The sequence below is a fragment of the Nuphar pumila genome, chromosome 14 (genome assembly GCF_984573655.1).
Source record: "Nuphar pumila chromosome 14, dmNupPumi1.hap1.1, whole genome shotgun sequence".
NCBI lineage: Eukaryota > Viridiplantae > Streptophyta > Magnoliopsida > Nymphaeales > Nymphaeaceae > Nuphar > Nuphar pumila.
The window spans coordinates 32,222,708-32,294,796 of record NC_143262.1 but is presented as its reverse complement, the minus strand read 5'-3'; positions in this window follow the sequence as shown (position 1 = coordinate 32,294,796).

Sequence of the window (72,089 nt, the reverse complement as noted above, 5' to 3'; positions counted from 1 at the left end):
TTTTGAAATTTGAATGGAATAAGCTAAGCTAAATATGATGTGACATGCTTAAATATGTCAAAATTAGGGTTAGAGATTTCGAAATTTAGGTCAAATGACCAAATTGCCCCTGATAGCAAGACTATGGCCTTGAAATCAGGGTTTTCTGAAATAGATTTTGGTAAAAACTTAGGTTTTATGCACTAAATGAAATCAAATGAGCATCAAATTAAACCTAAAGCATCCTAATATGATTATGAACATGATTAAACCCTAAAAATATATGCTTATGCACGAAAATCCAATAATATCACAAAAACTGTGATTTTAGCAGTGTTTTTGGATCTTTCAGGAACCCGGTTTTGCAATTTGCTTAATTCAGAGATCAAATGGATTCCAAAATCCATAAAAATTGGTATCTGCACTTGTTATAACCCTAATGTCAAATTGGAATTATAAAAATAAATTTTTTGACATTGAATTAATCCAAAAATTGCATTAAACCCTAAAAATATGCTATTTTGACCTAATTCACCAACCAGTTTCAATCCAAGACCTGAACCAGGGGTCAAATCTCCATGAAAATTTATGAAATTTTACAGAGACTAAGAATAAAAACTGAGATTTCCCAATTTACAGATCGGAAAAAGCATCTCCGGTTAGGGAGAAACCCTTCCGGCAATCTGAGCTAAAATACATCACTTTTAACAGGGATTAAAACGGCTACTTCAGATTGAAAATACAAACATAAATAGCAAACCTAAACAAAAATCTCTGAAATTTTAGTGGTGAACATTAGACAGAAAAATAACCATACTCACTTTTTACAGATCTAAAATCGGATCTGTGGTTTGGGATTTATGACTAACACAAGTTTGATTAGGGTTTTGGTAAACCCAAACGAGTTTTAAATTTAAAAACAGATTCTCTGAAAAAGGAAAAATACTAAACAGTAATAAAAAAATCCGAAAATTTCACATAAGACAGATCTACTTAATGTGAATCCATAGCACTTTACAGATCTAAAATCGAATATAAGATGAGAGAAATATCATAACAGCAAGTTACCTTCTTGATTTTAACCACGATTTTAAAGCTTTAAAAACCCGATTTGATGTCTGATTTTTTTGACAGTGTTCCCGAGATCCAAAACCTCTGATTTTTCTACAGTAACTCAATAACTCATGCATGCACCACATATAAAAAAATCAGAAATAAACAATGAGAACTTCAATCCGAAATAACATTATTTTTACTGTTCTAAACCTAAAACACACAGAAATTTAAGAAACTTGACAAACCATGCATTAACTAATGTAAATCAATAAAATAAACCATAAAACAGTAAATAAAATTATTTCTATGCTATAGAACGTAAAACAAACATGAATAAACCATGAAAATAAAATAAAAACCGGGAATCAATGGCTGGAATTTGATATCACCTTTAAAACATAGATTTAACCCATAAAAAGGGTAAATCATATATTTTATTGGTTAATAATGTAAAGAATCATATTAAAATCAATTCTAATGGATTAAAATCCCTGTAAATCAATAAAAACAGAGTTAGATCACCTTCTTGGATTGTTCTTGCTGATTCTTGATGGTTCTTGAGGTGAAAGCATGGTTGATCTTCCATAAGGAGGGGTATCTAAGCCTAGATCTAGGTTTAAAACATTAAAATCATTAAATAAAATATGAAAAAAAGCAAAGGAATTCATACCTTGGAGTTGCAGCAATGGAGGAAGGGCTGGAGAGAAGAGAGAAGCTCCAAGAATTGAAGGTAAGTGAATAGTAAAAATCGTTCCCCCCTATGCTCCCTTTTATAATAAAAAAATTAGGTTTAGTCTTGGATTTTCAAATTACTTTTTTGCCCTTTTTAAAACCTATCCAAAGTCAATAAGGGGGGCAATTTTTTTAGAGACTCCTAATCCTAATTAACACCTAATGACACCCCTAATTAACCCTAGAGACTCCAAATGTGGTGCCACTTGGCACTTTCCACATTTGATTTTTAAAATCTTAACTAAAACCTTTAAAAACAATAGTTTGAAATCAAGTTTTAAAAATGGGTTTTCAAAATGGATTTTGACTCTTCTAAATTTCTAAAACTAACCAAGACATCAACTAACCCTAGTCTAGCCCTGACTTACTCGAATATGGCGCCACCCCGAGTGGGCCCTACTTGAGTTTTTCAAAAAGCGATTTTAAAACTTGAAATTGAAGGAGTTTTCAAAAGGATTTTAAAAAACAATCTTAAAATTAGAATTTTTGAAATGGCATAGGGTTCTAACTGAGTTAGAATTCCTCTGGATATGGTGCCAACTGAGTGGGCCCACATCGAGTTTTGGAAATTTTGAAATAAACACTGAAAATGGCTTTGAAAAGGGGTTAAAATCGATATTTGAACTTCAAGATTTCTGAAAATAGGGTCTCAAGCGAACTGGAACTCTGGGTTAGAGTCTTGAACTCTTAGGACTCTAAGATCTTAGATTTTAAAAGCCAAATGAAAGAATTTTTGAAAGATTTTATCAACAAATGGTAAAATAAGTCAGAAAATACAGTCAGGGTTAGACTCCTAACTCGACCGAACTCTAAAATAGAGTTTTGAACTAACTGGACTCTGTAAAATGACCTAAATTTTGACAATAATCGAAAAAGACTGAAAATGGAAGTAAAACAGACTTCAAAACAGACTTCTGACCGGATTAGGACTCTGAGATAGAGTCATGATCGGACTGAAACTTTCAAAAATTTAAGCAATTTGATGAATAGAGGAATTCAGAAGCGACACCACCTCAATGGGTCTCATCTGTGAATTGAAATCGATTAGAATTTGAATTTGAAATGAATCCAGATTGTTTCCTTGAGAAAAAATTTCGAAATATAAAGGCCTAGGGTTGGAAAATGATAGAGTATTAAATAAAAACCCAGGTTTTGAAATGGATTTTTGAAATAAAAGCTTTAAAATTCAAATCTGGATTGAATGTTTTGAAAACTGGAGTGCTGGATCTCGAAAATGAGATGCAATGACATGCAATGCTATGCAGAATACATGCAATGACATGCAATGACATGCAATGATCTTATGAAATGGACAAACACTGGATGAGGGTGAAAATTTGGGGTGTTTACACTGGTGAGTTTCATATTCGCCATCAGTATCTTCTGTTGATTCATCAGATGTTTCTTCGCAACGATTCTACTTTCTGGTAATCTTTACGCTCTTCTTTGTTGATCAGCTTTTAACCTTTTTCTTACTGCGGGCTTTTCCTAAATCGGCCCCTGTTTCCTTAGACAATACCTTGCTCAACATTTTTCGGAACAACGAGTACATTTGTGGGTCGATGTCATCATTAGCTTGCTGACTTCTGTTTCCAACAGATTGTGAAGAGGCCATTTCTTGTGCTGAAGCTGACAGAGAACTGATAGGCTGGATTGGTGCGGTCTTCTTTCCGGACCTCGTCTGAACCATGTAAGGATGTAAGTGCTCTCTGCAGGGCAAAACTGAGGATTAGCCGCTGAAAATGGTTTTGAATAGGAAATATTTGATGAATATCTGGTAGACAATTCGAAGGATATCCCATTACTAGGGACTGAGTCGTCGTTGGAGTTACGACAATTGTGTTGCTATTCTTTGCAAAATAAACAACTGAAAATATGCCTTGTTACCTAGGCGAGGTTTGTTTTGTTTTGGTTTTCAATTTCTTTTCACTGCATCTGATTCTCTGCATCCATCACAACATCTGTTGGGTCATCCATTCATTAGATTTTGTATTCATTTTCTCCATCGCATTTGGAATTTACATCCATAGTGATGCAAATCCATCGATCGCATGTTGATGCTTTATATTTTTCATCAACAACCTCTACTTGTTCTGTATTTCATTTTATAGTTCATCTTACATTTTCATTTCAGTAAACTTCTAATCTGCATTTTATCATCTCATTTATGCTCATCCGGTTCATCTGCATCTTTTTAACCTAGCATTGATGTCTGAGCATTTGCATTCATTTTCGCATCTCATTAACATCTTTGCATCCATGCATCCTTCCACTGCAACTCATTTCCCTTTTATTCGTCCTCTACATTGCTTCACACCGCATTATCTTCACTTCATTCGCACCATAGTATTCCCTGCATGTGTTGTAATTGTTGTTCATTTCAATCTTCGTTGTGTATTGTGTTTCATTTTGTTATCACTTGCATAAGTTTCGGTTGCATAATGTGCATTTGATCTTTCATTGGCATTTCTGTAAACACCCCAAATTTTCACTCACCTCCCCGACATTTCCACCAAGCATCATCATCCATCCTCGGAGATCGCCGAAGGGCAAAATGGTCATTTTCTGAGCCTGGAACCTGCAAAAGCCCAAATTTCATCTACAACTCTCAAAATTTCCCTATTTTAGCTCATATGTTCAAAGTTTTATCCCTAATAGGAGACGAGAATCTCCAAATCCTTGTTCAGGATTGCATTTCATAAGACATGACATTGCATATCATTGCATGAGCATTTCATATCACTGCACTGCACTGCATGTCATTTCGAGGTCCAGAACTCTCGATTTTAAAATTTTAATCCAGATTTGAATTTCAACTCTTTTCAAAATTGATTTCAAAACCCTGGGTCTTCAAAATTGTCAATTCTTCCCATTTTACTCCCAGGACTCTGAATCTCAAAATATAGTTTTATCTTTTTGAGTCATCGTTCAAACTTTGCCTTGAAAATTGCACATATGTGCAATATCTTTAAGGGAATACATATTTCTAAGGTATTCCTAAGCTCTATCGGCATATTCAATTTTGGCAAGGCTAGAGCATTTCTTAATGCCCATGCTATTAATTAGCCATGATGTACTTTTTGCATGCCCTATCCTCCACTCTTTCCATTTTTTCTCATAAGTGGCCAAGGCCTTACTCTTCTCTCCTTTCGTAAGAGGAACTTCTTTGTCATCATTAAATTTTGTGAGAACTAGTTTAGGTTCCGAATCAGAACCATCGACTATACCACACAACCCTTTTCTCCTAATATGGTGTTTTATGATGGAAGCCCACATTACAAAATTAGTGTCATTTAATTTCATGGGCATGATGGTGATCTTATCATTGTCATCCATCTTGTAAGGGTGAGAAGAAAATAAAATATAGGTGGGAGAAGAAAAGGAAAGAAAAAGAGAGATAAGAGAGGAGAAGAATAAGTACAAACACAAATTTTCGTAGCCCATCTTCCTCTAAGCACTTTCCTTCTTCAAAGAGTATCACTTGAACCATGAACAAGAGCATGAATTACTCTTTACAAAGGAGGCACAAAAAATGAGGTGGAAAATCTCTAAGATCTAAAATCTTTAAGGCTTTGATACCATGTAATGAAATGGTTGCCTTCCACAAAAGCACAAAAAACTCACAAAGGGTGTCTATTGAAGATACTACAAGCATAACCCATAAAAGGGTATAAATGAAAGAACACACTAAAAATATTAATATTTTATTTCTCACAAGAAATGCTTAAGAAATATTAAATAACAAAAGAGAGGGGATCACCCCTATTTGTACATGATATCGTTGGACCTAGTCTAACGGCTCTAATTATAGCCGTTGGACTAGGTCCAACGACTATAATCTAGTCAATTCCTACTTGGGACTTGACTAGTTTATAACATCTAGTTCAAACTGAACTAGATAATAAAACAGAAAATAAAAGAAAAAGAAATTTAATAAAAATAATATATATAATAATAATATAATATAATAATAATAATATTATATATATGTTACATTTTACATTTTAACATATAGGAGATGATGTTCGAGAATAAGTCTTTTGGAGATGGCTGCAATTAGTGATTCACCAAACGAAATGAGAGAAATAAGGTGGCTACAGAAAGGCGGGATTGAAAGACAACGTACCCCTTTGTGAGAAAACATTGATAGGGTATTCATGATGTCATATTCAACAAGACAAAATGTGAAATTGTGTGTTACAAGACATGATGTTCTATTGACAGAACGTGAAATTGTGTGTGACAAGACACAATGTTCTGTTAGTAATAATCAATAAAACTATAACAACATAACACATATGGGTTTTGAGCATACTTTAATTTGGTAGTGCGAATTGAGTGGGACTTTCGAGTTCATCGTCAAACCAAGATGAAAAGTAAAGGAATTGTATTGAATGAAAAATATGATTTTATTAATAATAAACTTGACAAATGGGAGGGGGACAAACAATTTTCCACCACTCCTGATAATCAGAGGACACTCGAGGACCAGGAAAAATAGTAAGAGTAACAAAGGAATCCCAGTCGTGTCTGGCAGAATGGTATGCTCTGGACCACTGATCTGATGTGAGATCGAACTCTGGCAAGATCCCTGATAGTGGGCGAATTTCTATGCGCTTCTGTCTCTGAGAGAATTGCCTGACACACCGCTCTGGATGGTAGTATGCGCAGAAGAATGGGCCAAGTAGCTTAAATCGATTTCCATATGCACAAGTATATCTGGGAGGTGATTCCTGACGATCAAAGTAGTCCCATACGACTTCTTCCTCCTGAAGGTTGTCGATCAAGAACCGGTATCGAGCAACTGGAAGAAGCTTTTCACCATTGTATCTGAATGAGCTGGCTCGGGCTGGCACATGCCGAAGGAACTAAGATTGCAATGCATAGGTGCACCCTTCGACTAGAATTGATTCTCCGAGCGTGAAACGAGTCAACCCTCGGTATAGAAAAGCGAGTGCGACCATGGCTATGGAGAGACGGCTGGTCTGTCGACTTCCCCACCTTCGCAGAAGTTGAACTATCCTGATATCCATGTAATTCCGTCCATCTGGAAAGAGAGCTAATCCCACAGTGCATAGGACCATCACATGTTGGATTTTCTCTCGAGTTGTTCGAGACAAGGAACTGACTTCCACAAATGTCCCATACTGTCTGTAGATTTCGAGCAGGCTCACATATTCGTTTCCATCCTCCTCGATCAATGGTCAAGACTTGCGTCCTGTCATGCAAGCTAAAGCATCTCGGGGGTCCAGACCCTTGACATTAATCAAAAACTGTTTCTCCAATGGATCTCCAGGCTGACCAACTGGTTCAGGTAATCCCATAATCTCTGAGAACTCGTCCATCAACAAAGTCATTTCCCCCCATGGGAACCAGAAGGTACTAGTGCTCGGATTCCACCGCTCTGCCAGTGCATGGATCAAATTGCCGTTAATTGTTTGCTTTCCCACTATGGATACCAGTTCCAATCCACACTCGTCTAAATGGTCCGGAAACATACAAGAGAAGTTTTTGAGCCATGAATAATACCACTAGAGAATAAAGGATCCGGTGCCGAGAGTTCGATGTTCTGGAAGACCTTGTCGCACCTCGTAGAAGATGTGACCCTCAGGAAAGACCGAATCAAGTTGACATGGATGCCATCAGACTGGAAAACATGGAAGGTTTGGAATAAGACTTGGGAAAATATAAGGATTTTAAAAAAAGATGCAGGCAGGATAATAAAGCAGGAAATTCGAGATCCAGAAGAACAAAAGGATGGAAATCACCTGGAGTTTTGAAAAAAATAAGGAGAATTTGAAAAAATCATCCAGGGTTTGAATAAAATAGGAAATTTCAGACAGTATGTGAAAACAGATGGAAAAATTTATGAGTTTATGAAAATCGTCTAGTATTTTGGAAAACTGGTGAAAAATGTAATAAAATGGAAAGAAGCTAACATTCAATCGCATCCTGTACAATCAAGTATGCACATACAACATTCCCTAAAAGCTGACTCTAGATGCACAAGTTTTGAAATAGTTGTAGGACCTTAATCCTAACTCTAAGGTTCAGATCATTTGTGTCTAATCATGCTATGCCTATATACTCGAGCCAAGGCTTGATGTACGTGGCATAAAATCAATTTCTCCGGTTCTAGGTTCAAGTTTTTCAACATCCTTGAGCACCTGCCGATATACGTTGGACTATGGCCCTTGATACGTGGCAGGGGGGTGTTAACCCAAATAGGTGGCTCAGTTGTGAGGCTCTGTCCCGAACTATGGTTCTGGAAGAGAGCCCAGCAACGTGAAGACCGGGTAAAAGTAGGTGGGGTGTTTTTTGAAAACATGAGCACATGCAAGCAAACAGAGGGCTCTAAGTCCTAAAGAGATAGAATTTTGAAATATTTGAAGAAGCAAGCATTGTTTTCATACAATTCCTAGATTGAGGAGTGTTGTATTAGACCTAAGTCTATGTGAGCATGAATAATTCTGCTCAATATAGTCCTACCAAACCATACCTAGTCTACATGCAATCCATGTTAGCTGGGTTTAAGTCTAGGCTCCTAGGTTCACACGATAACAGAAAGTAAAAGCTGACATTCCATGGAACACGATTTTGACAATTTGAACTAAGTCAAGCACACAATTGATCAGGCGAAGACAGGTCCCATCTCGGTCGCCAAACCAGTTATCATCGCAAAATTTTACTTTTGCAAGTCAAACTGACCTTTGAAAAAGTTTTTGAAAATAACTCGCCTCCATTTTAAAATGCAGGATAATTCCAAAGAATGGGACTCGTCTGTTGGTACGAGGTTCAACCGTTCCTGGCGCCTTTACCAGGGGTAATTGAACCAAGGATCAATTGTGTGCTTAACTTTGCTCAACTTGTCTAAATCATATCCTATTTCCTAAATGCACAAAGAATCAGGCATGTGCTATGAATTTCTGAAAATGCATATTTGAAAACATGATGTTTGCTTAGAATAACTGAAATACTTGGAAAATTCTTGAAAAAGATAACACTTGGAAAATCATGAACCATGGTGAGAGAATATTTCTGAGGGAAATGAAAATCGATTTCTGAGGAATTTAGAGGTTTTGTGAAAGTCGATTTCTGAGGAAACCCCAATAACTTTGGAAAATTAGATTTCTCTGAATTAGAACTTGGGAATTGAAAATGTAACTTGAAAAATCAGGATTTTGAATTTGGGAAATGCTTGAAATATCATTGGAAAATCAATGTGTTGAGAAAATCAATTTCTGAATAAGACTTAGAAATTTTGAGAAAATTAATTTCTTTGAATTGAAATTGGAATTTGTAAATGAATGAAATGAATGAATGTGGATTTGAAATACTTGATTTTGAGGAATTGAGAAAATCTTTTTTGTATTTTTGAGAAATGCAGTGCATTTTTGAAGTTAACCTAAGAGTGTTGGCTGAATGTGGCTAATACGAAGATTACAAATCTGGGTATCATTCGTACTCTGACTATGGCCATAAATACAAATTCCACCGAGTTTGTCAACTCCATAAGGGCTAGTGCACGTGCCATTCATGTAGATCATAGTGAATTTGTAAAGAATGTGCATGAATTGGCATACATAGCAGTTATATATCAAAGTTTAAAACTATATGCAATGCAAATCCTAATCTATGCAGAAATTGAAATTTTTATTCCAAATTTAATTACAATTTACATCACTAATTGAATTTAAATACATAAAAGTAAAGTCTTCAATGTCCCTGCAAAACTAGAAAACTGGTTAGTGAAGATATGTTGGCTTTTCTAGATTTATCCAGTAATATCTAGAAATTACTGGATTTTGCTAGATATAAGCCATTTTCCATATGATTCCCTTATATAAACTTAATAAAAGAAGGAATAAAACTAAATGAATAATAAATATTAGATTTGAAAATTCAAAATTGGGGTCAAAATGACCAAAATACCCCTGATAGCAAGACTATGACCTTGAAATTAGGGTTTTCAGAAAGATATTTTGTAAAATACAACTTTTGAAATACAAATAAGGATAAATTAACTCAAATATGATATGACATGATAAAAAATATGAAAATTAGGGTTTATAATTTCGAAATTGAGGTCAAATGACCAAAATGCCCTAATAGCAAGACTATGGCCTTGAAATCAGGCTTTTTTGAAATAGATTTTGGTAAAAACTTGGGATTTATGATTGAAATAAACACAAAATCAAACATGAAACATCCTAATATGATTCTAGACATGAGTAAACCCTAAAAACACACATTTATGCACGAAAATCAAAAAATATCACCAAAATTGTGATTTTGGCAGTGTTTCAGGATCCTGCAGGTGCCCTCATTTGCAATTTGATTAATTGAGGCTTCAAACGGATTCCAAATTTCATAAAAATCCGTACCTGCACTTGTTATGTCCCTAAAGTCAGATTAAAATCATAAAATTATTTTTTTGACATTATTTTAATCCACAAATTGCATTAAAACTCTAAAATATGCTATTTTTAACCTAAGTCACAAACCAGTTTCAAAGTTAGACCCGAATCAGGAGTCAATTCTCCATGAAAACTTCTGAATTTTTACAAAGGCAAACTAGACATAAAAACAGAGGTTTGTCTGTTTACAGATCGGAAAAATCATCTCCGGTTAGGGAAAAACCCTTCCGACAATCTGAACTAAAATATAGCAAATCTAACAGGGGTTAAAACAGCTACTTAGGATTGAAAATACGAAAATAAATAGCAAACTTAATCAAACATTTCTGAAATTTTAGCAGTGCATAGTAGACAGAAACATAATAAAACTCCTTTTTTACAGATTGTGAATCGAATCTGTGGTTTGAGATCTATGGTCATTACAAGTCTGATTAGGGTTTTGGTAAACCCTAACGAGTTTTAAATTTAAATTCATACTTTCTGTCAGAAGAAAAATATTAAACAGACACCAAAAATTACCAAACTTTTACAGTGAATAGATCATCTCAACATGAATCCATAGCACTTTACGGATCTCAAATCGGATATCGGATGAGGAAAATAACATAACAACAAGTTACCCTTTTGATTTTAACAATGATTTTAAATCTTGAAAATCCTGATTTGATGTCTGATTTTTCTTATAGAGTTCCCGAATTAAAAAACCTCTGATTTTTTTACAGTAGTTCATCTACACATACATGTATCACATATAAAAAAATTAGAAATTAACAATGAGTATTTAGATCCGAAATAGCATGCTCTTTTCTGTTCTAAACTAAAACCACACAGAAATTTGATAAAACCTAATAAATCATGCTTTAACTAATGAAAATAATAAAAACAAATACCAAAAAGCAAAAAAAAATTGATTTCTATGCTAAAACACATGTAATAAACATAAATAAGTAAAATAAATAAATAAACACAAGGAATCATTGGCTGGAATTTGATTTTACCTTAAAAAGTTTGGATTTTACCCATTTAACGGGTAAATCGCATGTTTTAATGGTTAATAACATGAAAAACCACACTATAATCGATTCTAATGGATTAGAATCCCTGGAAAAACATCAAAACAGAGTTAGATCATCTTCTTGAACCGTTCTTGGGGTTCTTGAACTTGAATCCATGGTTTAAACCATGAAATAGAAGGCACCAATGGCTAAATTCATGTTTAAACTAATAAAAGCATTAAATAAAATCAAAAAATTAAGAAAGTTTCTTACCTTGAGGTTGCAGCAATGGAAGAAGGGATGGAGAGGAGAGAGAAGCCCCAAGAATTTCCAAAGAGAGAGATGGAAAAATCGACCCCCTTATGGGTCTCTATTTATAGAAATTTTTTAGGTTTTGAAAATTGACAATTTTGAAATTTTTGGACTCTTCTAAGGGGGGCGATTTTGGGGTGGAGTTTCCTATCTACCCCTAGTCTAAATTATCCTAATTAGTTCCTAATTAACCCCTAGCTAATCCTAAAAAGCTCCCAAATGTGGTGCCACTTGGCATTTTTCCACATTTGGGTTTTTAAAGTTTTAAAAACCTCTAAAAATACTAGTTTAAAAACCAAACTTTAAAAAATAGTTTTCAAAATAGATTTTGACTCTTCTAAACTTCTAAAACTAACCAAGACACTGACTAAGCCTAGACTAACTCTGACTTTCTCAAAATTGGTGCCACCCCGAGTAGGCCCTACTTGAGTTTAAAAAAAAAATGATTTTAAAACTTGAAATTGAGAGAGTTTTCAAAAGATTTTCAAAAGCAAACTTGAAATTAAATTTTTTGAAATGGCATAGAGTTCCAACTGGGTTAGAACTCCTCTGAATATGGCGCCAACTGAGTGGGCCCACACCAAGTTTTGAAATAAACACTGAAAATAACTTTGAAAAGAGGTTAAAATCAGTAATTGAAATTCAAAATCTTTGAAAATAGAGTCTCAGTCGAACTGAAACTCCGGGTTAGAGTCCTGAATTTTTAGAACTCTGTGATTTTGGGTTTTAAAAGCCAAATGAAGGAGTTTCTGAAAAGATTTTATCAAAAATGATGAAACAAGTCAGAAAATACAATCAGGATTAGACTCCTAACTCAATCAGGACTCCGAAATAGAGTCCTGGATTAACTGGACTCTGCAAAATAACCTAATTTTTGAAAACAAACAGAAAATAATGAGAATAGAAGTAAAAACCAACTTCAAAACAGACTCCTGACTGGACTAGGACTCTGGGACAGAGTCCTGATCGGACTGAAACTCTAGATTTTTTTGATATTTTCTGAAAAACAGATGAAAGAACTTGTAAAAACAATGTAAAAGAATAACAAGTATTGAAATAGAACAGAGTTCTGATTCAACTGAGACTCTGAGGACAGAGTCTTGATTGAACTAGGACTCTCAGATTTTTGGATTTTCTAATAAAACAAATGAGAGAAATTTGAAAAACAGTTAAAAACAGGATGAAATCGAAGTTTTGGTTCAGAGTCCTGATCTGATTAGGACTCTTAGAAAGAGTCCTGATTCGATCAGAACTCTAAGAATTTTGGTTTTTCTAGTAAGCAAATGATGAAATTTGGGTAAAGCTTTTGAAAACCAGTGAAAATGAAGTATGAAAACCAACTTTGGATAAAGTCCTGATTCGATCAGGACTCTGGGGTAGAGTCCTGATTCGATCAGGACTCTGGGATAAAACCTCAGAATTTTGAAATTCTTTGATAAAAGTGTAACAATTTTGATAGATGGAAAGATTTTTGAAAGATTCTTTCAAAACTGAAATCAGGATCAGAGTCCTGATCCAACTAGAACTCTTTGAACAGAATCCTGTTTTGACTAAAACTCTGAGTTTCTGACTCATTTTGAAAGATTTTAAAAGATTTGATTAAAAATAGATAAAATAACTGTAAAAGATTAGAGTCCCAATCCAATTGAAACTCTGAATAAGAGTTCTGATCCGACTGGACTCTTGAAGAAGAGTCCTATTCCAACTAAGACTCTGAAATTTTGGCCAAAACAGAAGATTTTGAAAGGTTTTCTCTGAAAACAGGTAAGAAGGTAGTGAAAAGTAGAGTTCTGATCTGACTGGACTCTGGAAAAAGAGTCCTGATCCAACTAGGACTCTAAGATTTTGGCAAAAATGGAGAAAATGTGTATGGGATATGACCATAACTGGTTTAAAATCAAAATGGAGTTTTGAAAATGTTCAAAAAGATTCAAACAGATGAAAATACAGAGTCCTGATCCAACTAGGACTCTAAAGTTTTTTTAGATTTTTGATAAATGAAGGAATCCATAAGCGACACCACCTAAATGGGTCTCATCTGAGAATTGAAATCAGTTGAAAATTGAGTTTAAAATGAATCCAGATTGTTTTCTAAGAAAAATACTTCAAAATATAAGGTCTTGGGGGTTGGCAAATGACACAATGTTGATTAAAAACTCAGGTTTTAAAATTGATTTTGAAAGAAAAGTTTTAAAAACTCAAATCTGGATTTAATATTTTGAAAACAGGAGTTCTGGATCTCAAAAATGAGATGTAATGACATGCAATGCCATGCAATGCAATGAAATGACATGTCAAATGGATGAAATGATATTGCGATGATATATGAAATGGGAACACTAGATGAGGGTGAAAATTTGGGGTGTTTATAACTTTTAACATCCATTTAATACAATTTGAAATCCATATAACTTGCATATGCTAAAAACATTCTAATAGATTCAAGTCTAGCAACATGAGCAAATGTTTCATCAAAATCAATACCTTCCTCCTGGTTGTATCCTTGAGCTACTAGTCTTGCCTTGTTTCTTATAACATTACCTGTTTCATCTAGCTTGTTTCTGAAGATCCATCTTGTCTTAATGATCTGATGAACTTTTGGTCTAGGTACAAGATCCCAAACATTGTTTCTTTGGAATTGATTAAGTTCTTCAGTCATGGCTAGCATCCAGAACTCATCGATGATGGCTTCATCAATCTTCTTTGGTTCAAGTTGAGAAATGAATGCCATGTTTGCAATCCGTTCCAGCTGAGCTCTAGTTTGAACCCCCTTGGTTAGGTCTCCCAAAATTTGCTTTTGAGGATGATCTTTGATTTCGGCAAATGTTCTTTGAAGATCATCTTCATTGGGTTTAGCTGTGTTGTCTAAGAATAAATCTGTACTTTCAACATCATCATCGTTAGTCTGCCTAAGAACATATTGATTAATAAATTCACAAAAACTGACATGCATAGATTCTTCAATAGTATTTGAACTCTTATTAAATACTTTGTATGCTTTACTATGACTTGAATATCCTAAGAATATGCCTTAAACAAATTTAACATCAAATTTATCAAGGCTATCTTTTGTGTTAAGGATAAAGCATTTACACCCAAAGACTTTAAAGTAGTCTATCCTTGGAGTTCTGTCATAGAACAATTCATAAGGAGTTTTATTTAATAAGGGACTAATAAGAACTCTATTTGATATATAGCATGCAGTATTAACAACTTCTGCCCAAAAATATTTAGCAAGTTTATTATGTTGGAGCATAGTTCTAGCAGATTTCTGAAGGGTTCTATTCTTTCTTTCTACTGCACCATTTTGAGATGCAACTCTAGGAAAGACAAAGTTATGAAAAATACCATGCAAGTTACAAAAAATTACAAAAAGATCATTATCGAATTCTCCTCCATGGTCACTACGAATTTTTATAATAGAACAAGATTTTTCATTTTGTAACTTTTTACATAAAATTTCAAATTCACAAAACGTATCACTTTTGTTTTTCAAAAATATTACCCAAGTAAATCTTGAGTAATCATCTACAATGACAAAAGCATATTTATTATGATTAAGACTAGCTACCCTAGAAGGACCAAAAAGATCCAGGTGGAGAAGCTCTAAAGGTCTTTTACTTGAAACAACATTTTTTGATTTGAAAGATGATTTTGACAATTTTCCTAATTGACATGCATCACAAAAATAGTCCTTTTAAATGGTATTTTAGGTAACCCATGTACCAAGTTGTTTTTAGCTAATTTAGACATGTATTTTGAGTTGACATGACCCATTCTCATGTGCCATAAATGTTGAGTGTCATTATTAACCATAAGGCAATGTTCAGTAATATTTTCTAGGTATAATTCATATATATTATTTTTTCTTATACCTTTTAAAATGATATTTTCGTTGATATCTGCTATAAAGCATGCATCATGTTTAAAGCTAACATTATAACCTGTGTCACGCATTTGACTTATACTTAAGAGGTTATGTTTTAAGCCTTTAACAAGGAGAACATTTTTGATAAGAGGTCTATCGATATTACCAATATTACCAATACCAATTATCAGACCTTTGTTGTTATCTCCAAAGGTGACAGTCGCTCCTTCTTTATGATGAAGAACAACAAAAAGATCTGGATGTCCTCTCATATGTTTTGAACATCCACTGTCTAGTATCCATCTGTTTTTCTTCTTTGGAGCCTGCAAAATACTAAGTAAAAATTCTTTGTGGTACCCAATCGGGTCCCTCTTTGTTAGACTTAGGAACCTATATCCATTTTGATTTGGGTTTGTCTATAATTTTAGAGGAGTACAAAGTATGAAAGTTGTAATGCTCCTGCTTAGGTTCAACAAAACCTTTGATGAAAACAATCTTTTTATTTATACAAGAAGGTTTATTCATATGAGAATAACCAATACCATTCTTGTAAAAAGAGAATTTTTGAGAGGATAGGAGTTTATCCAGGTTCTCTTTCCCTTTAGTAAACTTGAAAACCGTTTTCATAAGGTTTTCAGTTTTACTTTTTAATTCTGAAATTTCTACTTGAAGATTTATAGTCTTGGAACTAGTAGAAGAGATTTCATAGGTAATCATACAATTTTTTCTTTTTAACTCAGAATTTTCAATACTGAGATTTTCATTTTTCTGAGAAAGCTCTAAATTTTCAGATTTCAAATTTTTATTTTTGAGAATTGTTTTTCTTGATTCTTCAAAAAGTTCTTGAAAAGCATTTTGAAGTTCTTCGAAAGAAAAATCGAAAGATTCACTTACAGAGCTTTCTGCCATGAAGCACATGTTGGCAGTTTCAGCTTCATCATCACTTGACTCTTCACTTGTGGATGGGTCTGAATCATCCCATTGAGCATGCAGAGCCTTTTTCTTAAAGAATCTTTTCTTTGGTTCTTCGGTTTTAGATTTTCTTTTTAGAAGAGGACAGTCATGTCTCATGTGACCTGGCTTATTACACTTATAGCACATGGAATCTTCCTTAAAGTCTTTTTTTTCCTTGTGCTTATTTGGAAGCCGGTTCTTTCTCATGAAGCACTAGAATTTTCTGGTGAGTAGCGCAATTTCAGATTCTTTTTCTAAATCCTCATTCTCAGAAAGAGCTGGGAAGGCTAGAGTTTTCTTTGTAGGTTGTTTATCTTTCCTTCTTTCTTTCATATGGACTTCATAGGCCATAAGATTGCCTATTAAGTCATCCAGGGTAAGCTTGGATAAATCTTGAGCTTCTTCAATTGTTGTAATCTTTTTCTCCCAATCAGTTGCGAGAGATCTCAAGATTTTCTTCACCTTATCTGTCTGGGAATAGGTTTCTCTCAGGGATTTTAGGTCGTTGGTGATGTTGGTGAATCTTGTAAACATATATGTGATGGGTTCATCTTTGTTCATTTTGAACAACTCATATTTTCGGACAAGAGATGAGATTTTGGCTTCTTTTACTTTGTTGGTTCCTTCATGAATGACCTCCAGAGAATGCCAAATATCATAAGCAGATTCACAAATAGATATTCTATTGAATTCATTTTGATCAATGGCACAATACAAAGCATTCATAGCCTTTGCATTTAGATTGGCCATCTTCTTTTCTTCATCAAACCATAAGCCATAGTCTGAGGATGGAGATGTGTATGGATGTTCAGTAATTTTCCATACAGCAAAATCTATGGACTTGAGAAATATAGCCATTCTGCATTTCCAGTATACATAGTTGGAGCCATTGAAGAAAGGAGGACGAGATGGGTGTTGACCTTCAATATCACGAGCATAAGAGGTTGATGCCATAAGTGCTGGAAGACTTGTTATGTCGAAACCAACATACCTGCTCTGATAACAAATGAAATTCCACTAGAGGGGGGGTGAATAGTGAAATATGAAATAGATCGATAAATTAAAAAATAAATGCAATAAGGCACAACACATAAAACACAAGATTTATACTGGTTCGGTCGAGTCACTGACCTACATCCAGTCCTCAAGCAAAACACTTGAGCTTTTCACTATAACATCCGAGTTACCGAATAAATAGTACAACACTCTCTTCCTCAGAGGTCTTCTTCTCTCAACAGAGAAGGGGAACACCCTCTTCCACAGAGGTCTTCTTCTCTCAACAGAGAAGAACAACACCCTCTTTCACAGAGGTCTACTTCTTTCAACAAAGAAGGAATACAGTGAATAACAGAAAGTTACAATACTTCCTATAGAACCTTCAAAATGATATGAATGCACGAATGAAGAATTCTCAGAATGTTCTGTTCTTTTCACTCAGATGATTCTCTTTGTCAAAGAGTTATTCTTGACTTTTTCACTTTCTTTTCTCTTTCTTTTTCTAGGCTTTCTTTTTCAAATATCGAATAGGAATTTTTCTCGTTGTAAGCTCACATGTCCCCTCTTTGAAGAACTATTTTGTTTGTGTTTATATCGCCTTCAAAAAATAGTCGTTGCCTTTTTTGAAATGATTGTCTTTTTGGGATGCGAGATGTTAAGTTATTTTCAAAAACAACTTTATGTATTTTTCGAAAAAGTCTTCTTTCTATAAGTGTAGTATTTGGGGTACACTATTCGTTGTAGTATTTTAGGTATGATTATTTTATGTAAAAAGTCTATTTTCATAATAAATGATGTGTAGTACATTGAACGTTGGATTTTAAACCATCATGTAGTTTTGTCTTTATTCAAATTAATGATTTATAGTACTTTAGTATTTTATTTAGAAATTGTCACTTCTTTACTTAAATGGGTGTAAGTACAATAAATGCTTTGAGTTCTTTATTTTATAAATAGTCATATCTAAAAAATACTTTATGATGTGCTACTTAATGTCTATAGAGAGAATGAAGACTTTAAGCAAGTCGACATTCCTGAGTGGGGTTAAGATAGTCATTTCCAAAAGAGTTTTTGAGGTGGTATTTAATGTTTTACAAAAAGAATGATGACTTTAAGTAAGTCGACATTCTTGAGTTGTATAAAGTAACTCAAGTCTTTTCTAAACATATTATAATGTTAGTTTTCTTTGTTTAGTTCAACTAGCCGATTATTATGTTTGTCTTTTTCCTAACATGCTTGAAATCATTACTTTTTATTTCTTTTCAAGTTGTCTTATATATGATAGAAGGTACAATTAATGCTTTGAAATCATGAGCTATTATATCTTGTCAAAATACTTTTTTCATAAAAGTTTGTAAGAAGGTACAATGATTAGATTTCAAAAAGGTGCTTTTTGAAAATGTCGTATACTTTTATGAAACATAGCTTTTGTGAATGAGTGGCGTGTATGATAAAAGCATGTAATATGCAATATGCATGCTTCTGAAGGTTCTGTTACATATGACTCTAAAAAAGAAAAAAAATCTTCATCTTGAAATAGCCGATCTCTTTTGATGATCATTAAGAATGAATGACCCATCAAGCTTTTTCTTCAGGGAGTATGATTGCACCAAGGTTGTACTTGAGCATAAGGTCTCCATCCTTTTTGGGTGAATTAACCTTGCATCAAATACTCGTTAAATACATGACAAATCATATCCAGTCATAATATAACATCATTCATGAAGGCATATTATCATATCATATATGACAGTGTATCATATTGTGTGTCATCAAAATATAGTTTCTTAACAACTACTTTCTTTTATTGAACCTATACTGCTTTGCCAAGCAGTGATGTTGTAATAAACATGTGGTTTTTGATAAAATGAAACACTTTGGTGGTCAATGAGTTGTTTGGCAACATACCTATAATGTGCCTGAAGTTTTCAAAAACTGATGACTCATTATCGTCTGATTTCGCTGCTAAAACCTTTTTTAAGTTTCGCTGCAAAGAAAAAAAAAAGGAAATTCTTGAAAATTTTAACTTAGCTTTGTTTTGGAAATCTGGGACGTTACAGAATTGGTATCAGAGTATATGTCTAAGAAACCTGGTTCAAGATCCGTCATATTTGCGGTATCTATACTTTTTCTGATTTGGATGCATATGTGTGAATAGATAAATGGCTCTTGGGACGAGAAGAACCATGCCGAGTGAGGAGTCCCATACACAGGGGTTTCTCCTAGAGACACTCAACAACTTGGTGACAGCCATCTATGAAACGAGGCAAACACCAGCCCCGCTTCACAACGAGAACCTTGGAGAAATAACTTATGAGAAGTTCCTCAAGCTTGATCCACCAGTTTTTCGCTTGTAAAGCCGATCCAGAGCTTGCAGAAAGCTGGATCGAGGAAACATAGCATGCATTCCTGCTATTGAGAGTACCAAAAGATAAGAAGACCAACTTTGGCACATATAGGCTGAAGAATAATGCACGAAAGTGGTGGGATACCACTAAGATTATCCCGTTCTCTCAGCTTGAAGTCATCCCTTGAGATAATTTTTGGAGAACTGTCTTGGACAACTATTTCTCGTTGCACTCTAGAAACAAGAAAAAGACGAAGTTCCTGGAACTAGAGCAAGATGGTATGAGTCTCATCGACTATACTACCAAGTTCCAAAACCTTGATCGATACTGCTTCAGGTTATTTGACACTGACCAGGAAACGGCCGATAAATATAGAAATGTATTGCAGGGAGGGTTACAGTCTCGTGTGATAACCAGTATGCCCCAAACATTCCAAGCTACTATGGCAGCATCTTCGAAGATTAACGCAGACTGAGAGCGATCCAAAGGGGTCATAGGAAAGAGACCGGTAACCAGTAATGGGAACAACAAGAGGACGTTCTCAGGTGGCCATGAATCACGACCACCTTTTTATAAGAGGGATGTTCAAGAGAAGCACTTTACTCCACAGGCCGAGCGACCATTGTAGATGGTAGAAGCCAATCAGCCCTAACAACAGTCTAATTTCCGATGCTCGAGGTGTAGCTCAGATCACCCCAGAGGGGTTTGTCCTCACGATACTGGAGGTTTTCTATATTGCGGCAAACTAGGGCATCGTATAAGTGAATGTCGCAAGAAGCCCTCAGATCTTCAACGGAGAAATATGGGATCTGGAGGACCCTCTCAACAAACACAACTACTGCCACTACTCAAGGCAGAGCAGAAACCTGTGACAGGTCATGTTTATGCGGTATCAACCGAACAACTCACAGGTAATGACCATATCAAGGAATCTGAATACCTTGATAGATAGAGTTGTAATGTGTAAAAAGTGATCGAAAGACAAGATTCAATGAATGCTTGAGACAAGAGGCTCATGACCTTGTATACGATCATCTGGATCGATATGTATCCTTATTGTCTAAAGTAATTTTGGATTTGTCAAATTGAATTTCAAGTGCTTATGCCCAAAATTGATAGATATAGACCCCATGATTGAGAAATTAAGTTTGCATAATTAGAACGCTAAAAGTCACTTAATAAAATAAATCATCAAGGAATTGTTCCCAAGAAGGAAGTCCTGTGAGGTTTTACATATTCAAGATCAGATAGTCTAGTCAGGGCAAGCCTGTGAGGGTATACAACTCTATGCGAGTGTATATATTCCAAAACTAGTAGCTTGGCTAGTATGATTCTGTGAGGGTGTACTGATCCAATATCAGGTAAGTCTGACGAGGGCAAACCTGTGAGGAAGTACGTTTCCAATACCAGGTAGTCTGATGAGGGATTTGTTCCAAAATGGTTAAATCCTAGTAAGAATGATCTGTGTGTATGAATTAGTTACATAAGATGGCTATGTTGATAGCCAGTTGGAAGAACATCGATTCAACAAAATTGTCGTTGTTGTAGCATAATTTGAACTCAGATATGAGAAGCATACCTCAACGATCATGAATCATGATATGAGGTTATGATTGGAATGGCAATGTTGAACTAAATGAATAACATTATGAATCTAACATATGAAAGAAATATCCTTAGTTACGCACTTAGTACTCTTAATGAAATTTCGTGGACGAAATTCTTTTAAAGGGGTAATGATGTAAGACCTGCAATTTTTCAGTATCTTTCTAAAGAAATTCATTAGGCATTTCCAAGTAAAAATAGCATCTGAACCCGAAATACGAATCAAATCGATTTGTATGAACCAGTTATGCTTAGGATATTTGTATCTTCGTGAATATATGCTCAAACCGTCAGAAAGTCATAACTTTCTCCTTGAATAAAATCAAGAGATTTGTACGAGCCAACGTTCTTAGTTACGTCAATACGAGTTCTAATTACGTATTTAACTTATGTTGTCGTGTTGAATGACGCCAAGGCTCCTGCTTTCTGCAAATATATATGTAGAATATTTCGTTCGGTTACACACCCCGAACAATAAGTATATGCATTTCCTTTACGTTGTCGTCATATAAAGCACAGGCTTCTGCATATATTACATATATGGCGCGTAAATGAGCATTCAAATGAAGATCAACTCAAAATCGCCGATGTGATTCTCTTACCGCTCCTCGATCAAGATTTTGCTTGACGAATGAAGCGCTTATTGGAAAGGCTTCGCTTTTGTGCAAAACCGCTTTTTCGTAAAGACTAAGTCAATTACGTACGGCCTAGCTATGACCCAAGGTTCCAATCAACCTTGATGGATGCGGGGTAAGCACGACAGTGTGTATCTATCCCCGAGTTAAGCGTAACAATTTTCTCGCCAAAGAGGGGAGATGCCGCTGAAATTGTTAAAAGAAACACACGCTTTCTCCATCAAAGAGAGAAAGTATTGCTGGAATTTTTGAAGAAGCTAGAAATAGCTCAAAAAGAATATAGCAGGTTACTCCGTCATACAGAGGAGTTGCTACCCAGTTCGTTGAACACTTTCTACAACGTAGAAAGGATCGTCACACTCCTGTCGTTAGAGTAGGGGAGGTGCTACTGAAATAGTTGGCAGAAGAGCAACCGAAACTGGTTAAATGACATAACGTTGCTCGTTGTTGGAACGATGCTAGAATGACTCATCTCTCTGATACTTGTAAGGGCATCTTACTCGTAAGAGCCACTGCGCCAGAGTAGTGGTTGCTCCTTGACTAGGTTATGAGCTCTTTACGTAAAAATACGCCGAGCGGCCCATCCGTTGAGATCAAGTCATATGCATGCTTATTGAGAACTGTTATACAACCAAACTTGTAAGGGCAGCAGAGCCAAAGTGTGTTGTTTCCACCCAGAAGAGGTGAGATGCTCGTGATGGCCGCAGCGCCGAGAGCAAAGTTAAGCACACATATGAATAAAACTTAAAGTTACATATACCCCGCGGTTGATGATCGTGTTAGGGGTATCCCCCTCAATTGATGACCGTGATTGGGGCATATTGAATGGGGTCAGGTATAAATCTCCATAGTGCTGAGGCACAAGTTGTCCAAAATGGCATGCAATATCTGACTAAGTAATCGTAAGACTGGCAGACCCCTTCAAGAATTATGCTCACTGTGGAATGACAATGATGGTACAACCTTGAGTGACACGTATTGACTTTGAACTTAATAGAGTCCACGATGGACTCAGTCACTCATGGGTTTTGAGGTTGTAGTTATCTTTAAGATCTAAGAATTGAACCCAACTATTGTAAGTAGAGCATGCATCCGAATTGGGCCTAGTAGGGTTCTCTCGGTACGAGAATACCGCCCTACTATGGATGGGGTCAACAAGCCTCTGGGGTATTGTGAACACCCCAAATTTTCCAAAAAATCCAAAAATTTCTCCTTTTGCCCTTGAGCCCATCTTCTGAATAATCGGGTCAATCTTTAATCAAAATTTTTATTCATTTCTCGGATTCGCTGGAATCGAGATTCAATTTCCCTATCTGACCTAATCTTGGATCCAAATCGGATATCCGGATCCAATTCTGATCCCAGATCTTCTATTCTTCAAAAAAACAAAAAAATCAATTCATGGTATTTTATCAGATGTTTTATCTGGATCCAATCTCAATTCGAGATCCAAACCCAATATTTTCTAAAAATCTTGGACCTAGATCCATTTCAGGGGTCATTTTCTGAAATAAATCATGTAATTTTCTCAAAAACCGCATTTTAAGAAAACTTGCAATTTCAAAACCAATATTTTACAAAAAAACCTTTAAAACCTTATTTTAGATCTCATCTTCCAAAAAACCCCCATATTTTCTTCATATCTTTAGAAATTTTAGAAAAAATTCTGAAAAATATAGCCTTCTACACCATTCTTTAGAAAAAATTATAGATGGGCCCTCTTTTTGAAAAATTTTCAAAAAAAAGGGGACCATCTCTAAAAAAGCCCCTAACGGCTTTCCGTTGTGAGGGAGACCACAAAGTTCTCCCGCGCTATCTCCCTCGAGCTCTCCAGACCCTTCCCGATCCTTTTCCTAAATCTCTTTAAAAGGGGCACGCAGGGCTCCCGATTACTTCATCCGCCTTCACCCCTCCATTGTGCTTCTTTTATGGAATTCCTTCTTCATCTTCATTCTGGTTCTGAAGGGAGCCCCACAGAAGACCACCTCTTCACCCCCGCACCATTCTTCTCCTTCACAAACCGCCATTCACCCTTCCATTTTGACGCCTCTCTTCCTCCCTTCTCCCCTTATCTCTTCTGTCTTCTTTTTCTAGTTTCTCTCCTTGATCGATTGAGGGAACTTCAACCCCTGCAGTAAAGAGTCAGGAGGAAATACCACTCGATCAAATAAGTCATCTTCCTTCTTCTCGGCATTTCTTTGGATTCCTTCTCCAATGACCGGAGAAGGCCATCCTTATAGCAGAAGCTCTATCGAGGTAAGCATTTCTGCCTTTCTCCATATTCCCCTTCTTATCTTCTTTTTTTTTCTTAAGTTCTCTTTTACGAATGTTGTGGTTTAGATTTTCATTTTTTTAATTAGAAGCACCCCTGTAATATCGATTTGCTTATTGCAAAATCGATCTACAGATGTGCGATAGCAATGGAATGGATTAATTCTGATACATTTTTTTTCTTCTTTTCTCCTTTTTTTTATTTATTCTTCGGTTCCATCGTCATTTTCTCTTCTTTTCCATATTGAATTTCAATAGTTCTTTATGTTGCGATTCAGATTCATATCCTCTTTTTTTTAAATTATTTGCAATTCTGTACTATATCTGATTTCTAGTTCCATTTTTTTTAATCCATGTGTTGATCATCCATTGATTTTAGAAACCACATTTGTTTTGATCATCTACTAATTTTTGAATTCCCATCTTCACTTTTGGTGGATGGTTGATTTCGATAGTCACGATGATTTTTTATTTCCTGTTTCTGTCATAAATAATCCACCCTTATTTTGATTCTCTGATGATCCGTTTTATTTTTCCTGTTTTTCTTTGATAAATTGCCTATCAATTTCACTTTGCCTGTTCTGTCATTGATCCGAGTGTAGAAGGGAGGACACAGTTAGTAGCTGAAGACTTTCAAAGACCTGAAGCTATATGTCCAGGATTATACAGTTGTTGTTGGGATTAAGAATAATATGATGACCAAATTGGCGAGGCTATCAGAGTTGTAACGTCTTCTAGAGTTCTAAGACCTCTTTGAGGGAACAGGGATTGGTATGGACATTCGCATCTGACCCAGCAAGTGTCATTCGAAGGCATCTCATTTTCCTTGATAAAACTGCTCGTTGTGTGGCCAAAAGCCTAATAGCGTCTTACTTAGAGGTTATATTTCATGAGGTGTCTCTGTTCTTCTGCTTAACTAGTGACATTTTTTTTTCTTCTGTTCGACATCAACATCTGCTTAATAGTCAACAAAAGCTTGAAGCTCGAGGTACCAGGATTTGTGTACATTAGTATTCTAACAACAACATTTACGGGGAGTTGCATTTTGTCATCTATTGGTCTTGTTACCCTGTCGAACATCCCATTTCCTTGATACTGTATTCTCATCCTGGCCTATTCCGTAGGTTTTGATCTGAATTTTTGTAGTAAGCTTACGTTTCTTTAAACTTTTGTGTGGTTTGACATTGCAGGATTCTATCACCTCACGATTTCTTTTCAGATATGTCTTTTAAATGCCCTCCAGTATCATGTAGCATTAATGCGTGGTGTCTCATCAAAATTTTCTGTAACTGTTTTTGGTTTGCTTTGTACTGTTGTTCACATGATTTTCTATATCTATATTTTAGTATGATCTCTGATTTCCTTATTTTACCCTGATGTTATATCATTGTTTATAATTGTTGTTTACACTGATCAGTTTCATCATAATATAATGTATATCAATTTGATATCTCTTTATTAACATCTCTGGTTTTTGTATTGGTATGCACTGTTCATAATTCATCATATGGTATCCTACCTTAATTTTTGCCTTGATGTCTAAAATTTCAAATCCATTTTATCCGTTACGTTATGTATGTTTATCCCTCATTAATGCTTTTCTGTTTTTTATACATGTACTTATGTAATATTTTTCTTGTGCATGTGCTTTCTGTATACATGTTGTCTGTGAAAATCACATTACATCCATCATAACCATAATACACCCCTGACATTTTACTCACCTATCACATATCTTCATTTCCCGCATACATATACCACCCACTTTCCACAATACAATACCCTCCCAACTACATTCTTCCACTTCCACCATTTATATCACCTCCAGATGCACTTCCCTGCTACCCACACCATCAATACCTCTCTCACTGTTGTACATGCCACCTTAGTACCCACAGCACACTCACTCACTCTTGCACAGTCATATCCACCCCACATTGTCATAGTTACCTGTTAGAACTATATACACCACTTTTACTACCTGTGCATTAACATCTTTAGATCCCAGCGTTAGTTTTTCCTGTGTTATCGTTACAGTTTGCATCTTGTTTCTCATTCTAATTTTCTCTCATGTCATATATCAGCATATCCCAAGTGCAATAAGATTTGTGATCACTAAGATGGTCTTCTGTGCTGCGTCTTTGGTTTGGCACTGTTTCATATCGAGCTCAGCTGAAGTGTGAATCAGGATCCTTGTGATATGGGCATGAAAGGTCGCTAATGGTTCCATGAAGACTCAACTAGTTGGAGTTATACCATCGACAGGATTAAGTCAGTTGTATATTTATATTTATGTAATTATACATTCATTATATGTCTTACTGCTGTGCATATATCACCGATCACATGCATCCTCTTTTATTTATATGCCTTCATATCTTTTTCTTAAGCATCATCTTCCCCTCCAGACATGTCTTAGCTTATATCAAACAATTTTGAAGTACTGTATTGAGTGCTAGAAAATAAATTACCCTCTATGTCGACTATGTTCAAGTATGTTGAAAAGAATCTTTTCACCTGTAAAGTTCATGCATCCAGTTTTTAAGATAATTATTATCTTGGTGTTCTCCCAAGAGTTGGCACGGAAACAGGAAAATGTGAATAAGGAGATTATAAGCTGAAGTTCTAATGTGTTCATAGTGAATCATCTGGTTGCTTCACGGTCCCTTTGTTTGAGCCAGCGGTATACCTTGATGACATCCATTATGGTACATTTTTTTTTTCTCTTTTCATTATGATATCCTCTAGTTCTGTCCACAGTCAATCAGATTTGCATGCTATGGATTAAACATCATATTGAATCACTCATTTTTCTGTGTACATCATGTCAACTCCCAGCCACTCCATCCATATGCATTCACAGCACAGCAGCCCCATGGGTTACTGTGATTTTCTGCACTTTCATAGTACACCAACTTCCATACCCTTGCATCAACACCATTATTTCATAGTTTCCCAGCATTTGTAAGCCATTGTTCTTTCATGTGGAACTTATGTATACTCCTTGCCAACCGTGGGCCCTTCCTTTTACAATTGGTATGGTTTTGATCTATGCTCATTTCCTATGGTTTTTATTCAAACGTGAATGTGATATCTAGATTTTACTCCATATTTGCAATTTGGTTTTACACTAACCCTATCTTTGCAGGAAAGTTATGAATTGTTGAAATTCCTTCCTAGATTAGGAGCATGAATTTCAATAAAATTTAAAGATTGTAATAGCTAGATATAATGAGAATTTACATTCTTTGTACTAAATTAGAATGTATGAGCATACATGTCTTAGAAATTACTTGTTTTCATATCATTTTCCTCTTTTATTTTCAAAAATTCACAAATGGGAAACACGAAGTGCACCATTTTATAAAAGGTGATTAAATCCTAAGTTAATTATTTGCATCAATGGCCATAGTCAAGGTGTGAACAAAACTTAGACTTTTCATCTTTTATGGAATAACATTGAATCCACACTGGATCCTTTTCAAAAATCATCATATTTTCAAATATCTTTCTTCCTTTATTAGAGTTTAACTTAGAATTAACTCAAGATATATATCAATGGCCATAGTCAGGATATATTGAGAGATTAATTTCATTTTAAACTCTATAAAGGCACAAAATATATTTTATTCTTTATGTAAATTCAAATATGATTATTATATGATACATTCAATGACTATAGTCAGGGATGTATTATATCTTCAATCTTATTTTAATTCACTTAAAGAATGAAATATGATTTTTAAAATCCAATTTCAAAATCTTCAATTCATTTCATCATTTAGGATAGAACTGCATCATATTTTCAAAACTCTTTTCCAAAATGCAAGTGATCTTGAATATCTTTCTTCAATTTTTCAATTCTATATCATTTCAAAAGTTCAAAATCCGATTTCAAAGTCCAAATTGACTTTGAAATTTCAAATTCATTTTATACTCAAAACTTCAATCAAGTTTCAAAGTTCAGTTAACTTTGAAATTCCAAAGTTCATTTTCAGGATTCAATTTCAAATTTACTTCAACATTTTAAAGCTCAATTTCAAAGTTCAATTTAAACTTTGAAATGTCTGATTCATCTTCTGATTTCAAAAAATCAAGCTTTAAATCAAGTTCATCCTTTATTTTCCATTGAGCCTTGACTCTCAAAATTCAAAATCAAAGTTTTGAGATTGAAATTCGATTTTTCCTAAGTTTTCAATTCAATCTGGGTTTTCAAAACCCAGATCCATCTTCAAAAGTCTCATTTTGGACTTTCAAAATCCAATTCTAAAATTCGAATCCAATTCTATTTAGGATTCCAGATTTCGGATCCAACTCCATCTTGGATCTCAGGCTTTGGATCCAAATTCTGTTTAGGATCCCAGATTTCCAAAACCAATCTTATCTTGGATCCCAGACTTCGGATCCAATCTCGTTTCGGATTCCAAACTTCGGATCCCATTCCATCTTGGATTCCAGATCTTAAGACCAATTTCATTTTGGATTCCAGATTTCAAAATCCAATTCTATTCCCAATTCCAGATCTTAAGACCAATTACATCGTGGATTCAGATTTCAAAAACTAATTCTATATTGATTTCCAGATTTCAAAACCAATTCCATTTTTCAGATCCCATCTGGACTTCTTAAATCCAATTTTATTTTCAAATTTCATTTGGATTTCTTAAATCCAAAACTCCATCCTGACTTCAAACTTTGAAACTAAAATTCAATTCCATTTCAAAATTCATTTCCTCTCCTAAATCCAGGTTCAAAATTCAAAATTAAAGTCCATTTCTGACTTTAGAACTTAATTTCTTTTCTTTTATCTCAGCTTCAAATCATTCTTTTCAATTCAAGATTTATTTTTCGAACTCCGATTATTTCAAAGACTTAGAATTTCAAATATCTTTCCTGATCTATCTCAAGTTTTAAGATTAGATTCAACTTTCAAAAACCATTTCTTCACTCCATTATCAAGTTCATCTCAGAAACACTTAGAAATTTCCAAATCATTTTCTCAAAAGAGCATACATCTTGGCATTCACACAAGCATGATTCTTTGTGCATTTTAGACTTAGAAGAAATTCTTAGATAATATTTAGGCAAAGCAAAAAGGTATAAATTCGATCCTTGGTTCGATTACCTCTGGTAAAGGTGCCAGGAATTTTTGAACCTCGTACCGACGATAATATCTACAAAAATCCATGATTGTATATTTTCTTATTTCTTTATTGTTTCATAATTTTCTTAAACCCTAGACGTTCTTTTAAGTTTTCCCCCTATCTTTCAAAAGATCAGGCGTATTTTTCTTCTTTTTTCTGATTTATTTAAATTCTTTTGATCCTGCTTGCAATTTTTCAAAATATTCAGGTCTTGTCATCCATCATCAAAAATGTCTTCTTATCCAAGATCTCTTTTTATCAAGTGATCTCTTCTTAAATCTTTTAAAATCTCTTTCATCGTCTCTCTTTTCCCAAAAATTCTCCAAGGTTTGAACCCTTCTTTTATTTTTCAGAAAACATCAGGCTTTCCATCATGATTCAAACGAGAGCAGGAAGGAGGGCAACTCAGTAGCACAATGACAATGAAGTGGAGGAAATGAACTCTCCCAGATTATCCCAAAAACGTAATTCAGATGAGGATCATGTCCACCCAGCAATGTACAAAATATTCCAAAAGATGATGGCAAAAATGATGTCCGAACAAGCTAGGGCAGGTTCAAAGAAAACATCCTCTAAAAATAAGATCAAAAGAAAGCCAGTAAAGAAACATGTCAGGATCAACAAGAAGCGAGTTCAGCAGGACAACACCTTAGAGGGTACAGAATCGGCAAAAGAGGATTCCGAGAAAGAACAATTTGTGTTCGTCCCAAAACATCTGCGACAGTCCAAGAAGGTGGCGGAAGAGCCCAAATCAGTAAACAAGCCTAGAGATGGGGTCCCGGCAGAAGATTCAATTCAAGCACTGACTAAGATGGTCAAGGACCTGTAAATCCGAGATAAGGGAAAGAAAGTATATACTAGGCAAGACTTTTACCTTGGTCTAAATGGGGATAGCAGCCTGGAAGACCTCCTCCGAAAGTTTATTAAGTTTGATGGGTCCGACAACCCAAAGGCCCATCTCGCCATGTTTTTCGCAGAATGTGCCAGATTCAGTGAAGACAATCGGACCCTCTTCTTGTGCTTTCCTCGCAGTTTGGAGGGCGTAGCAGCTAAGTGGTACGCAGAACACATCAACCCTGTTAAGCTGCGAGATTTTGACAAGGTTGTTAATCTATTTGTAGAGAGATTCATGTTCAATACTAAGGCACTGCCAACCCTCAATCACCTATATAATCTGAAGCAAGAGGACAAAGAGAAGGCCATAGATTTCATTCGGAGGTGGAGAGATACATGCAATAAAATGAGAACCCCCATCTCAGAGGAGCACGTGCTCCAAGTCATCTTAAACAATTTCTCTCAACCTCTCAGAAGCCTTATTTCCACCAACCCATCAAAATCATTCATAGAACTTATTGAACGAGCTGAGTGGCTCGAGATGGGGATGGACAATGGGATGTATGAGGGCATCACTCTCATCAAGAGCGTCCAAGACCCCAAAAAGAAGGTGAATTATACCTTCTCGACCAACTATGGCGGCGGTAGCAGCAAGGATAGCAAGAGCAAGCAGACAAGTCAGCGAGAGGAACCCTTCAAATAGAATGACAAGCCAGTTTTGGCCAAACAGAAAGAAAAGATAAAACGTGAAGGTTGGGGTTATGACCGCCAATTCACTGCTCTGGAACAATCCCTCGAGCAAGTTCTGGAGTATATGTTGAGCAAAGATATGATTAAACTTCCGAGAGTTGCTAATCCCCCGGTCCCATTAGGAAAATAGAAGGACAAATTCTGAAAGTTTCATCGACCAGTGAGGCATGACACAGAGCACTGCTTTGTTCTAAAAAATATCATCCAGGACTGCATCGATAAAAACCTTTTGATAGAAGACGAAGATGAAGAGCAGCCCACTGTCCTGACCAAGCCCTTTTCGGACCACTCAAAGAAATGATAATGCCAAAGTTTTTCTTGCTTTCCTCTTTTCTTTTACCAATTATCTTGTAGGGGAAAGTCAGCCCCAGTCTTTTATGATCTTTTGCTTGTAAATACTCAAGTCTTGTTTTTCAGTTTTTTATCAATGAGAATGTCAATTTCCTTGTGTTCAATTCTTACTTCTTTTGCCATATTGGGATACCCTTTTATTTCATTTACACTTCAAAAAATTTCTTTTACCATCAAATTCCTATTCTTTTCAGGATGAGGGACAATCCTGACATCATCCATGAGAGAAATGATATTACCTATGAGGGTTTTTCAAAATCATAAAAATCTGAAAAATTTCTGCAAAAATCTTCGTCGTGATCACCAAAAGTTCAAAATTTTGATCCAATCTTTTCCAAAATCAACTAGCGTGTTGACCCTCCTTTTTAAAAAGCGGTTTCAAAACCATTGTTTTCAAAGAATCAACCCTCATGTTGATCTCTCTTCAAAAATTCACCCTCGTGTTGATTCTTCTTCAAAGATCAGTTCTCGTGTTGATCATTCTTCAAAATCAACCTCACAGTTGATCCTTTTTCTCATGAACATTCTCCTCTCACTTTAAAAGATCCCACGTGCATGCAGGATCAAACAAAATCTTTTCCTTAATTTTTCGTTTACCAATCTTTATCAGTTTTATCGGTTTTTATTCATCTTTATCAATTTTATCAATTTTATTGATTTTTTATCTATTTTTATTAATTCTTCTTGTCAATTCTTATTTTTCAGTTACCCTTTCAGGTTAAGGGATAAACCTGATGCCTCTTTCCCATGAGGTATTCCTTTTTCCTTTTATTTCCCACTCAGGTTAAGGGACAAACCTGAATTCCCTCTCAGGTTAAGGGATAAACCTGAACCTCATTCTGTGAGGTCCTTCTTCCTTCAGGATAAGGGATAATCCTGAAGTCTTTTATCATCTTCCAAGTATCCTCAGTTTTTTTCCACCAAATTTTATCAATTTCTACTAGATCTTTGTCAATCTTTGTCAATTCTTTACTAATTCTTATTCTTTATCAATTTTAGCAAAATTTATTGATTCTTTATCATTTTTTATCAATTCTTTTTCAACTCTTTATCAATTTTGTCAAATTTGCCAATTTTATTCTTTTCCCATTCAGGATAAGGGATAATCCTAAAAACCCCTCATAGGAGCAATAATGCTACCTATGAGAATTCCTTTTCAAGACAAATCTCCATTTTATCAAATCTTCCATCAATTTCTATCTCTTTTCATCAGTTCTTCTCAAATTTTATTCTTCCTCGTTCAGGATAAGGGGTTAATCCTGAAAATCAGACCACATATAATTAACTATGATGGCCTTCTTCATTGCAAGTCAAATAAATCAGTCCTCGAACTAGTCATTCTCGATCCTAGATCCGGTCCTCGCACTGACAATTTTTCAAAATTCAATCTTCTGATTAAAACTTTCTGTCAAAAACCTGAGTTACGACTCGAGCTTCCTTTTTTGGATCCAATGCTCGTGTTGGAACCAATCGTTTCTTCAGAAATTCGAGTTTTCAAACTCGGGTTTCTCTTTTATCTTTTATTTTTGAAGATCCGAGTTCCGACTCGGGTTTTTCCATTTATTCTTTTGTTTGAAGTTTTGAGTTCCGACTCAGACTTCCTTTTGGATCCAATGCTTGTGTTGGAGCCAATCGTTTCTTCAAAAAATTCGAGTTTTCAAACTCGGGTTTTCTCTTTTATCTTTTATTTTGAAAATCCGAGTTCCGACTTGGGTTTTCCCCTTTTTCTTTTCGTTTGAAGTTTTGAGTTCCGACTCAGACTTCCTTTTGGATCCAGCGCTCGTGTTGGAACCAATCGTTGCGTAGAAAAATCGAGTTTTCAAACTCAATTTTCTCTTTTATCTTTTATCTTTTATCTTTTATCCTTAAGATCCGAGTGCCGACTCGGGTTTTCCCACTTTTTCTTTCGTTTGAAGTTTCGAGTTCCGACTCGGACTTCCTTTTGGATCCAATGCTCGTGTTGGAACCAATCATTGCGTCGAAAATTCGAGTTTTCCAACTCAATTTTCTCTTTTATCTTTTATCTTGAAGATCCAAGTTTCGACGAGTTTTACCCTTTATATATTTCATCTTCCTTTTTAAATACCCGAGTTCTGACTCGGACTCTTCTCTTTTTCAAAAAACTCAACCCGCAGGTTGGTCCATCCATCTTTTTTATCTGAGTTCGACTCAGGCTCTTCTCTTTTTCAAAAATCCAACCCTCAGGTTAGTCCGTCCATCTTTTTAAATATCCGAGTTCCGACTCGGACTCTCTTCTTTTTCAAAAAACCCAACTGCCAGATGAGACTTCCAAAATCCAGCCTTCCGGCTAATCCATCACAAATTTCAAGCTTCAGATTTATTCTCTTTAAAATTCCTTATTTCTCCTTCAGGTTAAGGGATAAACATGAGTTTCCCGTTCAGGATAAGGGATAATCCTGAAACCATTCATAGAAGCAGCACAACCTTCTATAATGGTCCTTCCAAATCCAGTTTAACACTGGTCCTTCACCAAATCCAATTCGCACATTGGTCCTTCCAAATCCAGTTTAACACTGGTCCTTCATCAAAATCCAATTCTCACATTGGTCCTTCATCAAATCCAATTCTCATATTGGTCCTTCACCAAATCCAGTTCTCACAGTGGTCCTCCAAAATCCAGTCTAACACTGGTCCTTAATCAAATCCAATTCTCATATTGGTCATTCATGAAATCCAATTCTCACATTGGTCCTTCATCAAATCCAATTCTCACATTGGTCCTTCCAAATCAAATTCTCATATTAGTCCTTCACCAAAACGAATTCTCATATTGGTCCTTCAAAATCCAGTCTAAACACTGGTCTTTCATCAAATCCAATTCTCATATTGGTCCTTCATAAAATCCAATTCTCACATTGGTCCTTCACCAAATTCCAATTTTCATAAATTGGTCTTCAAAATTCTAGTTTTACACTGGTCCTTCAAAATTCCAATTGGTCCTTCATCAAAATTCCAATGTTTTCATTATTCCAATTTCTCAGATTGGTCCTTTAAAATTTCAGTTTTACACTGGTCCTTCAAATTCCAATTGGTCCTTCATAAAAAATTCCAATGTTTTCATTGGTCCTTCCAAATTCCAATTTCTCAAATTGGTCCTTCAAAATTCCAGTTTTACACTGGTCCTTCAAATTCCAGTTTTACACCGGTCCATCAAATTTCAATTGGTCCTTCATCAAAATTCCAATGTTTTCATTGGTCCTTCCAAAATTCCAATTTCTCACAATGGTCCCTCAAAATTCCAGTTTTACACTGGTCCTTCAAAATTCCAATTGGTCCTTCATTAAAAATTCCAATGTTTTCATTGGTCCTTCCAAATTCCAATTTCTCAAATTGGTCCTTCAAAATTCTAGTTTTACACTGGTCCTTCAAATTCCAGTTGATCCTTCAAATTCCAGTTTTTATACTTATCCTTCAAAATTCCAATGTGTACAATGGTCCTTCAAAAATTCCAATTTTCTCCAAATTGATCCTTCAAAACTCCAATCCTTCAAAATTCCAACATGTACATTGGTCCTTCAAATTTCTAAATTTTCTCAAAATTGATCCTTCAAAATTCCAATTTTTCTCAAATTGGTCCTTCAAATTCCAGTTTAACACTGGTCCTTTACCAAAACCTTTTTATCAAAAATTCCTTTATCAAGATCCTTCTCAAATTTCAGTTTAAACACTGGTCCTTCAGCAAATTCTTTTACCAAAATTTTTACTTAACCTCATTTTTTAAGTTGGTCTTGTAAAATCCAGTTTTACTTATCAAAATTGCCAAAATCAAAATTTTCAGCCCGAGGTCCTATCAAAATCTATATTGAGTAATTATTTCACAAAGGATTCTTGAAAACTTTGCCAATTTGCTAAAAATATGTGTTGATTCTAATATTTTATTGCACAAAAGAATCACCTCAGATTACCTCTAGTATTCTTTTCAAAAGGGTGAAGCTTTTTGTGAAAAAAGACTAAAAATTCAAATCTTCTCTCTGTTGGTCAACCAAAAGGATGTAAGAAATATCCTTGGTATGATTAGCGAAAGAAATATTCAATTATGTTGAAAATCCAGAAGCGAATCGATATTGATCATAGCTATGACGCATGTTTAAAGACAATTTTCTGGCAATCAGGCAGTGGAAAAATTGTGAGCAATAAAAAGAATCCACTCAATCCATATTCCCTCATTCAGATAAGCTACAATCAAATATCCGCAAAGGGGATCTCTCAATTGTTGTTAAGTTGAAGGCGAATATGCGAGTTCGACCCCCGAGGCCAAAGAAGATTTAGATCATCTCCAAGATGAAGAAGTTTGTGACGGATCCTGCCAAGGAACGTTTAGATCACCGCCAAGATGAAGGCGACTGCGCTGAGCCTCCCAACAAACCCTAAAAGATATTTGATTGTTGCTATCATCAAGAGATTTTTAACCAATGAGCCAATATCCCCAGTATAAGTCCTGAAAAAAACAAGGATCGGAGTATCTCCAAGATGAAGGAGTTTGTAACGTACCCTTCCCCGAAGAAAAAGAAAAGTCAGGACATCTCCAAAATGTAGGATGATGTAATAAACTTCCCCCAAAATCCCAAAAAGTTTAATGTCTCAGAAAGAGTGCCAGAAAGATCATTATGAGAAAGACCCCAGGATATCAAACTGCCAAAATTGCCAGAAATCGTCTTTTCTTATGCAAAATCTTTCATCAATATCTTTTCACTGCTCGCTTTTATGAAATTAAGAGTATTTCTTCTTTGTTCATATCAAGGAAATGAATAGTTTCCTTGAAGAAACTCAACAACTTTAAAATTTGAATCTGACTCTAGAATCCGGGAAGTTAACTTCATTTTGGAGGAAATACTCTAGGTAAAAAAGAGGGAACATCTTTCGCACATACGTGCACGCTTTCAAGCATTTGAATCAACTACAATTTCATCTTATTGGCAAAATTTTCTGGTTATCCAAAAATGAAATAAATGCTCAATATCTATTTTTGATGCAACCTAGCATTTATATTTTTTTAAAGAGAATTGCCTTATTCTGATGAGGTATTTCTCCCAGTCCCATCATGGTTTGTCCCCCTCAAGGAATCCATGCTTTGTGTATCCATTTCAAATAAGGATTGTACCTGAACCTCGTCTCATGAGGTATTTTTCAAAAATGTCCCATCCAGGTTAAGGGCTAAGCCTGTGTCTTTTCAAAATTTCTTACCTTTGTCTCATCCATAAAACTTTTTTTTCACCATGTCGGGATAGTCATCCCAAAGTCCCATCATAATTTCCAAATTTTCTTTTGTCCAAAGTATTTTCATTCTAGAGGATTTCGTTTCTTCTCAAAACCTTTCAGGATAAGGTATCAAACCTGAGAATAATTCTTCCACACCCAGTTCAGACCTTCTGACTAGGGCATTTTAAGAAAATTTGGCGTGTCTTCTTTGCCACTAAGCTTGGCTTATAACCGGCTTAGCAGCAAAGAGGGGCATCTATGAACACCCCAAATTTTCCAAAAAATCCAAAAATTTTCCCTTTTGCCCTTGAGCCCATCTTCTGAATAATCAGGTCAATCTTTAATCAAAATTTTCATTCATTTCTCAGATTCACTGGAATCCAGATTCAATTTCCCTATATGACCTAATCTTGGATCCAAATCGAATATCCGGATCCAATTCTGATTTCGGATCTTCTATTCTTCAAAAAATCAAAAAAATCAATTCATAGTATTTTATCGAATGTTTTATCTGGATCCAATCTCAATTCGAGATCCAAACCCAATATTTTCTAAAAATCTTGGATCCAGATCCATTTCGGGGGTCATTTTCTGAAATAAATCATGTAATTTTCATAAAAACCCCATTTTAAGAAAACTTGCAATTTCAAAACCAATATTTTATAAAAAATCCTTCAAAACCTTATTTTGGATCTCATCTTCCTAAAAACCCCAGTATTTTCCTCATATCTTTAGAAATTTTAGAAAAAATTCTGAAAAATATAGCCTTCTACACCATTTTTTAGAAAAAATTGTAGATGGGCCCTCTTTTTGAATTTTTTTCAAAAAAAAGGGGACCATCTCTGAAAAAGCCCCTAACGGCTTTCCGTTGTGAGGGAGACCACAAAGGTCTCCCGCGCTCTCTCACTCAAGCTCTCCAAACCCTTCCCAATCCTTTTCCTAAATCTCTTTAAAAGGGGCACACAGGGCTCCCAATTACTTCATCCGCCTTCACCCCTCCATTGTGCTTCTTGTCTAGAATTCCTTCTTCATCTTCATTCCGATTCTAAAGGGAGCCCCACAGAAGACCACCTCTTCACCCCCGCACCATTCTTCTCCTTCACGAACCACCATTCACCCTTCCATTTCGACGCCTCTCTTCCTCCCTTCTCCCCTTATCTCTTCTATCTTCTTTTTCTAGTTTCTCTCCTTGATCGATTGAGGGAACTTCAACCCCTTCAGTAAAGAGTCAGGAGGAAATACCACTCGATCAAATAAGTCGTCTTCCTTCTTCTCGGCATTTCTTTGGATTCCTTCTCCAATGACCGGAGAAGGCCATCCTTATAGCAGAATCTCCACCGAGGTAAGCATTTCTGCCTTTCCCCGTATTCCCCTTCTTATCTTTTTTTTTTTCTTAAGTTCTCTTTTACGAATGCTATGGTTTAGATTTTCATTTTTTTAATTAGAATCACCCCTGTAATATCGATTTGCTGATTGCAAAATCGATCTACAGATGTGCGATAGAAATGGAATGGCTTAATTCCGATACATTTTTTTTCTTCTTTTCTACTTTTTTTTATTTATTCTTCGGTTCCATCGTTATTTTGTCTTCTTTTCCATATTGAATTTCGCTAGTTCTTTATGTTGCAGTTCAGATTCACATCCTCTTTTTTTTTAATTATTTGCAGTTCTATACTATATCCGATTTCTAGTTCCATTTTTTTTAATCCATGTGTTGATCATCCATTGATTTTAGAAACCTCATTTGTTTTGATCATCTACTAATTTTTGAATTCCCATCTTCACTTTTGGTGGATGGTTGATTTCGATAGTCATGATGATTTTTGATTTCCTGTTTATGTCATAAATAATCCACCTTTTTTGATTCTCTGATGATCTTTTTATTTTTCCTATTTTTCTCTGATAAATTGCCTATCAATTTCACTTTGTCTGTTCTGTCATTGATCCGAGTGTAGAAGGGAGGACACAATTACTAGTTGAAGACTTTCAAAGATTTGAAGCTATCTGTCCAGGATTATACAGTTGTTGTTGGGATTAAGAATAATATAATGACCAAATTGGCGAGGCTATCAGAGTTGTAATGTCTTCCAGAGTTCTAAGACCTCTTTGAGGGAACATGGATTGATATGGACATTCGCGTCTGACCCAACAAGTGTCATTCGAAGGCATCTCATTTTCCTTGATAAAACTGCTCGTTGTGTGGCCAAAAGCCTAATAGCGTCTTACTTAGAGGTTATATTTCATGAGGTGTCTTTGTTCTTCTGCTTAACTAGTGACATTTTTTTTTCTTTTGTTCGACATCAACATCTGCTTAATAGTCGGCAAAAGCTTGAAGCTCGAGGTACCAGGCTTTGTGTACATTAGTATTCCAACAACAACATTTACGGGGAGTTGCATTTTGTCATCTTTTGGTCTCGTTACCCTGTCAAACATCCCATTTCCTTGATACTGTATTATCATCCTGGCCTATTCCGTAGGTTTCGATATGAATTCCTGTATTAAGCTTACGTCTCTTTAACCTTTTGTGTGGTTTGACATTGCAGGATTCTATCACCTGGCGATTTCTTTTTAGATATGTCTTTTAAATGCCCTCTAGTATCATGTAGCATTAATGTGTGGTGTCTCATCAAAATTTTTTGTAACTGTTCTGGGTTTGCTTTGTACTGTTGTTCACATGATTTTCTATATCTGTATTTTACTATGATCTCTGATTTCCTTATTTTACCCTGATGTTATATCATTGTTTATAATTGTTGTTTACACTGATCAGTTTCATCATAATATAATGTATATCAATTTGATTTCTCTTCATTAACATCTCTGGTTTTTGTCATGGAATGCACTGTTCATAATTCATCATATGGTATCATGCCTTAATTTTTGCCTTGATGTCTAAAATTTCAAATCCATTTTATCCGTTATGTTATGTATGTTTATTCCCCATTGATGCTTTCTTGTTTTCTATACATGTACTTATGTAATATTTTTCTCGTGCATGTGCTTTTTGTATATATGTTGTCTGTGAAAATCACATTACATCCATCATAACCACAATACACCCCTTGCATTTTACTCACCTATCACATATCTTCATTTCCCGCATACATATACCACCCACTTTCCACAATACAGTACCCTCCCAACTACATTCTTCCACTTCCACCATTTACATCACCTCCAGATGCACTTCCCTGCTACCCACACCATCAATACCTCTCTCACTGTTGTACATGCCACCTTAGTACCCACAGCACACTCACTCACTCTTGCACAATCATATCCACCCCACATTGTCATAGTTACCTGTTAGAACTATATACACCACTTTTACTACCTGTGCATTAACATCTTTAGATCCCAGCGTTAGTTTTTCCTGTGTTATCGTTACAGTTTGCATCTTGTTTCTCATTCTAATTTTCTCTCATGTCATATATCAGCATATCCCAAGTGCAATAAGATTTGTGATCACTAAGATGGTCTTCTGTGCTGCGTCTTTGGTTTGGCACTGTTTCATATCGAGCTCAGCTGAAGTGTGAATCAGGATCCTTGTGATATGGGCATGAAAGGTCGCTAATGGTTCCATGAAGACTCAACTAGTTGGAGTTATACCATCGACAGGATTAAGTCAGTTGTATATTTATATTTATGTAATTATACATTCATTATGTGTCTTACTGCTGTGCATATATCACCGATCACATGCATCCTCTTTTATTTATATGCCTTCATATCTTTTCCTTAAGCATCATCTTCCCCTCCAGACATGTCTTAGCTTATATCAAACAATTTTGAAGTACTGTATTGAGTGCTAGAAAATAAATTACCCTCTATGTCGACTATGTTCAAGTATGTTGAAAAGAATCTTTTCACCTGTAAAGTTCATGCATTCAGTTTTTAAGATAATCATTATCTTGGTGTTCTCCCAAGAGTTGGCACGAAAACAGGAAAATGTGAATAAGGAGATTATAAGCTGAAGTTCTAATGTGTTCACAGTGAATCATCTGGTTGCTTCACGGTCCCTTTGTTTGAGCCAGCGGTATACCTTGATGACATCCATTATGGTACATTTTTTTTTTCTCTTTTCATTATGATATCCTCTAGTTCTGTCCACAGTCAGTCAGATTTGCATGCTATGGATTGAACATCATATTGAATCACTCATTTTTCTGTGTACATCATGTCAACTCCCAGCCACTCCATCCATATGCATTCACAGCACAGCAGCCCCATGGGTTGCTGTGATTTTCTGCACTTTCATAGTACACCAACTTCCATACCCTTGCATCAACACCATTATTTCATAGTTTCCCAGCATTTGTAAGCCATTGTTCTTTCATGTGGAACTTATGTATACTCCTTGCCAACCGTGGGCCCTTCCTTTTACAATTGGTATGGTTTTGATCTATGCTCATTTCCTATGGTTTTTATTCAAACGTGAATGTGATATCTAGATTTTACTCCATATTTGCAATTTGGTTTTACACTAACCCTATCTTTGCAGGAAAGTTATGAATTGTTGAAATTCCTTCCTAGATTAGGAGCTTGAATTTCAATAAAATTTAAAGATTGTAATAGCTAGATATAATGAGAATTTACATTCTTTGTACTAAATTAGAATGTATGAGCATACATGTCTTAGAAATTACTTGTTTTCATATCATTTTCCTCTTTTATTTTCAAAAATTCACAAATGGGAAACACGAATGGCACATGCACCATTTTATAAAAGGTGATTAAATCCTAAGTTAATGATTTGCATCAATGGCCATAGTCAAGGTGTGAACAAAACTTAGAATTTTCATCTTTTATGGAATAACATTGGATCCACACTGGACCCTTTTCAAAAATCATCATATTTTCAAATATCTTTCTTCCTTTATTAGAGTTTAACTTAGAATTAACTCAAGATATATATCAATGGCCATAGTCAGGATATATTGAGAGATTAATTTCATTTTAAACTCTATAAAGGCACAAAATATATTTTATTCTTCATCTGAATTCAAATATGATTATTATATGATACATTCAATGACCATAGTCAGGGATGTATTATATCTTCAATCTTATTTTAATTCACTTAAAGAATGAAATATGATTTTTAAAATCCAATTTCAAATTCTTCAATTCATTTCATCATTTAGGATAGAACTGCATCATATTTTCAAAACTCTTTTCCAAAATCCAAGTGATCTTGAATATCTTTCAATTTTTCAATTTTATATCATTTCAAAAGTTCAAAATCCGATTTCAAAGTCCAAATTGACTTTGAAATTTCAAATTCATTTTATATTCAAAACTCAAATCAAGTTTCAAAGTTCAGTTTAACTTTGAAATTCCAAAGTTCATTTTCAGGATTCAATTTCAAATTCACTTCAATATTTTAAAGCTCAATTTCAAAGTTCAATTTAAACTTTGAAATTTCTGATTCATCTTCTGATTTTAAAAAATCAAGCTTTAAATCAAGTTCATCCTTTATTTTCCATTAAGCCTTGACTCTCAAAATTCAAAATCAAAGTTTTGAGATTGAAATTCGATTTTTCCGAAGTTTTCAATTCAATCTGGGTTTTTAAAACCCAGATCCATCTTCAAAAGTCCCATTTTGGACTTTCAAAATCCAATTCTAAAAATCGGATCCAATTCTATTTAGGATTCCAGATTTTGGATCCAACTCTATCTTGGATCTCAGACTTTGGATCCAAATTCTGTTTAGGATCCCAGATTTCCAAAACCAGTCTTATCTTGGATCCCAGACTTCAGATCCAATCCCATTTCGGATTCTAGACTTCGGATCCCATTCCATCTTGGATTCCAGATCTTAAGACCAATTTCATTTTGTATTCCAGATTTCAAAATCCAATTCTACTCCCAATTCCAGATCTTAAGACCAATTTCATCGTAGATTCAGATTTCAAAAACCAATTCTATCTTGATTTCCATATTTCAAAACCAATTCCATTTTTCAGATCCCATTCGGACTTCTTAAATCCAATTTTATTTTCAAATTCCATTTGGATTTCTTAAATCCAAAACTCCACCCTGACTTCAAACTTTGAAACTAAAATTCAATTTCATTTCAAAATTCATTTCCTCTCGTAAATCCAGGTTCAAAATTCAAAATTAAAGTCCATTTCTGACTTTAGAACTTCATTTCTTTTTTTTTATCTCAACTTCAAATCATTCTTTTCAATTCAAGATTTATTTTCCCAACTCCGATTATTTCAAGACTTAGAATTTCAAATATCTTTCCTGATCTATCTCAAGTTCTAAGATTAGATTTAACTTTCAGAAACCATTTCTTCACTCCATTATCAAGTTCATCTAAGAAACACTTGGAAATTTCCAAATCATTTTCTCAAAAGAGCATACATCTTGGCATTCACACAAGCATGATTCTTTGTGCATTTTAGACTTAGAATAAATTCTTAGATAATATTTAGGCAAAGCAAAAAGGCATAAATTCAATCATTGGTTTGATTACCTCTGGTAAAGGCGCCAAGAACAGTCGAACTTCGTACCGATGAGCAAATCCTGTCTCCTAATTTTCCCGCAAATATTTCAAAATGAAGGTGAGTAATCTTTTAAATCTTTTCAAAATTAAGGTTAAGTGAGACCTTCGCAAAAGAGTTCCTCTCTCTTTCTTTCTTTTTCTCTTCTCTTCTCTCTTCTTTTATGTCTTTTGTTTTCCCCTTCAAAAAGGAAAAATAGAGGTTAGAAAGGAAAAGAGAAGGAAGAGAGAGAACACTGAGAGGAAAAATTTTGTGATGATCACAGGTATCTAAAATACATGGAATAATCAACCCCCAGAAGGTCGAGTTGATGCCCGGACAATGCTTCGCCCGCGCACCAAGGGTGGAAGAGGTTAAATATCGAAACAATGCATTAGCTCTAGGTTCAGCGATGCTTGAATGTATGAGTGGATGGACGTTGTTGTGTCAAGTCTTGCATAACCTTTGTGAAGGTGTTATGATCGATATACGACTGGACCGACTGAGCAAAGACCCGTGTTGTATCCGCACAACTAAGCGAAGCTCAAGGAGTTGTCCTTGGATGCATGGGATACGGATGTGCCAAATATAAAAACTTGAGCATGATATTCAGCCGAAAGAGGCTTGCGCTAAGTCGGCAGACTTGAGCGAAAGATCCAAATCACAACCTTGAAGAGGCTTGGCTATGTCATGAAGACTTGAGCGGATGTTCAACTCATAGCCTTGAGGAGGCTCTTGCGATATACGCCAAGTCGTGGAGACTTGATTGTCGTTATTGTGAACTGCAACCCTGAGTGGTCAACACATTTACTTGAGTTGAATGGATGTATGATTGCTTGCTTAGCAGACCATTAGTGATTCTGACCCCGTTTAATGGGGATTTCAGGTGTTGAACCTGTGTTGCGATATGTAGAGCAAGGCGGCATCGAGTTCTAGGGTTTCTCTGGACAGAGTTGTACTGCTTCCTTTTATTGAGCCTATATTGTTTCCCAAGCAGTGATGTAATAAACATGTGGTTTTTGATCAAACAGAACACTTTGGTAGTCAATGAGTTGCTTGGCCACATACCTGTAATGTGCCTGGAGTTTTAAAAAACTGACGGCTCATTATCGTCTTATTCTGCTGCTAAAACCTTTTCTAAGTTCCGCTACAAAGAAAAAAAACAAAAATTCATGAAAATTTTAACTTAGGTTTGTTTTAGAAATCTGGGGCATTACAGTAATGTTCATCCATTCTATTTCAATTAATTTCTCTTTTCTCTTCCAGAATGCATTTTCAAATATATTTGTTGTTGGCACATTGGGTTATTTTTATGCATCAAATTACTTATTGCATGACTTTTCTTTTATTTTCAGTGTGTTTTACAGTGGTTGTGATTAATGTCTCACTGCTTTACTTCATCTTCATTGCATAACGTTAGCATTTGCTTCTTTCGTTCTACATAAGCACAACATAAAGTTTGTAATTAGCATCTGAAGTCAGAATTAACCCACTGTGAAATCCTGTGTCCAATCTGGATTTGCTGGGGAATCTGCTACATTATCACCGCATGATATCGTGCTCCCTTTCCATTCCCTGTTTTCAGCATCTGCAGCATCATTTTCATGGTTTAGGCATTGCTTCTTACCTTTTAGCTCATCGCCATTTTTTTTTCCTGCATCAAGTCACTCGGCATCCTCATATATATTTGGTTTATGTCTCATTATTACCTCAATTTGTTTGATTGATTATGGTATCGATCATTCTTACATTACATTTAGATCCTGCATCAACACATATTGCATGATCATCATCGGATTCCCCAGTACCTGTGTTGGAGTATCATCATTTGCGTATTCGTGCATTTCATCACAGCATCCATACTATCTCCTGCATCCCTGTACCATTTGCATCTTGACCATTCTGCATTATTCAACATCCACTTTCATTGCATATAATATAGAATTCATATTTCATTTGCATCCAAATATGTATTATTATCCTATATTTTCATCCCCTGATCTAATTTGCATTTTGTTTCATTTTACTTCATTCTATTTTGTTGCATACACTATTCACCGCTTACAATTTTGGTTGATGTGTGTCTCAACATTCATCTCAATATCATCCCCATCGTTTCCATTATCTTAAAACCCCCTCTGATATTAGCGCATATCCGAGGTGGTATTAAGATACATTCACTGAGTTCATTCCACCGTGTGCACATTCACTGAAGCATTTTTATTATTCACTAAGATCACTTTTAGCTTAATTCTGTCCATCGAAAACATGGTCATCCATCTGCTGTAAGTAATCATTTCCTTTGATTCTACTATTCATCTTCAGCATCTCATTATAGCATTTTATTGCAGTTGTCCATCAACTTGCTGCTACCTTAGGTACATTATTTGTGAAAGGATTTGTATGTGCATTGTATCTGTTACTGATGAATAGGTAGCAAAGTGATGTTCAGAAACAGATGGGAGTCTCTCCAATCCCCCTCATCATTTCAGATCAGAAAAGTGCTTGAAGAGAATATCAAGGTTCCGATATATCTTCTCGATAAAATATTGCTTGAGTATGACTTCTCTTGGGAAGAAGTGAAATGCTCATCAGAAGGTGATGTGAGTTTGAGTTGCTTTGACCAATTGAATTTACCCCACCAGTCACTCTGGGCTATGTATAGGGTTTTTGTTGCACGACACCGGTTGTAGTCGGTCATTCCACTTGATTTTTGTTAACCTGGGGTTCAGGCTAGGGTGTATTATGTTGTCACATATGATTGGTTGCAAGTCTTCCACCTTTGGGTTTTTAGTCAGTTCGATCAATTTTTTTTATGACTTAATCACTCATGTCTCTGCACAGTTTTGGAGCTAGCATGCATCAAGTCATGTTGCTCAAGTCCACGAACATGAGACCCAACTGATTCATAACATAGTCGTGTCTTAAGATTTTTGTTAGCTCCTTTTCTCAAATTTTAGGGGATCTGGAGTTCCATGATTAAATGCATTTCAATTGGATTGCCCATGATATTTCCTGAAATCACAAGCTCACTGATGCTTAACCATCTTGTAACTTTGCTCAAGGTTTGCTGTTTCTTTGAACCCGTGACATCAAAGTTACTATTTTGACTAACCTAAACATGTTCAATAACCCATTTGATCCAGTCATTTAGTTCTCCTATAACATACATTCTTTCTGAACTAAAAAGAAAGATCTTGTCCTATCAAGCAAGTCACAAGAATTGAAGAGCTTAAGACTGAATTGGAGAAACTGTCTCCGGATGAGTTTCTAACTGAAGCAATATTATAGGAGGCTCAAAGGCCATTTGTTTTTTATGACAAATCAATGGGAGAACCTGAGCAATCGTCAAACAGTAATTCTTCTAGTGAAGTAACACCCGGTTCTGATTTATGTGGCCCAAATTTAAACAACCATGCTTCATTGGAGCATAATGTTTCTCAACTAGAAATTTCTTCTAGCTCAAAGGATCAAAGATTATTTCCAAAGTCTGAAGACCATGAACTTTCATCGTTAGATAATATTCTAGGTGAAAATCTCTTTGCATTTGTCTAGTCATATTGAATTCATATTCATAGCATGTCAATTTTTGTTTCACCTACATTCCACTTAACTAGTATCACTTGCACATTAATATCACCTGTGCATATCATTCTAGCATTTGCATATTAGTGCAGTTCATTATTTCATTCAATATTTAATGAGTCTATGCATTTCTATTTTAACATATGCATCTCATTTCCATTCTAATATATTCATATACATTTTCATTTTAAGCACTGTATATGCATTCATAGCAGCTCATGAGCTCCTGTGTCTCCCTGTTATATGCATTCATAGCCGCTCATGAGCTGTTGTGTTCCCCTGTCATGTGCATTCACAGCAGCCTTTTGGCTGTTGTGACCTCATATGCATTCATAGCACATTGCCATATGCATTTACAACAACCTATGAGCTGCCGTGGTCTCATGAGCATTCACAGCAGTTTCATGAACTGTTGTAACTTCGTACATGCCCACAACAGCCTCACGAACTGTTGTAAGCTTCATTTTATGCCTTTCTCATTAGCATAAGCATTGCATATGCATTCTCATATATATCTTTTCATTAGCATGGGCATTGCATATGCATTCCCATATGTACTTTCCCATTAGTGTGAGCATTGTCCTTAGATAAATACATATGCATTTCCCCATTAAGCTTCATTCTCGTATGCATTTCTCTATTAGCATATGCATTTCTCCATTAGCATATGCATTCTCATATGCATTTTCTCTATTAGCATACACATTCTCATATGCATTTCTCCATTAGCCTTTCATACACATCTTCATATGCATTTCTTCATTTAGCATAAGCATTGCACTTAGGTAAATGCATATGCATTTCATTCATGTATTAGGCATTGCATCTTCATTAACATATGCATTTTCATTATAGCTTAGGCATAACCATATGTATATTAGTTTTAACATGGTATTTTTAATTTATTTTCTATATTTTGCATTTTTTTTTCCTTGTGTTTGCAGGTAAGCATGGAAGATCCTGATTTCTTTTCTTAGATTAGGAATTTCAATATTCAAATTTAAATTGTAATAATTTCATATTAATGAGAATTTTCATTTTTCTGTTTAGATTAGAATGTATGAGCATATAGTTTCATTTTAAATTCTCATAATTGCTTATGGCATTTCATTTCACTTTATTTTGCAAAAAGCACTATGGAAAAGCATGAATAACATGCACATTATTCTAATAAAAGGTAATTAATCCTAAGTAAATGATTCACATTTATGGTCATAGTCAAAATATGAACAATACTTAGGATTTTTATCTTTTATGGAATAAAATTTGACCTACACTTTATGTCCTTTCTAAAAATCAACATATTTTCAAAAATATCTTTCCTTCTTTTATCAAAATTAAACGCAAAGATTAAATCAAGATATATTTGTGGCCATAGTTATGAATATATTGAAATTTAATCTTGCTTTAATTCTATAAAAGCCCCAAAATTTATTTTATTCTTTCTTGGAATTTAAATGAAGATTAACTTAAAATATATTTGTGACTATAGTCATGAGTATATTAAATTTAATCTTATTTCAATTCTATTAAAGAATGAAATTTGTTTTAAAAATTCTAATTTTAAATAAATTCTTTCAATGCATTCATCATTTTGCATCATTATTTGCCATCTTTTCAAATTATTTTAAGTCATTTTCAAAATTCCAAGTGATTTTGAAATAAATTTTCAAAAACACAAATTTCATTTCCAAAAATCAAAACCATTTTCAAATTCCATTCACAAATGCAAATTTATCTTTTTATTTTAAAATTCCACTCAGCTTTAAATCTCATTTCAAATTCCAATTTTCAATCCTTATTTCTCAACTTCACATTTCTAAATTTCACATGTTAACTTTGAATTTCATTTCAAATTCAAATGAATTTATTCAAAATTTTTTATTTCTCTTCAAAAGTTCTAAAATTTTGAATTTTTATTTTCAAAATGAATTCTAAAATTCTGAATTTTATTTCAATTCTCAATTCAATCAAATATTTGGAATTCATTTCAAATTTCCATCCCAAATTCTGATTCTGATTCTCAAAATCGATTTCAAAATCCATTTCAATTTCAAAATTTTCAAAATTTTCAAAATTCAAAATCTTTACTCTAATTTCAAATTTCATTTCCAAAATTCAGAAGTTCAGGTTCAAGTCTCAAATAAATTCCCATTTCAACTTTTAAATTTCAATTCAATTTCAAGTTTAATTTCTTCAAAACTTAATCTTTCAGAATTCCAATTTCAATCTCAAATTCTAATTTCGATTTCGAAATCCAATTTCAAAGTTTAATTTTAAATTCCAAATTTTCAATTTCTAAAATCATTTCTAAATTCTCATTTTTTATTTCAAATTCTTATTTCAATTCCAAGTTTCAATTTCCAAATTCATTCCCAATTTCAAAGTTAAGTTTCAATTTCAAAATGTAAACTCAAATTTCAAATTTTCAAATTCCAAATTCCAAAATCAAAGTTCATATCTCAATTTCAAAATTCAATTCTGATGTCAAATCTCAAAATCGATTTCTAAGTTTGATTCTCAATTCAAAAATCAACTCGAATTTGCTTCTTAATCAATTTTAGATTTTAAAGTTTTCAACTTTGAATCCAATTTCCAAATCCTCAATTGCAAACTTTCAAAGTAGAGTTGATTTCAGTTTCAACTTTCAAAATTTCAAACTTCTAATTCCCTTTTCAAATCTCAAAATTCACTTCAAATCCAAGCTTTGGATTCAAATTTCAATCTTTTCAAAACAAATTCATTTTCCAAACCATTTTCTAAAGGATATTTTTCAAACCTATTTCAAAATCACTTGGAAAAATCCAAATTTCTAAAACATTTCCAAGAAAAAGCATACACATTTTTCAAAATTCAAAAGTCATAGCACAAGCCAAATTCCATGTGCATTTAGGATTTTAGAGTAATCACTTAGACAAATTTAGGCAAAGCAAAAGGCATTGATTCGATCCTTGGTTCAATTAGCTCTGGTAAAGGTGTCAGGAACGATTGAACCTTGTACCGACGAGCGAATCCCGTCTCTCCATTTTCCCACTAAATTTCAAAACGGAGATGAGTAAATTTCAAAATATTTTTTCTTTAAAAGGTTAAGTGAGACCTTGTAAAGAGTTTCTATTCTCTCTTTCTTTTTTCTCCTCAAAAGAAAAAGGAAGAAAGGGAAAGGAGAAAAATTTTGCAACGATCACACACGTACTTCAAGCTTCAGCTTGAGTATATTGGCGTATCTTGATTGGATTCAGATGATCTAAACCTTAGAGTTAGGATTAAGGTCCTACAAGCCTTTTCAAAAATTGCATTTAGAGTCAAACTTATAGGGAGTGTTGTTTGCGCATCCTTGTTTGTACAACTGTGATTCTGTGATGCTCACTTATTTCTTATATTTCCATGTATTTTCTAGACTATTTTTTCTAAAACTCTGGGTATTTCTTTCAAAAATTTCCTCTCTATTTTTCAAAACCCAGGTGTATATTTTCTTCTCATTTTTTCATTCTCTTCAAATCAATTTTCTTAAAAACCCTGGAAATCCTTTTCTAAAATTCTCTTGATTTTTCTAAAATTCTCTTGATTTTTCAAAATTCTAGGTGTATATCTCTTCTTCCTTCTGGATCTCAATTTCTTCAGATTCTATCTTTTATTTTCACAAAGTCCTCCATTTTATCTAATCCTTTTTATTTATTTTTTCTGCCCTAGTATTATTCAATGTCGTCCAATTCACTTGATACTATCTTCCTCAAAGACCATATCTCATATGAGATAAGGCAGGGATTCCCAGATCATCGGGCCATTTATATTCTTCCTTTCTTTCCTCGATGGTATTATTCTTGCTTTGCAACCTTTTCTCGTATGTTTTCAGACCATGTGGATGACTGTGGATTGGAGCTGGGATCAACAGTGGGCAAGCCAATCATCAATGGAAATTTGATTCAAGCGTTGGCAGAACGATGGAATCCATGTACCTGCACATTTTGGTTCCCATGGGGGGAGATGACTCTGTTGATGGATGAGTTCAACGACATCATGGGACTACCGAATCCAGCTAGTCAGCCAAATGATCCCGTCGAACAACAGTTCCTAATCAATGTCAAAGGAGTGAATGTTCGAGATGCCTTGGCCAGAGCAATCGAGAGTAGATCTTGGCTACTCATTGAAATGAGTGGAAGTCAGTTCATCGATCTGTTTGGGCTCTATTGTAAGTATGGGGCATACGAAGAGATTGACATTCTATTCTGAGCAGCCAAGGAAAGGATTCAACATGCCATGGTTCTATGCATAGTAGGATTAGCTTTTTTTCAAGATGGCCAGAATTTTGTTGATATCAGAGTTGTTCAACTCTTGCAAAGATAGAAAAGTAAGCAAACCCATCGTCTTTCAATTGCCATGGCTGCCTTAGCTTTCCTCTACCGTGGTTTGACTCGTTTCGCCCTTGGTGAAACTATCTTGGTAGAAGGATGCATCTATGCCTTACAATCATGGTTTCTGCGACATATGCCATCAAAAGCTAGTTTATTCAGATTCAACAGCAAGGAGCTACAGTCCACTCTTCAGTATTGAGCCTTGATCGAAAGTCTGCATTAAGAGGAGATCAGGTGGGACTACTTCAATCGATAGGAATCAGTTTCTCGCTATACCTACGCACTGTAAACACCCCAAATTTTTGCTCACCTCCCCAACACTTCCACACAATCATCGCATCCTCTCCTCCAAGAACTTTAGAGGGCAAAATTGTCAATTTCTAAGCATGGACCTTGCAAAAGTCCAAATTTCATTATCAATTCTCAAAATTTCTTTGTTTTGGCTCAAATCTCCACTTTTAGTCATGAATTTTCAAAGTCTTACTCATAGCAGGAGACTGAAATCTCTAATCTCTGGATCAAAATTGCATTTCTTGAGACATGTCATTGCATATCATCGCTCCACATTTCATTGCATAACATGTCATTTCGAGGTCCAGAACTCATGATTTTAAAATTCTCAATCTAGATTTGAATTTTAAATTCTTTTGAAATCAATTTCCAACCCCTGGGTCTTCAAAATTGCCATCTTTTTCCATTCTAACCCCCAGGACTCTGAATTTCAAAATGTTTTCTCCAGAAAACAATCTGGATAATTTTCAATATTCAAATTTTGTCAGCTGGACCGGCTCTGCCTAAAGAAGGAGACAAAGCTTTGAACCTAGAATTTTTATCCCAAAGGACTTTGAAATTTGTAAAATCTCCTTATTTTAGCCTCTTTTAAAATCGTTTTTATAAATTTCCCCTGAAGGGCCACTTTCTTTCAAAAATTCTCGTAGTTAGGTCAAGTATTATTTTATAATTGCTAATTAGTTTAGAGTTTTATGAAAATTCCAAAAAGAAGTTCCAAATTTCACTTTTTCCTTTTTAGTCTTTGTTTTAAATTTAAAAAAAATAAAAAATAAAATAAAAAACTAAAATAAAAAGGTAGATGTGGGCCCCACTCGTGAGGTGGCGCCACATTGGCTATTCCTCACGAAAGTTTGATTTTAACTAAAATTTGAAAAAAGCTAAAAGCTAGGAGTCGTCCCCTCCCAAATGGCGACATTTCAAATTTTTTTTTTTAAAGTTAGTTAAGATTATCAAAACCTTCAAAAATGAATTCGAAAACTTTCAAAAGTTTCTGATTTTTTTGCTTGAGGAACCTTTGCTTTTTAAAAGCCCCCCCTTTAATCGCAAGAGAGCATCTGATCTCCGACTTCCTCTCATCTTCCCCCCAAATTTTTCTCTTCCTCTCTTCCTATCGCACGATCCTCCTTCTCCCCTCATAGCTTCCTTCTTCCATCTTCCTTCAATGGAGTATTCAAAGAACTCGATCGAACCTACAAGGCATACAAAAGAAATATCATCTCCTCTCAATTGATCCTCGAGGTATCCAGTTCAAGCAATCAAGTGAGGAGCTGTTTTTCTTTTTTTTCCTTTTTTTTTCTTTCTTCTACGAAGTCGTGCTCTAATGATCTCATTAGAGTTGGCATAGGTCAATTCACATTTTCTTTGCTATATGTTGATCACATCTATTCTATTTTATCTGATTTAATGATTTTATCGCATCATATGATTATTTCATTACATACATCTGCAATTTTGGGAATTACATATCATACTCATGTTATACATTACAAATCCATTGCATCAGTTGATGTGGTTTGCATCCATGATTGCCTCATACATTGATGATCGATGATGCCTTGCAATGACATCATCGATTTATCTGAATATCATGTTTTGACTGAATTACCATCTTTAATTCCATAACATCTTACTTGATTGTTTCAGCATCATAAACACTATGGAATGATATTTTTGTTTCATTTACTGTTTTTCAGACTCATGTATGTGCCATCCCATATTGAATATCATTGACTTCATCTATGCATTTGAAAGTTATTTCTGCAAGAAATATCAATTTCGTCAATGTTTCGGTCTCTGCAAACGCAGTGAATGAGACCTCATGTGGCATCACATTTATTATAATCCTTTTTACAATCTTGTCATTTTTGCATGCCTTTCCCTGTCTTCTTATATGTTTTTCTATTTGACATCGGTGTTGCCTAACATCTTTTGCATCTTACTAATTCCTACATACATATATGGCTTTGATTGGGCATCTGCATTTCACTGCGTCAAGCGATATCCTCAAGGATTTATCGTATAACAAATAGTGCCATTGACTTAAGCACAACATCTTTGTCATTTATGCATCCCATGTTCTTACAACGTCCCATCGATTGCATTTTCATCTATATCCTCTACTATATTTTCATTTCTTTTTATCAGCATTCATTTCTCCATCTCGCATTGCATAGTTTGAAATGTTGTTTTCTCCATTTGCACCTGTGTACCCTGTCACTACACATTGTATTGCACCTGTCACACCTTCAATACACAACATATCACTCCAACAATTAATCACCCTCTGTGTGATATGAATTCCTTAGGTTGGTTTAGCCTTTGCTATCATATATGTTTCAATTACTGTATAAGCTTTGTTGAAGAGAGATAAATACCATTTGTATATCATCATTTGGCTGCACCCTCAGAAAAATTTGAGTTGGCACTTCAATACCCTAAAATGCTGCACTGCAATTGATCCTCACCATCAAATGGCATGATCTGTAGGAGTATCACAGGCGATAGATATGGCTATTTAGAAAGTATGGGTTTAAGTCCTGTATTTGTTGTGAAACCCAGATCCGAATTTTTGCTGGGCTTTTTAAGAACCCTCTGTTGCAGCATAGTCTATTTACTAAAGCCATTAAGGACGGTTTGCAGGGTTAAGTTTTCAGCACACCAAGTTGTTGCAGGCCATTAAACTGCTATATACCAATCGGCTGCCATTAAAAGTAGTTCATGAACCTACTGTATTGGGTTAGGATGGTTTGAAAATCTGAATAACCATGATACTCACCCTATAGTTCACTTGCATAACAAATGTTTCCTTCTACAGTTGCATGACCACTTAGTCATCTACATATACTACACCATGGCATTTGCCTTCACTCCACATCATCACACCTTGCACTTACCCTACATTGCATATCATTTGCCACCTATTGCGCTCATGTTACCATTATATATGTCTTCACTCACTGCACAAGTATATTCACTGCTATACTTGTATATCAGCCACCACCTCCTGCCTTCACAATGCCATCATTTGCTGTCTTTCATCTATCATTTACTCCTTTTATTGCACCTTACTTGAAATTTCCATGGTATATTGATGCAAAAATGCACAGCATATCACTATGTATTTTCACAGCACATCATTTGAAGTTTCCACAGCATATCGTTTAAAGTTTTCATAGTATATCACTGTGTACTTTTATAATATATGCACCCTAATTTTGGTATGTACATCTGTATATATATTATCTATATGCCGATATCTCTGCACATGCATTAAAGTTTGATCATATATACTATAGTTGCAGGAATACATGTATTTCAGCCACCTATGCATCTTCCATCTCAATAGTGCATGCATTTACTTAGGTGAACATATATGTAACCTCTTTGGCATTCCCTCATAAAGCTTAGGCATTTGCATTTAGACAATTTCATATACATTTCCCCATCTAGAATAAGCATAGTATGTAGGCTATACATATGCAATTTTCAGTTAACATAAGCATAATCATTTAGGCATATACATTTGCATTTCTCATTTAGCTTAAGCATTGCACTTAGGCGAATGCATATGCATTCCATTCGTGATTTAGACATTACATCTTCATTAATATGTGCATTTTTACTATAGCTTAGGCATAATCATCTACATGTTAGTTTTAATGTGGAATTTTCAATTTCTTTTTTGTACTTTGCATTTCTTCTACTAACTCACTTTTGCAGGAGAAATCTGAAAGATGCTAATTCCTTTCGCTAGATTAGGAATTTCAATTTCAATTGTAATTGTAATAATTCTATATTAATGAGAATTTTTATCCTTTTGGATAGAATAGGATGCATATCATATAGTTTATTTTTTGTAATATCTTGATGTATGGTTCATGCATTTTTTCTTTGAAAATCACTATGGATGAACATGAATGGCACATGCACTAACTATTAAGGAGTTAGTAAACTCGGAGGAATCCATATTTGTGGCCATAGTCAGAATACAGACGAGTCCCAGATTTACCATCTTCTTATTAGCCACATTGAGCCTACACTATTAGGCTATTTTCAAAATCACAACATATTTTATGTTTACAAAATATTTTAGAATTAAATTCCAAACATATTTGCAGCCATAGTCGGAATATGTATTGAATTTACCTTAATTCAATTCTGAAATGCATATTTCAAGTGATTTTCTCATAATTTCTCAAAATATCTTTAGAAATTTACATTCATTCATTTAGACTAGCTCGCATCATAAAATCATATGCTTTTTCTTTTGATAATATCCTTTTCAAAAAAATTGATTTCTCAAAGATACCCTGAAATTTCTTCAAAATTCGATTTTCTCAAAGATTTGAATTTTCCATTATTAAAAGGATTTTCCAAGAATTCTCAACTATTTTTCAAAGTTTAAAATTGATTTTCAAAGTTGGAATTCTCAGAAAATATATATTCTCAAGGATATTTAGAAATCAATTTCTTAAAATCCCTTTCAATTTTCCAAGAACTTTCAAGAATTTTCTAAATCCAATTCATGATTTTCCAAATTACATTTTGATCTCGAATTCCAAGATTAGGAAAATTGATTTTCCTTAAATCCTCAAGGTTTTCTCAAGGTTATTTTCATCAAAATCATTTTATCAGGGTTTCTTTAGGAAATTGATTCCTCTTTCTTCTTTCAAAAATATTTTCCATCATTTTCCAAGATATTTTTAGAGGCAAACATCATGTTTTCAAATATGCATTTTAAAAGTTTCATAGCACATGCCTGATTCTCAGTGCATTTAGAATAGAACATCAATTTTGATAATTTAGCTAAGGTAAGGACATATTTGATCCTTGGTTTGATTACCCCTGGTAAAGGCGCCAGGAACAGTCGAACCTCGTACTGACAGGCGAGCCCCATCCTACGGATTTTCTCGCTATTTTAAAAATAGAGGTGAGTCTTTTTAAAACAATTTTCAAACTTTGGTCGAGTTTGACTCGCAGAATGTTTCCCCTCTCTCCCGCAGGGAAGGAAAAAATTTTGCGACGACAACACGCGCGTGGCAAGTGCTGTTGATTACTTGGTCCATTCTTCTGTGTCAATTATCAGCCAGAAAGGTGTCTCGGGCAATTTTCACAGCGGCAAATTCATGTCAATACTCATTTTCCAATGAGTATCATGCAAAAATTTGATCTACAATCAGATAAGTGGTCCAGAGCATACCATGCAACCAAATACACTTGGGATTCTTTCATTCCTCTTTCCATATTTCCAAGACCCAATGTATCTTCTGAATATCAAGAGTGGTGGTAAACTGTCTGCCTGCCCTCTCTTTGTCTTTGATCTGTCATCAATAAAATTTCCTTTTTCTGTTCTCTCAAAAGTTTCATATCAGATTTTTTGAGTGGTTTTTAAGTAAACAAAGCAATGGTTACAATTCTTGTGACAACTTCATCCCTAGTAATGGGACATTCTCTCCTAATGTCAAATTCAATCTTCATATTCTCCTTGTTTTTCTTTACTTTTTATCATGGTTGAAAACCTCGCCTAGGTAATAAGGCACATTTTCAGTTATTGTGAAAATAATAATGCAATTGTTATAATTCTTGTGATGATTCAATCCCTAGTAATAAGATAATCTCTTTGAATTGTCTACCAAAATCTTCAATTCTTCCTTTACTCAATAAATTCATCCTAAAAACTTCTTCCACGGTCTAACCATCCCTTTATCTCTGTAGAAAAACATTGGCATTTAACATGGTTCAAATAAGGATGGGAAAGAAAATCGTTCAGTAGCACAGTGACAGTGAGGCATATGAAATGATTTCCCCCAAATCATCCAGAGGACATGGCCAAGAAGTAGAAGACGACATTGATTCAACCATATACAAGTTGTTTCAGAAAATGATGACAAATATGATGTTCGAACAGGCTGGGGCAGGTACAAAGAAAGTATCTTCCAAGAGCAAGATCAGGAGAAAGCCCATGAAAAAACATATCAGGATCGGCAAGAAGAAAGTCAAGGACGACAGTACTTCTGAAGATACAGAATCAATAGAAGAGAGTTAAGAAGAAGAACAACTTGTGTTTATCCAAAAACCTCTGCGACAGTCTAAGAAGATGGCAGAAGAGCCTGAATAAGTGAACAAACCTGGATACAGAATCCCAGTGGAAGATCCAATCCAAACATAATTAAATGAAATGACCAGGATAGTCAAGGATTTATAAGCTCGAGATAAAGGAAAGAAAGTATATACCAAGGAGGATTTCTATGTTGGATTGGATGGGGATGATAGCTTGAAAAATCTCCCTAGAAAATTCATTAAGTTTGATGGATCCGGTGATCCCAAAGCCCATCTTGCAATGTTCTTTGCAGAATATGCAAAATACAGGAAAGATAACCATGCCATTTTCCTATGATTTCCTCGCAGTTTGGAAGGTGCAGTTGTCAAATGGTATATTGAGCATGTTAATCCCATTGAATTGCGAGACTTTGATAGGGTTGTCAATCTATTCATTAAACGATTCTTGCTCAACACAGAAGCTTTACCGACGCTCAATCATTTATGCAATCTTAAGCAGAAGAATAATGAGAAGGCCAGGGATTTCATTTGCAAATGGAGAAGTACTTGCAATAGGATGAAAAATCCCATCTCAGAAGAGCATGCCCTCCAAATTATTCTCAACAATTTCTTGCAGCCATTAAAAAGTCTCATTTCCACTTCCCCATCAAAATCATTAATTGATTGACAAAGCGAGCCAAATGGCTCGAAATGGGAATGGAAAATGGGATATATAAAGGTATTACTCTTGTCAAGAATATCCAAGATCAGAAGAGAAAGGCACATTTTACTTTCTCAGCTGGCACTTCAGGAAACAGTCATGGTAATAAGGGCAATAAGAATGGTAACAGTAGTGGTATAAAATCTGATTAAAAGAGAGGCCAGAAAGGAAAGTTCTTCAAAAACAATGATAAACCTCTTCCATCCGGTCCCTAGTAGAAAGGAGATTTTCAGGAAAAACCCAAATACATCAAATGGAGTAAGGATCGTGTGTTTACTCCTTTGGATCAACCCTTAGAGAAAGTCCTGGAATATATGTTAGACCAAGGGATGGTCAAACTCCCTAAAATAGCAGACCCTCCAGTGATCATTGGAAAATTTAAAGAACAATTTTGCAAGTTCCACAGAGCAATGGGGCATGATACAAAATATTGCTTTGAACTCAAGCATTTGATACAGGACTTCATCGACAAAAATCTCCTTGTGGAGGATGAAGAAGAAAATAAGTTGGAAATATTGTTGACACCATTCCCCGATCACTCACCGGCATCCATTACAGAATATCTCTTCTTACCATAAAATCATATATGTCTATGCTCTAATGAGGATATAAGTCTCCAGCATCAGGTTATGGTTCTTCACCAAACTCAGCTTGCCTCCAAGAAGATGGATATCATCTCAATCCTAAGCCGAATGAATTCATCAGTTGAGACCAAAAAGGTCCTTGCCTTCCCCAAGAAATTTATCAAAAAGCAAATCCCTGCAGAGAAAGCAGAAACTTCTAAGGCAGCAGAAGAACGAGCTAACCTACTCCATAAGCCAGTTACGACACTTTCCAATGTTTCAATCTTTGAATTGACTCATGATTCCCCGAAGCATCAGGAGATGATAAATGATTTGCTGAGGAAAATCAAAGTAAAGCCAGACACCACTCCAGAAGATATGGCACAAATTGTGAATCAGGCGATGACCAATGTGCCTATCACTTTTTTTGATGAGGATTTGCCAAAACCTCATGCATTTCACAATAATGCATTATATATCGTGGTAAGGACCAAGGGCATGACCGTCCCACATGTGCTCGTTGATGAAGGTAGCAGCCTCAATATTTGCCCTAGCGATAACAGCCAAGGCCTTGGGTCTGAAAGAAGAAGAATATGTGTCAGACCCGATCACAATCTATGATTTTGATAATCATGGGCAGACAGCAAAATGGAAGATCTTTCTGGAGATTTTTATCAATTATTCAGTGCACACGATATTATTTTGTCTTCAATGTGCCGCCAACATACAATCTCTTGCTGGGTCGAACATGGATACACAATGCAAATGTTGTTCCTTCAACACTTCGTCAGTGCATCAAGTGGTCTAAAGGTGGCATGATCACCATAATTTTAGGCGAAGACCTTGTAAACACCCTAAATTTTTCAAAATTTCAAAAATTCCCTTTTTGCCTCTGGCACTCACCTTCTGAGATATTCAGAAGGGCAATTGTGTCAACTTCTGTTCATTTCTCAGATTCACTTGTTGAAGATTCGAGATCCAATTTCATCTTTTGCATCTAACCCAATTTCGGATCTAGATCAGATATCCAAAATCCAATTATGAGCTCAATTCTCCTATTTTCAAAATCTAAAAATACAAAATCCATTTTCTGAATGGCTCAGACATTACATTCAGATCCAATATCCATTTGGATCCGCTCATTTCATTTCCTAAATTTTGAGATCTAAACTTGAATGTTTACTCAAAATCTTGGATCCAGATCCGTTCTGAAAATTCAATTTTTAAACAAATTTCATGAATTCTCCTTTTATAAAATCCTTAATTTTTAAAGCAAAATATTTAATAAAAAATTCTTAAAAAACTTCATATGGATCCTCACCCTCATTATTCTTTGGTTTTTCCTTCAAAAACTTAAAAAGGAAAATTTTCAGAAAGTAGTTTTGCCCTCTTTTTGAAAATTTCTTATTATAACCATCTTTTTGAAATTTTTTAAAATAAGGAGGGACCCCTTTTGAAAAAATTCTAACGGCTCCTCCCTATTGAACAACCATCACAGTAGATGATCAACCATCCATCTTCACCCTTCCACCCTGTGAACACCCCAAATTTTTCAAAATCTTTTAATATTCTCTTTCTGCCCCTAAATTCATTTTCTGAGCAAATGGGTCATTTCAAATTTAAATTCCAGTCCATTGCTCTAGTTTTATTGAAATTAAATTCATTTCATATGTTTAAATTGATTTTGGATCTGGATCCATTGTCCAGATCCAAATCTTAGTCTCCTTGTCCAAATTTTAAATTAAAATTATAGAAAATACCAAAAATAGTTTTTAAATAGCTCGGACAGTCCCTCTGACATCTGTTTGGATCCATCGTGTTGTATTTCTCGATTCGAGTTCCAAAACTCGAACATTTTCTCAAAAACTTGGATCCAAGCCCACTTTCTGAAGAAATTTCTCCAAAATGATCTGAAATTCTCAAAGAAACACTCTTTGTAAATATTTCTCAGAAAAATAAAAAAATTTAGTGTTTAAACTTTGTTTTGTTTAAAATTTTAGTTGTTCTACTACAAAAAATACAAAAAAAATGGGAAAGCAATACAAAAATCAAAAAAATTGAGGAAAGCAAAATGGTTTTAAAACTTGAAAATGGAATTTTTGCCAAAAACCTCCTTTTAAACATTTTTTTATAAAAATTCTTTCAAAGGGGGCCTTCTTTTGGAAATTTGGAAAATCCGCAACTGATCACTCCCACGCACTTCCCCTCTCACTTGCCGACCCTTCATCTCCAAACCAACTTCTTCTCCCTCAACCCCTCATCTTCAACCAACAGCCTCTCTCGAAGGCTCCTCTTCCCCTTTAAAAAGAAAGCACGCAGAGTGAAGAAGGGATCCGTCTTCACCCCTCCTGGTTCGCCCATTGCCTGCTGATCCGTCGCCCACCTCTCCACGGCGCCATCCCTTTCCTTCCTCCTTCCTCCTTCATATCAGGTAAGAGCTTCTTTCTTTTCCCTTTTTCGATTCTTCATTGAAATTTCTTTTGGGTCTTATTCTAAGTTTCATCCATCCATCATTTTTCGTTCCTTCGTTCTTTTTTTTTTAGCAAGATTGTGCGATCGATCTGCGTGTAGCAGAACCGATTCACTCCTTTGCAACAGCAAATGGAACAACTCTGTTCCAACATACTTTTTGTATTAGTTCACGTTTTTCATTTATATTAAATTCCTAAATGCTTTTGCTCTGTCTCGATAATTAGGTAGTGCGTCGTTCTCCTTTTGATTTTTTTTTCTTATTTTGTTTCCACACTAATCCTCCATTGATCTTGCTCTATTACACTCATTTGAGATTCCAGGTTATAGCATGCTCATTCTTCTTGCTATTTGATTGCCCTATTCCCATTTTTTTTATATCGACCATTGCATTGTTAATTTCTGTTATGTCTTTTTTTTTTAATTCTCTGATTGTGTCTTAACTCTTGTTTTCTTTTTTTTTCTTTTTTTTCTTTTTTTCTTTATATCACCCTTTGATCTGATCACCTTAGGCAATAAAAGAAAAGGCTAGCCGAGCCCTTTTGGAATCAATGGTTATATTGATTTGCCGTGCCAATGCCCAATTTGTTCATAGATATGGGAATTTTTTTTGTCATGATTGCCGTTTATATCTTCTGCATTTTCTTTGAGTCATTTTATCTTCTGTTAATGATTACTGTTTATATCTCTGCATTTTCTTTGAGTCATTTTATCTTCTGTTAATGATTGCCGTTTATATCTTCTGCATTTTCTTTGAGTCATTTTATCTTCTGTTAATGATCGATGTTTATATCTTCTGCATTTCCTTTAAGTCATTTTATCTTCTGTTAAAAGATGTTTGGTTGTTTTGGAAGTCTTTGTTGGCATATTCTTGAATCCTTTGCTTCAAACAAGGTTGCTGGGATCACTTCCCAGAACTTGATTTTGGACAATAGATTGTCACCGCCCCTTGCTAAGGATGCTTTTGCAATAAACATTGGCTCAGAGGAGCCAGTTGGATTGCTCATACACAACAATCCTAGTGGTGTCGGGTAGGATATGGGCAAGGAATTCCACGTCAATCACCACGCTGAAGCACCAGCATCAGCATATGTTACTGTTCCAGGAGATGCGAGCTTCAAATCAGACCACATCAATGGGGTTTCCCTCCCTCCAAAGGCACGGATGATGTTTTTTTTTTTTCTCTATTCCCTACTTCCAGCAGGAAGCTTGGCATTCGAATTCTAAGCATAAGATCACTTGGTAAGATCAAGCCTGATATCTCATGGAGTCTGCGTCATCTTTTTTTTTATTTTCTTGATTTTGTTGGTTTTGTTGGCCCTTTATAATTCTGATCCTGTGATCCAGGATTTCTGCTCGATCTTCCATATAGCATGTGCTTAGTGACTCTTGTTAAGATGATGTTATTCACTTAGCATCTCAATAGTTCTTGATGTTCTTCAGTGTTCTACACAAAAAGAAAAAAAAATGTGAGATTGGAGAATCAGAGTGAATGGAAACAAAAAAAAAAATCCAGATATTTCTTTGTCATCGATGTACGTTACATCCGTACGGCAAATTCCCTATATACACTACTGTAATTTCAGCATATCTTGTTTTACAGAACCTCATCTTCAATATATATTTTCCAGGTTAACAGACATATCAACATGTTATTCATACTTTATCTCTTAACATACATTCTCATTTTAGCATCATCCAGCATTTAGTAGCTATCTTTCATCAATAAAGATCTCCTTGTATTCCATGTTAACCAAAAAAAATATATATATAATAATCATTTTTTTTTTGTTGCAAAACATACCATTTTCTGTCACCATCATTTTCTGCAAGTTACACCATTTTTTTGTCACCTGCACATCCAGTTTCGTTCACTCACCTCCCATTTTACACCTATTGCAACATATACAACAACTATTTCACCATCTTCATTATGTTCACGCTCTACACGACACTTCAGTCCATATTTACTGCCTTCACTGCAGATTTTCACAGCAGTACACCACTGCTGTAACATACCTTCCTTGTTATTTCAGCAGATTAATCCCCTCTTATTGTTACATAATGCACCTTATCGTTTCATCCCTGTGTCGCCCATACATTGCCCATGTATCTCCCAACACTTGGTCGTCTACCTACCAATTGATGGCATGCGGACCAATCATATTGACATACTCCTGTGTATGTAAACATAATCATTGCCACATTACTTTCATTCATCTGTATGAGCATTTGTGAATTTGTACCCTGGCATTTTGGTGCTAATAAAATCGCTGTCATGGAGTTCTTGCTATACTGTCACTTTCTGCGTCTATACATTGCCTGCATTTCGATGCACACTCAAAAGTCTGCGGATGATATGTCAAGCCAACCTACCTGTAAATTCATTTTGCAGAAATCGATTGGTTAATCGATCTGCCATGACCTTGTTACACATCATCTTTATATTTATCATCCAAATACCCATTTACCATCTGATGCATGTATTTAGTATGTCAGCAATGTGTTGGCATTTGTATAAAACCTCCACAACACTACCTATTCCACATTTCCCTGCTATCATCTGCTGTAACATCAGCCATATCCCCCCTTCCAGCATTTTTTTTACCACTACATGTTCCTAACCTCTTCATGCCATCATATCAACCCAACACCCAGTAGGAGTCCAGCCATTTGGTAGCATTACATTCACTGCTGCAGTCCATGACTTCCACATTGTCCAGCCATTTGTAATTAGCCTCTTCCACCCACCTACGACAGTACTTAAAGCATTGCTATGGTGCCATTTCGGTGATAGTAACCAAGTATCACCATGGTTCCACCATGACTTCCTGTGGCAATGCTAGATATTGCTGCAGTGGAATATCTTCAGCCTTTTATCCCCTTTTGTATGTAACATCCACTCCACTTCTAGCACCACCTTACAGCACCTCCTTCTACTTACCTTCCCCTCACTGCCGTATACCACTATCTTCCCTCAAATCTCTCTTTCATGACAAAATACTGTTGTGCCTACCCGGTGTCATATATCACAACCATTTTGCAGCCATCTCCATAACTCATTTCACAGTAAATACATCAACATTACATTTTGATGTATGTACCACTATTTCCCCAAGATCCATTCATTTCCAGCACTCTCATCCACCTACACTGAGTGTATGTCATCTATATACATATATACATATATACATATATATATATAGATACATATGCATACATGTATATATATGAATATATATACGTATATATATATACTCATATATATATATGTATATATATATAGGCATGCACATGTGTACATGGATGTGTAATGTCATTTTCCATCTTTTTCATCATTTATATCTTGGTATATGAGCACTTTATCATTAAACATTTATATGATATGGGCGATTTCTCTTCTGTTTTCATGCTAACTAAAGTGTTTTGCAGGAAATATGTGGAAAATCTCATTAGTTGGAGTTATAAACTCAATTTCATGTATTGTAATAGTTAGATATTTAATGAGAATTTACATATTCCTGTTTTAGATAGAATGAATGAGCATTGTAAATACCATGAATTTCTTGTTCTCATATTTTTCGCCTTTATTTTCCAAAATCTCACAATGGTGAAACACGAATGACACGTGCACCATTTCGTAAGAGGTAAATCAATCATAAGTTGATGATTTACTTCAATGACCATAGTCAGGATGTAAACAAAACTTAGGATTTTTATTTTTTACGAAATAACACCGGATCCACACTAGATCCGTTTTCAAAATTCATCATATTTTCCTTAAATATTTTCTTCTTTTATCAGAATTTAACTTAAAATTAATTCAAAATATATACCAATGGCCATAGTCAGGGTATATTGAGAGTTAATTTCATTTAAAATTCTATAAAAGCACCAAATGTGTTTCATTTTTCACCTGAATTTAAATATAGATTATTATATAATACGTTCAATGACCATAGTCAAGGATGTATTAAATCTTCAATCTTATTTTAATTCATTTAAAGAATGAAATAGCTTTTCAAAATCCAATTTCAAAATTTTAAAATTCATTCATCACTTAGGATAGAATTGCATCATATTTTTAAAATTCTTTTTCACAAATCCAAGTGATTCTTTCCTTCATTTCTCAGATCAAATTCTATTCATAAATTCAAATTCAACTCTATTTCTCAAAAGAATTCAAAGAATTCAATTGCAAGGTCCCATTTGACTTTAAAAACTGTAAGATCAGCTTATATCCAAAATTCAAATTCTAATTTCAAATTCAAAGTCCAAATTGACTTTGAAATTCATTTTATATTCAAAACTCCAATCAAACTCAAAGTTCAATTTAACTTTGAGATTCTTGATTCATCTTCTGAATTTAACTCCAAATCCATTTTAGGATCCAGGATTCAACACTCATATTGGATCTCAGACTTCAGATCCAATTCCTCCTTAGGATCCAGACTCCAATTTCACTTTTGGATCTTAGATTTCAGATCCAATTTCCTTATAGGATCCAGAATCCAATTTCACCTTGGATCTCAGACTTCAGATCCAAATCCATCTTAGGATCCAGAGTCTAACTCTACATTGGATCTCAGACCTCAGATCCAAATCTATCTTAGGATCCAGAGTCCAACTCTACATTGGATCTCAGACTTCAGATCCAAATCCATCTTAGGATCTAGAGCTCAATTCTACATTTGGATCTCAGACTTCAGATCCACTCCATTTTAGGATCCAGAACCCAAGTCCACCTTGGATTCCAAAGCTCGGATCCCATTCTGTTTAGGATTCAGAATCCAACTCCAATTCTAGATTTCAATTCCATTTTCGGATCTAATCTGAATCTCTTAAATCCATTTCTATTCTTAAATACCATTTGATTTTCTCAGTCCTTTCCAAAATTCAAAACTTCAAAATCTAAATTCAATTCCATCTCAAGTATCCATTTTCCTCGCTAAATTCAAGTTCAAAATTCAAAGTCCATTTCTGACTTTGAAACTTCATTTCCTTTCATTTCAAAGCTTCAAGTCATTCTTTCTCATTGATTCTTCCAATCCTGATTTACTTCAAAAACTTAGAACTCCTCTGATCTATCTCAAGTTCTAAAGTTAGATTCAATCATCTCTTCACTCCCTTACCAAGTTCATCTCAGAATCCTTGGAAAATTTCCAAAACATCTTTCAAAAGGAGCATACATTCTTGCATTGCACAAGCATGATTCTTTGTGCATTTAGAGTTAGAATAAATTCTTAGATAATGTTTAGGCAAAGCAAAAGGCATAGATTCGATCCTTGGTTCGATTACCCCTGGTAAAGGTGCCAGGAACGGTCGAACCTCGTACCGACGAGCGAATCCCGTCTCTCCATTTTTCCCGCAATATATTTCAAAACGGAGGCGAGTAATTTTCTAAATATTTTTCAAATTAAGGTCAAGTGAGACCGCGCAAAAGAATTCTTCTTCTCTCTTTCTTTCTTTCTTTTCTCTTCTCTCTTTCTTTTTCTGTCTTTTATTCTTCTCCCTTCAAAAAGGAGAAAAATAAGAGGTTAGAAAAGGAAAAGAGAAAGAAGAGAGAGAAACCACAAGAGAATAGAAAAATTTTTGCGATGATCACAGTTTTGGCGACCGAGATGGGACTCGTCTTCGTCCGGTTGAATCTATGCCTTTGCTTTGCTTTTATATAATCTAAGTCTTTATTCTAACATATGTCAGGTACATTTTTCATGCAAAACTTAGAAGCCTAGACTCTGTCCTAAAGCTGACATTATTTGCATATAGGATCTAAGTATGGTTTGGTAGGACCATATTGAGGAGATTATATTCCATGTTCATATTAGACTTAGGTCTTAAATACAACTCTCCTCAATTCTAGGGATTGAATGCAAAACAATGTATGCAAGTGTATGCTTCTTTTCATTTAAATCTATCTCTTTAAGACTTGCATTAGAGCCTTCTGATTTTATTGCATGTTGGTCATATTTTGAAAACATCCCTACCTATATTGTCCCGGTCTTCACGTTGCTGGGCTGTCTCACTGAACCATAGTTTGGAAGAGAGCCTCACAACTGGACCACTTATTTGGGTTCGCGCCCCCCTACCACGTACCTAAGGGCCATAGTCCGAGGTATATCGGTAGGTGCTCAAGGATGTTGGGAAGCCTTTACCTTAGAACGGAAGAGATATATTATATGCCACGTACTTCGAGCTTCGACTCGAGTATATCGGCGTACCTTGATTGGAAACAGATGATATAAATCTTAGAGTTAGGATTAAAGTCCTATCAGTCATTTCAAATATTGCATATAGAGTCAGCTTTAGGAAATGCTATTTTGTGCATCCTTGCTTATATATCTGTGATTGTATGATATTTTATATATATATCTTCCTTATATTTTCCAAAACCCTGGGTATATACTTCAAAATTTTCTCTTTTATTTCTAAAACCCAGGTGTATTTTTCTTCTTCTTCTACATTTCTTCAAAAATTCTTCTGATCCTGCCTGCAAGTTCTTCAAATTTTAAATCCTTACCATTTATTCTCAAATTCCGTTTTTTTTATTTTCTTCTTCTGTTTTTATATTCTTGTTTATATTTTCATAAAAATCTCTTTCCGTCAAAGAGATATCCTTTTTGAAATGGTATTTTCTTTCATATTTTAGTTGGTTACTCTCCCTCGTAGAGTAAACAGCGCAATTGTCACAAAACTCAATCCCTAGTAAAGGGATACATTTTTTTAGATTTCAACCTAAATCCTTCCTCTTGTTAAAACTTCTCCAAGAAGTTTCTTTGGTCTAAAAACCACCACTTTTCCTCCACAGAGAGTTCTGATATTTCAAATATGGTCACGACAAGAGGGGGAAAAGAAACAGTTCCTCAACTCAGCGACAGTGAGGCGGAGGAGATAAGCTCTCCTAAATTAGTCAGGGGACAAGGTCAGAACAAGAAAGATGACATCGACCCCGCTATGTATGACATGTTCCAAAAGATGATGGCAAGGATGATGTTGGAGCAAGCCGAGACCAAGCTGAAAGAGGCAGTTCCTAAAGGCAAGCTGAGGAAGAAGCCTGTAAAGAAGCAAGTCAGAATCATCAGAAAGAAGGTGCAGCCAGACACTACTTCTGAGGAATCAGAGTCAGTCGAGGAAGAGTCAGAAGAAGAAGAGCAGATTATCTACAAACTGAATCCTCCGAGGCAGTCCGTAAAAATAACTGCAGAAGAGCCTGAATCCGTCAACAAACCCAAGTCTGGGGCTTTAGCAGAAGACCTGATGAGCCAACAAATGAAGAAGATGAATAGAGCAATTAAAGACATTCAAGCCAAGGGTAAGGGCAAGCAGACCTACACTGGCGAAGATTTTTACGATGGTCTAGATGAGGATGATAACCTGGAGAATCTTCCCCGCAAGTTTCTTAAATTTGACGGGACTGGCAACCCTAAAGCCCACTTGGCCACATTTTATGCAGAGTGCAGTCGTTTCAGAAAAGACAACAGAGCGTTGTTTATTTGCTTCCCTCGCAGTCTAGAGGGTGTAGCAGCCAGATGGTATGCCGATCACATCAATCCTATCGAACTACGAGAGTTCGATAAGGTAGTAAATTTGTTCATCGAGCGCTTCTTATTCAACACTGAAGCCTCACCTACATTAAATCATCTTTACAACCTGAAGCAAGGAGAGAATGAAAGAGCAGGTGATTTCATTCACAGGTGGAGAAGCACCTGTAATAAGATGAAGGTACCCATTCCGGAGGAGCACGCATTGCAGGTGATCCTCAACAATTTCTCTCAGCCTATAAGAAGCCTCATTGCCACTTCCCCGGCGAAATCCTTCATCAAGTTGATTGAGCGAGCCGAATGGCTCGAAGCAGGAATAGAAAGCGGACTTTACAAGGGCACGCCTCTAGTCAAGAATATCCAAGACCAGAAAAAGAAGGCACAGTTCGCTCATTCAGTTGAGGCCTCCTGCAATAATCTTGGCAGCTGCAGTAAAGGAAACAAGAACAACAGTGACAGTGGTCCGAGAGTAGATCAGAACAAGGGGCAGAAGGAGGGATCCTTTAAAAACAATAATAAACCGCTTCCGATTGGCCTTCAGCAAAAGGGTGATCTTCAAGAGAAGCCCAAGTACATCAAGTGGGAGAAAGATCGAGTCTTCAATCCGTTATCTGAGAGTCTAGAAGTGATTATGAATTACCTTTTGAAGCACGGGATGATCAAACTCCCTAAGATCGCAGATCCTCCCGTAATGTTGGGAAAATTCAAGGACCAATTTTGTAAATACCACAGGGCAACTGGGCACGACACAGAGCACTGTTTCGTCCTCAAGCACATGATACAAGACTGCATTGACAGAAGTGAGTTGATCGAGGACGAGGAAGAAGAGCAGCCAACAGTCCTGACAGAACCATTCCCGGACCACTCGAAGAATTAATGAAGCCAAAGTTTTTGTTTGCTTTCGTCTCTTTTTGTTAGTTGTCTTGTAGGGGCTAGTCAGCCCAGTCTGTTATGAATCTTTTCCTTGTAAAAGTTCTTGTAAATATTCAGTTGTTATCAAACCTTTTGCTTATCAATGAAATGTCAATTTTTCTTTATATCTTGGATATTCAAATACTTCCTTCTTTCGACATACTGGGGCATTTAAATTCCTGTTCTTTTCAGAACGCGAGACAGTCCTGACATCATTCATGAGAGAAATGATATTACCTATGAGGGCTTTTCAAAAATCATGAAATTTCAAAAAGTCTTCGTTATGAACAAAGAGTTCAAATATTCTTTGGTCTAACCTTTGACAAAAATCAACCCTCGTGTTGATCATATCTTCAAAAATAAGTTTTTTCGAACCATTACATTGAAAGATCAACCCTTGTGTTGGTCTTATCTTTTAAAATGAATTTCAAATCTTTATATTCAAAAATCTTGTCTTGATCTTATCTTCCAAAATGAAATTTAAATCTTTATAGATCAATCCTTGTGTTGGTCTTATCTTCCAAAACTGATTTCAAATCTTTATATTCAAAGATCAATCCCTGTGTTGGTCTTATCTTCCAAAACTGATTTCAAATCTTTATATTCAAAGATCAATCCCTGTGTTGGTCTTATCTTCCAAAACTGATTTCAAATCTTTATATTCAAAGATCAACCCTTGTGTTGGTCTAAATCTTTCAAAATGGGTTTCGAATCATTCAAAAATCAATCCTTGTATTAATTTTAAATCATTATATTCAAAGATCAACCCCTGCGTTGGTCTTATCTTCCAAAGATTGGTTTCTAAAACCTTATATTTAAAGATCAACCCTTGTATCGATCTTATTATCGAACTGTCACTTTTAGAAATCAGATCCAGTTTTGATCTTCTTCTTCAAAAATAGGTTTTCCAAACCATTGCCTTCAAAATTTGACCCTCATGATGATCTCTCATGTTTGATTTAAAGGATCAAATCTCGCACTAATCATTCTTCTTATGGTGGATTTTCTTCCCCCAAAATGATTTCTCATTTTAAATAAACATTTTTCTTCCAAGATCCCATAAGCAGGCAGGATCAGAAAAAAAAACTCCTTTTTCTCTTAAATCTTATAAATTTTCAGTTAAGTTTGATATTTTTATCAGTTTCGTTCATTTTATTCAAGTTTATATTAATTTTATCAAGTTTTTATCAAGTTTATCAATATTTCCTCAATTCCATTAAAATTTATCAATTTTCATACCCTTTCAGGTTAAGGGATAAACCTGACCCTCGTTGTTCGAGGTGTTACCCTTTCAGGTTAAGGGATAAACCTGACCCTCGTTGTCCGAGGTGTTACCCTTTCAGGTTAAGGGATAAACCTGATGCCTCTTTCCCATGAGGTATTTCCTTTATTCTTTCCCCCTCAGGTTAAGGGATAAACCTGACCCTCGTTGTCCGAGGTGTTCCCATTCAGGATAAGGGAAAATCCTGAAACCCCTCGTAGGAGCCACAATGCTACCTATAAGGATTCTTTTGTAAACACAAGTTTTATCAATCCTTATTGATTTTCTAGATTTATATTAATTTTCCTTCATTAAATCTTCTTAAATTTTATTCTTTTCCCCATTCAGGATAAAGGAAAATCCTGAGACCCCTCGTAGGAGCAATAACGCTACCTATGAGGATTCTTTTGTAAATACAAGTTTTGCCAACCTTTATTGATTTTCTAGATTTATATCAATTTTCTTCATTTACTATCCTTAAATTCTATTCTTTTTCCCATTTAGGATAAGGGAAAATTCTGAGATCACTCGTAGGGGAAACCATGCTATTTGTGAGAATTCTTTTTACAAAAATAAATCAATTTCCTCAAATGTTCTACATTTTTTTCAAAGTTCTATATCCTTTTGTCCTCTCCAAGTTTATTCTTTTTATATTCCCCGTCACATACCTGGTCCATCTAAATCATAGATCATAAATTCTAAATCTTGTCATATCCCTTCTAAATTCAAGTCTCAGGTTATCTCTTCATAAAATCTTCTATTTCCCCTTCAGGTTAAGGGATAAACCTGAATCATTCTTTTCCTAAATTCTCATCAAATGTCTATTCTATTTCCCACTCAGGTTAAGGGATAAACCTGACCCTCGTTGTCCGAGGTGCTCCCATTCAGGATAAGGGAAAATCCTGAAACCCCTTGTAGGAGCAACAACGCTACCTATGAGGATTCTTTTGTAAATACAAGTTTTGTTAATCTTTGTTGATTTTCTAGATTTATATCAATTTTCCTTCATTAAATATCTTTAAATTCTATTGTAGTTCCCATTCAGGATAAGGGATAATCCTGAAACCCCTCGTAGGAACAATAACGCTACCTATGAGGATTCTTTTGTAAATACAAGTTTTGTCAATTTTTGTTGATTTTCTAGATTTATATCAATTTCCCTACATTAAATCTCTTTAAATTCTATTCTTTTCCTCATTCAGGATAAGGGATAATCCTGAGATCACTCATAGGGGCAACCATGCTACCTGTGAGAATTCTTTTACAAAAATAAAATCAAATTTTTCCTTAAATGTTCTACATTTTTTTCAAAGTTCTATATCCTTTTGTCTTCTCAAAGTTTATTCTTTTTATATCCTCCGTCACATACCTAGTCCATCTAAATCATAGATCATAAAATT